This window comes from Salmo salar, chromosome ssa18 (genome assembly GCF_905237065.1).
Source record: "Salmo salar chromosome ssa18, Ssal_v3.1, whole genome shotgun sequence".
Classification (NCBI taxonomy): Eukaryota; Metazoa; Chordata; class Actinopteri; order Salmoniformes; family Salmonidae; genus Salmo; species Salmo salar.
In genome coordinates this window covers 31,452,876-31,524,964 of record NC_059459.1, presented here as the reverse complement: position 1 = coordinate 31,524,964, position 72,089 = coordinate 31,452,876, and the positions used below count along the sequence as shown (strand labels likewise).

The following is a 72,089-nucleotide window of genomic DNA, read 5'->3' as shown; positions in this document are numbered from 1 at the left end:
GCATTATATGGACTAGTTTAACCTAAAACTCATAGTCACTACAATGTACATGTATTTCAGCTTTCTCTAAGACCTTTTTGGGACCAAGATTCACTACTATCCTGTTGCCCTCTGATGGAAAACAGGCCATTAATGAAACAAATATTGGATGGAGGGACAAGATGCACCACATTTTCAGTGGCCAAATTCAGTATTTCTGAAGGCCAATAAAGGCTAAAATGTCAGTCTTTTAAAACTAATAATGTTTAATAGTGAGCTAGCATTGCGCCTTTTTGTTTCCAAATTCAGTCATTCAGAATTAATTCTGTATAAAAAAAACGATCATACATTTGTATCAAAGAAATTGATAGAATTGAGATGTGCTACAGAGATGTAGTGATGGGTACTAGACCAAGACCACAGACTCTCACATTAAACCAGGTTCATAGTTCCGGGTCCTCCAGACCACAACCCAGTCTGATGTGGTTTTACGTTCAACAAGAACGCTCTCTGTCTCTCTCCCTCTTCTATACAGGAAATAAGGCCTGGTCATACAGTAGGCGCAGCTCATAGCCGCAGATAATGTATTCATAGCCAAAGTGTCAAAGTTAGCTCAGGAAGTTGCAGTACCACAAGGCTGCAAATCTTGGGTAAACTCATTCCATGACGTCATGTTAAATACTGAGCTATACCTTCTATCTTTGGCTCCATCTCAGTTATCTACTTCTGATACATCAGAATTTAACACTCAAACTCACAAAGCACAGAACTCACATTTTTTGATAGCCCACAGGCACTTCTGCAGTATGACATTTTCTTTAGAATTCCCTTCATTGTATTTTTTTTTCTTCAGTCCTACTACCGTTGTTACTGCCTGTAGGGTTGGCCCAGGGGTTGCAGACTTAAAAGTATTAAAGTGGAGGCAGCAATATAGTCACAATTGGGTTATTTTACAAAAAGGTTGTGGATTTCCAGAATCCGGTGAAGAAAATGTAAGTTGGGCCCTAAAAGCTAAATACCTTGTGTCAAATGTTCAGCATGGTCTACCCGGGATGAGTTCTAACCCAGCCATTAGTCGTGTTCCTCTGCTCAGACGTTGCTGATTCATTCCAGATCTTACAATGCCTGGATAGGTATTTTACATATCAGCAAACCACATCAAGGTTGTGTTCCCCTGCTCAGATGTTGCATGCATCAACCAATGGTTGTGTGCCACGTCATCATCAATTGTGCTGTTGGGCACTAGATTGCTATAATGCGACCATGACTAAATACATGTTGTCACGCTCGTCGTATGAAATGGACCAAAACGCAGCGGGAATGTGAGTGCTCATCTTCTTCTTTATTTAAAGAAACGAAACAAAACACTAGACCAAAACAACGACGAAAACAGTCCCGTAAGGTACAAATGACTATACGGAGAAACAACTACCCACAAATCCCATGGAAAAAAACACTCCTATTAAATAGGACATTCAATTAGAGGCAACGAGGAACAGCTGTCTCCAATTGAAAGTCAACCCATTAAACTAAACATAGAAATAGAAAAACTAGAACGAACATAGAACATTAACAAACAAAAAAACGAAACACACTAAACAAACACCCCCTGCCACGCCCTGACCAAACTACAATAACAAACAACCCCTTTTACTGGTCAGGACGTGACAGTTGTTCTCTAGTTCTCGCAAGAATATTCCAGATGGACTACATATTTATTCATTGGATGGTTCTCCCATTGATCGGCTTCCCGCCTACAAATATCTGGGCATCTGGATTGACAAAGACTTAATGTTTTAAAAAAACATATGGATGAGCTAGTTAATTAAAAAGCTAAGATTTAAAGTGGGCTTTTTAGAAATAGATATGGCCTCTCCCTAAATAGCAGGAAGCAGATTGTACAGTTGACTTTCCTGCCAGTTTTTGATTATGATGACACCCTTTACCAGATTGCAGCAGTCACTACTCTTAAACCTTTCGATGGCGTCTACCATAGTGTTACGCCCCTGAAAAAGGGGGAGAAATATTCACGAGAGTGATACGGTATTGTTTCCTCACTGAGAACTTTTACTGCAATAAGGAAAAGACCGTAATTTCCCCGCGAACTTGGGTGGAGACCAGAGCAATCGATCTCAGGCTCATAGATTAAAGAGCATTTAGTAGATCACAGATTAACACTTTTCCCCTTCAATTAGGCACCACAAAATAATCAATATAACGTTTACACATTCCTTTTACAATTCTTACCTTTTGTACACTTGATGGATTTTAACTTAACACAATTATATGAATGTTATCCATCTCTATCAACTAATACAGAATGCATGATCTTTTTAAACTTAGATGTTTTAAGATCCTCACATACTATGAACTTACTAATACTTTTTAATGTATAACAGGCTATGAGTATTTCCTTTAACCTGTCACACTCTCCCCGACAAAATAAATGTTGTCCCAACATTACCAACATTGTCTTCTTCAACAGTCCGTATGCACTGGACCTAGGAAATCCTCTTCTGTAAGGTAGTACTTGGGCAGAGGTCAAGGGTCACAGTTCAAATATAACTAACAAGTTATTTTCACAGTCCATATCTGTTGACCAGCTGTATAAACAGTCCATAAGCAGTCTTTTCTCATACTATTGATCAACAGTCCATCAATTTTAATGATCTATATGCATAGTCTGCAAATTGTCTCTTGTGACAGTCTGTGAAATCAGTCAGTAGTCCATGGTCAAACATGTCAACTCTGTAGCCTCATGTTTGCTGAAGCCCATAAATGTAAGGTGGCTGAAAGTAACATTGCTGTAGTGATGGCAGCCATGGAACCATTCCTGGTGCAGAGTAGACAGGGAACAACTGTGGCTGTGGCTGGATACTGTAGCAGGAAGGGATACCAAGCTGATCATAGGTGATACGTCTTGGAGGGTGTCTCTCTCTTTGGGGCAGCTGGTAGGCTGATTCCTCAGGTTCAGCAGCAGCAGTTAACCTCTCTAGGGTAGGTGGCACCAAATCGTCCCACCTACGTAACAGCCAGTGTAATCCCATGGCGCGTTATTCAAAAACCTCAAAAATGCAAAAACTTCCATTTTTCAAACATATGACTATTTTACACCATTTTAAAGACAAGACTCTCGTTAATCTAACCACACTGTCCGATTTCAAAAAGGCTTTACAACGAAAGCAAAACATTAGATTATGTCAGCAGAGTACCCAGCCAGAAATAATCAGACACCCATTTTTCAAGCTAGCATATAATGTCACATAAACCCAAACCACAGCTAAATGCAGCACTAACCTTTGATGATCTTCATCAGATGACAACCCTAGGACATTATGTTATACAATACATGCATGTTTTGTTCAATCAAGTTCATATTTATATCAAAAACCAGCTTTTTACATTAGCATGTGACTAGCATGTGACTAGCATTCCCACCGAACACCGCCGGGGAATTTACTAAATTACTCACGATAAACGTTCACAAAAAGCATAACAATTATTTTAAGAATTATAGATACAGAACTCCTCTATGCACTCGATATGTCCGATTTTAAAATAGCTTTTCGGTGAAAGCACATTTTGCAATATTCTCAGTAGATAGCCCGGCATCACAGGGCTAGCTATTTAGACACCCAGCAAGTTTAGCACTCACCAAAGTCAGATTTACTATAAGAAAAATGTTATTACCTTTGCTGTCTTCGTCAGAATGCACTCCCAGGACTTCTACTTCAATAACAAATGTTGGTTTGGTTCAAAATAATCCATAGTTATATCCAAACAGCGGCGTTTTGTTTGTGCGTTCAAGACACTATCCGAAAGGGTAAATAAGGGTGACGAGCATGGCGCAATTCGTGACAAAGAATTTCTAAATATTCCATTACCGTACTTCGAAGCATGTCAACCGCTGTTTAAAATCAATTTTTATGCCATTTTTCTCATAAAAAAGCGATAATATTCCGACTGGGAATCTGCGTTTAGGTAAACAGACGAAAGAAAATAAAGCATTCGGTCGACTCGGGCACGCGCCTAAGCCCATAGTACTCTGATCGGCCACTTGCCAAAAGCGATAATGTGTTTCAGCCAGAGACTGCCTCGATATCGTTCAGCTTTTTCCAGGGCTCTGAGAGCCTTTGGGAGCCGTAGGAAGTGTCCCGTTAGAGCAAAGATCCTCAGTCTTCAATAAAAAGAGCCAAGATGAAACACAACTTGTCAGACAGGCCACTTCCTGCATGGAATCTTCTCAGGTTTTGGCCTGCCATTTGAGTTCTGTTATACTCACAGACACCATTCAAACAGTTTTAGAAACTTTAGGGTGTTTTCTATCCAAAGCCAATAATTATATGCATATTCTAGTTACTGGGCAGGAGTAGTAACCAGATTAAATCGGGTACGTTTTTTATCCGGCCGTGTCAATACTGCCCCCTAGCCCTAACAGGTTAATGAAGGAAAGGCACTTGGTGGACGATCAGCAGGCAAATGTTCAGCAGGCATGTTCAGCTCCTCAGCAGGCAGGTCTTTAAGTGTTGTTGTCTCCTCCAGCCGCTTTTCAACCAGAGGCTGTGCTGGTTGCGTATCAGGGACTGGCACTGCAACTGTCTGTTTCACTGATGGGGGCCTGTGTTCCCACTCTCTCGCTGGTTCAGCCTTCCTCTCCTCAGGTACTGTAGGAGATGTGGGAACCTGTAGCGGCTCATGATGAAGGTCATATTCATCACCGCTGTCTTCATCAGAATCTAGAGGCTCTGATTCAGGCTGATGTCTCCTTTATTTCTGACTTTTGTCATTTTTGGTCATTTCTGGTTGTGTCTCAAAAGGTAAGTGGTCACAGGACATGAGCAGGTTTCTGTGCAGGACCCTGGAGCGTCCCCTACCCTTTTCCGGTCTCAATTCGTAAATCGGCAGGTCTGAACCCATTTGTCTCACTACTGTGTGAATTGTATCTTCCCAATAGTTACGGAGTTTTCCTGGTCCTCCTCTTGGTGTCAGGTTTTTAATCAGAACTCGCTCGCCAGGCTGTAGCACTGAACTCCTAACTTTAGTGTCATAGTACTTCTTACTTCTTTCAGCGGCTTTCTGAGCATTTTCATTTGCAATGGCGTATGCTTCCTCCATCCCACGTTTCCAGTTCTCCACGTAGTCTCGCTGGTTACTGGAACCTGCCTCTGTGCACAATCCAAAGAGCATATCAACTGGAAGCCTGGGTGATCTCCCAAACAGAAGATAAAATGGTGAATAGCCAGTCACTTCGCAACGGGTGCAGTTATAGGCATAAACCAGTTTGTTCAGAGACTCCTTACAATTTGACTTTTGTGTCTCAGTTAGTGTCTTTAACATTTGCAACACTGTTCTGTTCATGCGTTCCACTTGACCGTTCCCAATCGGGTGGTAGGGTGTTGTTCTGGACCCCACCATGCCACTGAGTTTCTTTAACTGATGGAACAACTGATTTTCAAATTCTCCCCTTTGGTCATGGTGGATGCGGGACGGGAACCCGAACTTCAGGGCAAAGTCATTGAAGATGAGATTTGCAGCAGTTTTACCTGACTATGATGTGGTGGCGTAGGCTTGAGTGAAACGTGTAAAATGATCAACAATCACGAGGATGTACTCATATCCCCCTTTGCATCTGTCGAGATGAAGGAAGTCTATACATACCAGTTCAAATGGCTGTGTTGTCACAATGTTTGTCAGAGGAGCTCTTGTTTCATGGGCTGGCTTTTTCTGCTTGACACAGCTACAAGTTTTAGTCACATAGTGCTCAATGTCAGATTGCATATATGGCCAGAAGAAGCGGTCACGTACTAGTGATACAGTGCGGTCAGTACCTTGGTGTCCCATGTTATTGTGCAACTCTTCCATCACTTTACCTTTGTACTGCTCTGGTAGAACTAACTGCTTGCGGGCTGTAGTGATTCTGTACAGAATGCCATCACTGTCTATTGTCAATTTGTCCCATTCCCTGAATAGGCATTTTGTCTTTGGACTGGATTCCTTTTGCTCTTTAACTGGCGGTTTGGAACCAGACAATTTGAAATTGAGCACAGGACGGATGACCGGATCAGATTCTTGTGCTTCTCTTATCCCATCTTTTGGGATCGAGCTGATTGTTGCAGTGGTTGTCTCACCTTCAGCTGATACTGACATAGATGCAGCTGAAAGTAACCAAGGTACAACAGCCTCTTTCTGTACCTCAACTGCTTGTATCGTGGCGGCAATGGTGTCTGGTGGAAGCTCCTCAGAACATTCTTCCATCAGTGACTCTACATCCAGTGGCATCCTTGACAAAGCATCTGCATCACCGTTCTCTCTGCCTAGCCTGTACTTTATTGTAAAGTGGAAATCAGCCAATTCTGCAACCCACCTGGAAGTGGTTGCGTTCAGTTTTGCAGTAGCTGAGCGGGTTGTTATCGCTGTATACAGTGAAGGTCGGAGCATAGTACAAATAATCACGGAACTTATCAGTGATTGCCCATTTTAGAGCTAGAAATTCTAGCTTGCCCGAGTGGTAGTGATAGTTCTTCTCAGCTGCTGTTAAGGTTCGAGAGCCATAAGCAATGACCCTAAGCTTCCCATCTTGCTTTTGATACAGAACTGCTCCCAAGCCTTGGTGTGACGCATCAGTGTGTACAACAAATGGCTGAGTGAAATCAGGGAAACCTAAGACTGGTGGGTGAAGCAAACACTCAATCAGCTGTTCAAGTGCCTGTTGATGCTGGTCAGTCCACAAGATTGGCTTGTTTGAGGGCACCACATTACTTACTTTCTTTGTTTTTGTTTTCCGTGGGTGGTGAGGTAATTTCTCTGAATCTGCTTTCAGGAGGTCATACAGGCAGCTGGCCCTCCTAGAAAAGTATTTGATGTACTGTCTGTAGTAAGTGAGTAAACCAAGCATTTTTCTGAGCAGGCCCACAGTCTCTGGTCTGATTTCTTTCAATGCTCTTACTGCTTCAAAATCGGCTGGGTCAACTCGGCTGCCCTCTGCAGACACTATTCTTCCCAAATAACGGACCTGGGGTTTAAAGAGATCACACTTACTTGGTTTGAGTTTAATGCCATACTCTCTGAGACGCTGCAAAACTTTTCGCACATCATTCACATGGCTGTCGAAAGTTTTACTGAAAACTAGCGTGTCGTCCAGATAAGGAATGCAGATGTTATCCCGGAGCCCTTCCAAACACTCCTCCATACACCGCTGAAAAGCTGCAGGAGCGTTCATGAGGCCGAATGGCATACGTATCCACTCATAGAGTCCCCATGGGGTCCAAATGCTGTCAGTGGTCTGCTTTCTTCAGAGATGAACCCCTGGTGATACGCTTTTCCCTGGTCTAAGAGGGAGAACCAGGAATTACCACCTAAACTGTCCATGATGTCTTGGACCCGAGGGATAGGCTGGCGGTCGGGATGTGTCTTTCTGTTCAGGTCTCTGTAATCTATACACAACCGGAGGGTCCCGTCCTTCTTCCGAACGCACACGACAGGTGAAGAATATGAAGAGTTTGACTTCCTAACCCAGCCCTGGGCTATGAGGTCATAAAGGTAACCCTTCATCTCCTGATACAGTGGCCTGGGCACTGACATGTATGTGCGCTTGACTGGTTCAGAGTCCTTTAGAGAAATAGTCATTTTCAATCGTTCAATACAGCCAATGTCATTGTCTGATCTGGAGAAGGAGTGGCACTCTTCTCTAAGCATTTGCCTAACAACTTCTCTCTGCTCTTCGGTGAGGTGATTTAAACCTACTGGTGGATCCCACTGTTCAGTAGCAGTACATGGGGTTCGAACGCTTGTGTGATTCACTGTGGCTGGGGTGACAGTTTTTTCAAAGACCTGGGCAGGTAACACAGTCATAATGGTTTGTACTGTACCAATTATTGTGCGTCCTAGCAGGGCAATGTCGTGGTCAGTAGGGTTAGAGACATCAAGCATGATAACTGGAAAAACACCTTTCCTGACTCTGACTAGTGTGTCAAAAAACTCAAGGTCGTCTGGCCACTGCGGGTTCAGGTCTGGCTGGAAAAGCATTGTCATGTCCTCTTTGAAAGGCTGGGAAGCTACACGGCACTCAATCTGAATGCTACTGTGTTTTGGTACAGCAACCTTCTCTTTCTTGGTTTTCACTGCATATTCATCTGTCTGTTCTGCGCTAACAGCCTGTATAAAAGCTCTCACCTTGTTTCTTTTGAGGCTTGGGAAAGCTGTTTTTACTGTACTGTATTGTTTAGTCTTGTCGGTCATTGTCAAGATGTGCTCGATAACATTGAAACCTATGATGGGATGAGATAGGTGACAGCCTTTCATTACCAGCACTGGGATGATCAGTTCCTTTGTTTGGTCAGTTTCAGAGGCTAGCCGAAAAGTTGTTTCAATCCATCCCAGGTACGGCATTTCAGTCCCGTTTGCTGCAGTCAACCTTAGACCATCAGGTGAGTCCAGGATTTCTGAAACATCTCTCAGCCTTGCGTTTGGGAGAGATTTCTCTTTCCATCGTTCATCAATGACCGATACCTGAGAGCCTGTGTCCCATAGAGCCTGGAGGCGATTCAGGTGACACTCAATAAGGCACTGTCTGCCGACTAGCGAGGTGACCTTACGGGGGTGGCAACCTTGAGCTAGGGATGGTAAAGAGTGGGCATTTTCCTCTGTGCAGGAAAACCTTTCCCTGGTAGAATCAATTTTCAGGTGAGTGCATTTTTCCTTATCCTCTTCAGCGTCTCGTCCCGTCAGCGGGATCAAAATCCAGGGAAAACTCCTAGCGACATTAGCATAACGAAATTTAATATATATATATTTTTTTTTCAAATATAGGACTGTCTCATATCGTTTTATAGATACACCTCTCCTGAATCGACCCACGTCGTCCGATTTCAAAAAGGTTTTACAGGAAAAGCAAATCATTAGATTATGTTAGAGGAGTCCATCGTAAAAGCAGCAAAATGGCCATTTTCCGACCAACCACATGCATCACAAATAACCAAAAAACAGCTAAATGCAGCACTAACCTTTTACAAACTTCATCAGATGACACACCTAGGACATCATGTTACACAATGCATGCATTCTTTTGTTCAATAAAGTTCATATTTATATATGAAAACAGCATTTTACATCGGCGTCTGACGTTGACTAACTATTTTCCCGTCAAATGCAATCCGGGGAAACAGAGCTACAATTTACTGAATTACTATTCGAAAACATGTTTAAAATGTAATATTGTCATTCTAAGATATATAGATGAATATCTCTTGAAAGCACCTGTCATACCAGATTTAAAAATAACTTTACTGGGTAATCACACTTAGCGATAAAAGGGGATGCGATACTCAGAAAATGAGCTAGTAAATACAGCTCGGCGCCATCTTGGAACAATCGCATATCACATCTAATGTTGTATAATATTGTCAATAATCCCTTACCTTTAGTTGTCTTCATCAGAAAGCACTTCCAGGAATCCCAGGTCCACAACAGATGTATTTTCGGTCGAAAAAGTCCATCCTTTATGTTCCATTAGCTTGCTGTTGTTAGCGCGTCCGAACGGTGTATCCAACTACTCTGCCGTGCGCGCCACAGCCGTTTCGAAATATTTTTTTTTTTTCCCATTTAGGTTCGTTCAAACATGTCAAACGTTGTATAACATAAATCTTCAGGGCCTGTTTCAACAAGAGAGCCAATAAGATTCGAGGGGGATGATTTCATTGTGTTTCAAAACGTTTCCAAAGGTGGGGGTAGACAGGGCCGCCGGCGTCATAATGGTGATGGCCCTCCCCCTGTGACCAATTTCCAATGCGTCTCATTCACTGAGTTTCGACAGTAGAAGGCTCAAAACACTTTGTAAAGACTGGCGACATCTTGTGGAAGCAATAGGAAGTGCTCAATGAACGATATCTCACGGTGTGAATAATAGGCAACGACGTGAAGTTGAGTCCACAATTCAGAATTCCACTTCCTGGTTCAATCGGTCTCGGGGTTTTGACTGCCATATGAGTTCTGTTATACTCACAGACACCATTCAAACAGTTTTAGAAACTTTAGGGTGTTTTCTATCCACAGGTATTAATTATATGCATATCCTAGCTTCTGAGTCTGATTAGTAGGCCGTTGAAATGGGCAAGAATTTTTTCCAAAATGCGCTGTGGCGCCCCCTATCGTAGGGTAACGTCAAGAGGTTAAGTTCAGTCCGATGTTGGTTTTGACATACTTTGGAACAGTACAGTGTCTCTTTACATGATGAACATTGTTTCAGGTTCTCAAATGAATCTTCGCTGGCACAATTTGCACATTTCTGGGACTTTTTGGTAGCTACGGTTAACACTCGTCCCTCAGCGGTAACCGTTCCCCGTTTAAAGGGGCCTCTCTTGATGGTCTGACTCCCCGGATTTTACATCCAGCTTGAAAATGTTCTCCACTCTCACATTGGAAGCAGTGTGTGCAGCGTGCATCTGTTCTGGCCTGCTGGCAGACAAAACACCTCCTTGGAGCTTGAGCAGAGCGGTTGGTATACAGGTTAGGTGCATATTGATGCTGCGCAGGGTCAGGTGCTTGGGGCTGACTGTAGTTGCTGTAATACTGCTGCTGGGAAACAGGCGGCTGGGGGTCCCTATCTGGCCTCCTAACTGGAGGTGGGGCATAGACACATGGCCGTGACTGAAACATAGGCTGCTGTAATGTCTCCTTAATCTGAGCAATCTCTGCACTGAGACCTTTTAGAGAAGCTACACCTGTCTTAAATTCAGCTAACTCTGTTAACAGTTCTGCGGGTATCTTAGCTTTGGCTTCCTTCACAGGACACTTTGCAGATAGCGTATTTTCTAACTGGACTACACTTACAGTTGTAGCAGGCTGTGGGGCATTAAACCGCTTTTTGTTTCGTCTTTCTATCTCATTAGCACAAGCAATGTTAAGCTTCTCTAGCAAACCTCATCTGCTGTTTCGCTATCTAGCAGGAGAGGCTGCATGTCTATCCTGATACTGTCACTCTGGAGACCTGTAAGGACTGTGTGTAAACACATGCTCTGGACTAGAGCAGGGTCATACTTAAGCCCTGATTCTGACTCCTGGGATGCAAACAGTACTTTCTGCCTCAAATCTAAGATGCGCATCAGGAAGCTTTGAGGGGTCTCCTTGCTATGCTGTGCTTCTGAAGCTAGCTGTTTGTAAAGCTCTGTTGCACTCTTCTCTTGGAAGTGGGAACGCAGGATACATCTAAGTGTGGGAAGAGTTAGCTGGGGTTTACCTTCCAAGTAGCTGTGTAGCTGTGAGCCTGGAGAAATAGCCCTGACTACTGCGTCTACTATTTCTACCTCAGGATAGCCTCTGTTAAGTCCATTCTCGATCTGATGGACAAGGCTGGAAAAAAATCAGTTTATCTTTCTGGCCCGGTTCACCTGTCTGACCAGAAATTTTTAACTCTTTGCGCCAGTATGAGCTGGGCTGTGCACTGGGTGAGAGCGGCACGCTCACCTGAAGATTAGCATGGGGTTGGGGCTGACGCAGAGAATCACTGGCTTTGGCTGCAGTAATCTGCTCAGTTCCCACCCCTTGTTGTGGGGTTGCAGTTCTCAGTTCCTCTATTCTGTGATGTGTTCCGGCTGTTTCAATATCATGGTCAGTTTGCCCTGTTTTGTTATCTATGCCACTGATCATATCTGTCATTTTGTCTTTAAGTAGCAACAATTCCGACATGCCGCCATCTTTTAACTCTGCAGCTTCCTCTCTCTCAAGGAACCTCATAATGTGAGTCATCAATGATATGCGGGATTTGTCTTGAACATCTCTTCTCTGTTCGCCTGAGATGTCAAGGAAATCACATCTCTCTTGTAACTTGTCTTTAGTCAGGGTGTGCAATTCTCCTACTACCTCTTCCTGTAGTTCTTCCAAGGCGGTCGTCATGATGACAGAACAGGAGGAACTTTTACTGTGCAGGAGTTGACTCTGAATTAGATGGTCCTTACTGTCTCTGATGGTCGATCAATGGCCTCAGCTGACACGTACTTAACCACCAACTTCCAGTTCTCCTCGAACAGCAACACTTTCCTCACTGCAGCCTGCCTGAGTTATGTGAGGATTTAGCTGGCTCGGAATTCAGCGACCATGATGTGGAAACTGGACATCTGAGCAGCAATCTCAGCGGAGCCTCCAAAAATGTTACGCCCCTGAAAAAGGGGAGAAATATTCAGGAGAGTGATATGGTATTGTTTCCTCACTGAGAACTTTTACTGCAATATTTACCAAAGTAACACATTTTACAAAACAACAGATCTACAGGAAAGAGCTAGTGTTGTAGGGTACAAGGCTTATTCAAGTCACAACAGTATACACTGTAATTCACTGAAACATATACTCATTTCAATATAACTGTCAAGCCCAAAGCTTTAACTCAGTAAACCATAACTCAATTCATCAACAGTCAATAAAGTGTTTGAAAAACCATTATACAAATAACACCGCAAAATATCTTATTAGCAACGCACATGTTCATTCACGATCGACATAAAATGGCAGCTACTCTCAGTACGAAGCTAGCCTTAGCTGCAACCGAGCAGGGCTCATATTACTCTCTGCAAACTTAACTCCAACTTCCTCAAGATGTTACTAAGACACACCTTAAACACTCTTGACATGTTAGCGAGTTATTACATTTAAATGACTGTTTTATCATCAATAACATAACTGAAAAAGGGGAGAAAAAATCAAGAGAGTGATACGGCATTGTTTCCTCACTGAGAACTTTTACTGCAATAAGGAAAAGACCGCGTTTCCCCGCGAACTTGGGTGGAGACCAGAGCAATCGATCTCAGGCTCATAGATTAAAGAGCATTTAGTAGATCACAGATGAACACTTTTCCCCTTCAATTAGGCACCACAAAATAAAGTAATCAATATAACGTTTACACATTCCTTTTACAATTCTTACCTTTTGTACACTTGATGGATTTTAACTTAACACAATTATATGAATGTTATCCATCTCTATCAACTAATACAGAATGCATGATCTTTTTAACCTTAGATGTTTTAAGATCCTCACATACTATGAACTTACTAATACTTTTTAATGTATAACAGGCTATGAGTATTTCCTTTAACCTGTCACAGTAGCGCCATTCGTTTTATCACTGGTGACAGTTTTAATACTCACCACTGCATCCTGTATCAAAAGGTTGGCTGGTTCTCAAGTAGATCAGTTAATGACTTCCTTTTTGTTTACAAAGCCCTACTGCACAAGCTTCCAACCCACCTAACTTCGTTGCTAATGTATACAAGAATGAGATACCAAACCTGTTCACAGAGTTGGTTAACTCTTCAGATTCCTCAGGTCTCCACGAAATTAGGTAAATCTGCTTTTAGTTTCCAAGCTCCACATTTTTTTTTATCACTTACAAAATCCATTACATTTGGATATCCTGGTGCCACTGGAGCATTTTCAAACCCTGGTAAAAATTGAATTCACTGAGGTATACAATTGATTTAATAATTTTTTTATGGTGCCTGTGATGTTCTAATGTAATGTACTTGTTATTCTATCTTTTATTTTATGTCCTCAGGGCACCATTGAAAATCAGACCCTGGTCTTAATTGGGCTCCCCTGATTAAATAAAAGTGAATAAATTATAATAACATATGATGTCGTTAGCTGATACATAAAATACCTATCCAGGAGATATAAGATCTAGCCTGCATCAGCAACATCTGAGCAGAGGATATGTTATAGAAATCAACGGACAGTCGATGACGTGGAAGACAACCATTGATGCATGCAACCTCTGAGCAGGGGAAAACAACTTTTATGTTGCCTTAGCCCCTCCTACAGAGACAAACCAAAAAGGTTAATCAATCAAAAAACAACACATTCAAAATGACAAATAATATTGTCTGTAACATAAAGTAAACTACCATAAATGAATCAAAGTAAATGTTGACTGCGAACAACAGTTACAAAATGACCATGTAATAAAGTGCATGGATGAATGGATTATGTGAACAGCACTAGATCACACGGTCAAGAAAAAATGGCGGCAGAGAAGAAGGCTGACGATTTACGTGTCCCCAACCGATTGTGTTTTTTAGTTTGTTTATTTTTTTAGAATTTGTTTTAACATATTTTGGACATAATGTTGCCGCTAAAGTCTCTTGTGACCGAAAAAAACTTCTGGACATCAGGACTGTGATTACTCACCACAGACCGGCAGAATCTTTTTTTCCCTTTAACGAGTCTGACGAGCCCGACGCAAATTACATACTGCTTTCTCGGGAACAGGCCCAGATCCCCGTGATTTGCATGAAGAGGAGGCAGAGAAAAAGGGGCTAAAGGGCGGGCTGCTTTCTGAGAATTCATAGGCGATCGAAGAAAAAAAAACACTTCCTTCCATTCTGATAGCAAACGTGCAATCTTTGGAGAATAAAATAGATGATCTACGCGGGAGATTAAACTACCAACGGGACATTCAAAACTGTAATATCTAATGCTTCACGGAGTCGTGGCTAAACGACGACACTATCAACATACAGCTGGCTGGTTATATGCTGTACCGGCAGGATAGAACAGCGGCGTCTGGTAAGACAAGAGGCAGCGGACTATGTATTTTTGTAAATAACAGCTGGTGCACGATATCTAAGTCTTGAGTTATTGTTCACCCGAGGTAGAGTATCTCATGATAAGCTGCAGACCACACTACCTACCTAGAGAGTTTTCATCTTTATTTTTCGTAGCTGTTTACATACCACCACAGTCAGAGGCTGGCACTAAGACAGCGTTGAATGAGCTGTTTTCCACCATAAGCAAAGAAGAAAATGCTCACCCAGAGGCGGCACTCCTAGTAGCTGGGGACTTTAATGCAGGGAAACTTATATCCATTTTACCAAATTTCTATCAGCATGTTAAAATATTGCAACCAGAGGAAAACAAACTCTGGACCTTCTTTACTTCAAACACAGAGACGCATACAAAGCTCTCCCTCGCCCTCCATTTGGAAAATCTGACTATAATTCTATCCTCCTGATTCCTGCTTACAAGCAAATATTTAAGCAGGAAGCACCAGTGACAAGATCAATAAAAAGTGGTCAGATGAAGCAGATGCTAAGCTACAGGACTGTTTTGCTAGCACAGACCAGAATATGTTCCAGGTTTCCTCCGATGGCATTGAGGAGTACACCACATCAGTCATTGGCTTCATCAATATGTACGTACATACATACCCCAACCAGAAGCCATGGATTACAGGCAACAGCCGCACTGAGCTAAAGGCTAGAGCTGCCGCTTTCAAGGAGCGGGACTCTAACCCTGAAGCTTATACGAAATCCCGCCATGTCCTCCGACGAACCATCAAACAGGCAAAGCGTCAATACAGGACTAAGATCGAATCGTCCTACACCGGCTCTGATGCTTGCCGGATGTGTCAGGGCTTGCAAACCATTACAGACTACAAAGGGAAGCACAGCCGAAAGCTTCCCAGTGACATGAGCCTACCAGATGAGCTAAACTACTTCTATGCTCGCTTCGAGTTAAATGGCACTGAAACATGCATGAGAGCACCAGCTGTTCTGGAAGACTGTGTGATCACGCTCTCCACAGCCGATGTGAGTAAGACCTTTAAACAGGTCGACATTCACAAGGCCGCAGGGCCAGACGGATTACCAGCATGTGTACTGCGAGCATATGCTAACCAACTGGCAAGTGTCTTCACTAACATTTTCAACCTCTCCCTGTCCGAGTCTGTAATACCAACAAGTTTTAGGCAGACCACCATAGTGCCTGTGCCCAAGAACACTAAGGTAACCTGCCCAAATAACTACCGACCCATAGCACTCACGTCTGTAGCCATGAAGTGCTTTGAAAGGCTGGTCATACCTCATATCAACACCATCATCCCAGAAACCCTAGACCCACTCCAATTTGCATACCGCCCCAACAGATCCACAGATGATGCAATCTCTATTGCACTCCACACTGCCCTTTCCCACCCGGACAAGAGGAACACCTATGCGAGAATGCAATTCATTGACTACAGCTCAGCATTCAACAACATAGTGCCCTCAAAGCTCATCAATAAGCTAAGGACCCTGGGACTAAACACCTCCCTCTGCAACTGGATGCTGGACTTCCTGACGAGCCACCCCCAGGGGGTAAGGGTAGGTAACAACACATCCGCCACGCTGATCCTCAACACAGGGGCCCTTCAGGGCTGCGTGCTCAGTCCCCTCCTGTACTCCCTGTTCACTCATGACTGCATGGCCAGGCACGACTCCAACACCATCATTACATTTGCAGATGACAGATCAGTGGTAGGCCTGATTACCGACAATGACGAGACAGCCTATAGGGAGGAGGTCAGAGTCCTGGCCATGTGGTGCCAGGACAACAACCTCTCCCTCAACGTGATAAAGACAAAGGAGATGATTGTGGACTACAGGAAAAAGAGGCCCGAGCACGCCCCCATTCTCATCGACGGGGATGCAGTGGAGCAGGTTGAGAGCTTCAAGTTCCTTGGTGTCCACATAACCAACAAACTAACATGGTCCAAGCATACCAAGACAGTTGTGAAGAGGGCACGACAAAACCTATTCCCCCTCAGGAGACTGAAAAGATTTAGCATGGGTCCTCAGATCCTCAAAAGGTTCTACAGCTACACCATCGAGAGCATCCTGACTGGTTGCATCACTGCCTGGTATGGCAACTGCTCGGCCTCCGACCGCAAGGCACTACAGAGGGTAGTACGAACAGCCCAGTACATCACTGGGGCCAAGCTCCCTGCCATCCAGGACCTCCGTACCAGGCGGTGTCAGAGGAAGGCCCTAAAAATTGTCAAAGACTCCAGCCACCCTAGTCGTAAACTGTTCTCTCTGCTACCTTACGGGAAGCTGTACCGGAGCGCCAAGTCTAGGTCCAAGAGTCTTCTAAACAGCTTCAACTCCCAAGCCATAAGACTCCTGAACACCTAATCAAACGGCTACCTAGACTATTTGCATTGCCCCCCCTTTTTACACCGCTGCTACTCTCTGTTGTTATCATCTATGCATAGTCACTTTAATAACTCTACCCACATGTACATATTACCTCAACTAACCGGTGCACCCGCACATTGGCTCTGTTTCCGGTACCCCCTGTATAGTCTCGCTATTGTTATTTTACTGCTGCTCTTTAAATACTTGTTACTTTTATTTCTTATTCTTATCCATATTTTTTTGTTAACTGCATTGTTGGTTAGGGGCTCGTAAGTAAGCATTTCCCTGTAAGGTCTACACCTGTTGTATTTGGCACATGTGACTAATACAGTTTGATTTGATTTGATTTAAGTATAACAAACATGTAATCTGATGTGTCCCGGTGTCCCATGATATTACTGAGATATACAGTACATGAATGAAATGACTCTGGTGTGTGTAGGTGCTTCGGTAGCCTACACTATCGAGCCCTGCTTAACCCCTTGACACAGCCTTCAGGCTTTGGCTAACGAAGCATCCAATTTTGAATTCTTCCCGCCCAGATCAGAAGGCTGAAACAACACTGGGAAAAAATATTTTGAGTCTTTGTCTGTGCAACTGTTTAATGTCAGAAAAAGTCAATGTTTGTACGAGGCCACACAACTCTGATCTCTCTCTTAGTACCAGCCATAGTATTACATATAGAACTATTTAGGCTAATAGGATCTCTGTGGTGCCAGCAAACTCATTAATGTGTTCTGACTGCCATCTTATTCAGATTATGCCTATCTTCATTGAAGCTTTATACAGAAGACCATTTTTCTAATTTAAAGTTAGGCTTTCATAGAGAGGACATCCATTGAACTCCTATACATACTCTTTAAGCTCTGGACCTCTTTCTGTTTCTGTAGTGAACTCTAGTCCCTGTATAACTGTCCCAATAGGGGTCAGTTATACTGTCTTCATCCAACAGGGGTCAGTAAAGTTCCACCTGGGATGTAGTGATGAACATACAGTAAGAGCAATGTACAGCTAAGATAAGGAAGGAGTAAAGGACACACTGCTAGTTTAAAAAAATTAATTTGCACAAACACTTTTCAGAATGATTATTGATACAATTTACCCATTGATCTCATAATGCCGTTGTCAACTTCCATGAAACTGTAATAGACTAATGAAAAAAGCCAGAAAACATTCAACTACTACATGTTCACATTTAGGGAACCTTGTAGAATTAATCTGCATATTTATGATTCTATACATCTAAAGTTTTGGCATATTGATAGTTTATTTCCTAACTTGGCATAAGCTACAGTATTCATGAATATTATTCATGAATATTCACGAAGAGTCATGGTCACTTGTGACAGAGTCTACGCACCTCTTGACAGTCAGGTTATCACAGTTTTCTGCAATAAGATACATCAAAAGGAAGTTTGTTTTGAAGTGTCTGTCCTCTATATCGTAGATCTATAATATATCTCTCACATTTGTGAGAGTCTCATCTTTCCATAGAGGGGTCATGGGTCATACTAGTTTGTAGCCCAAATCGTTTGGATGCTACAGACGTTTTCTTGAGAAGACCAAATTTCGTAATGTCTCCTGGTCTGACAAACACCGCAGATGTGGAAAGCCGCCATATGCAGAAGCGGTGGACTAAGACGCAGCTCATGCAAAAAAGCATCTAGTTTAAACAGACATATTTTAATGGGTATTTTATTATTAGATTGCTGCACAGGCATCGACTATCTTTTTAAATGCAAGGGTCATATTCTAGACCGTATTCCAGCCCTTTGTTAGTGCATGGTAACACTGCAACTGCTAACTCCTATGTTTGCCTTGAGTCTAATATCTATGATCTTGTTATTCTCCATGATGTATTTTGTGGTAATTGTCAACTGCTGTACCTTTGTAACCCCTACCAACTGACGTAACGTGTGACTGATAAACACTATTCAACTGGAAATCTGTCTCATGGTCCTCTCAGTCTATAGTTCAAGTCAGTGTTTAACCATCGCAAGCATCTAGATTCACCAATATCTAGTCTAGACTTCTTTCACTAAATGTTATGTTGCATATGGATAGGCACAAAATACTACTTGGTAGGTGTGAAATACAATTTCATATGATCAAATCAAAATCTAATTTTATTTGTCACATGCTTCATAAAACAACAGGTGTAGACTAACAGTGAAATGCTTCCTTACAGGTCCTTCACAGCAATGCAGAATACAATGAAACAAATCTAATAACAATAATAGGAAACACAAGGAATAAATCCACAATGAGCAATGATAGCTTGGCTATATACATGGGGAACCAGTACTGAGTCAATGATAGCTTGGCTATATACATGGGGCACTAGTACAGAAAGTATTTAGACCCCTTGACTTTCTCCACATTTTGTTACGTTACAGCCTTATTCTAAAATTGATTAAATTGTTTTTTCCCCCTACACACAAATACCCCACGATGACAAATCAAAAATCAGGTTTAGAATTTTTGGGAAATGTATAAAACGTAAGAATATCACATTCACATAAATATTCAGACCTTTTACTCAGTACTTTGTTGAAGCACCTTTGGCAGTGATTACAGCCTTGAGTCTTCTTGGGTATGGTGCTACAAGGTTATTACACCTGTATTTGGAGAGTTTGTCCCCTTCTTCTCTGCAGATCCTCTCAAGCTCTGTCAGGTTGGATGGGGAGCGACGCTGCACAACTATTTTTCAGGTCTCTACAGAGATGGTTGAGCAGGTTTAAGTCCGGGCTCTGGCTGGGCCACTCAAGAACATTCAGTCTTGTTCTGAAGTCACTCCTGTGTTGTCTTGGCTGTGTGCTTAGGGTCGTTGTCCTGTTGGAAGATGAACCGTCGCCCAAGTCTGAGGTCATGAGCTTTCTGGAGCAGGTTTACGTCAAGGATCTCTGTACTTTGCTCTGTTCATCTTTTCCCTCGATCCTGAATAAGCTCCCAGTCCCTGCCGCCGAAAATCATCCCCACAGCATGATGCTGACATCACCATGCTTCACCGTAGGGATGGTGCAAGTTTAATCTTGGTTTCATCAGACAAGAGATTCTTGTTTCTCATGGTCTGAGAGTCCTTTCGGTGCCTTTTGGCAAACTCTAAGTGGGTTGTCGTGCCTTTTACTGAGCAGTGGCTTCCATCTGGCCACTCTACCATAAAGGCCTGATTGGTGGAGTGCTGCAGAGATGAGAGAACCTTCCAGAAGTACAACCATCTCCACATAGGAACTCTAGAGCTCTGTCAGAGTGACCATCGGGTTCTTGGTCACCTCCCCCGATTGCTCAGTTTGGCCGGGTGGATAGCTCTAGGAAGAGTCTTGGTGGTTCCAAACTTCTTCCATTTAAGAATGATGGAGGCCACTGTGTTGTTGGGGACCTTCAATGCTGCATATATGTTTTGGAACCTTTCCTCAGATCTGTACCTCGATACAATCCTGTCTCGGAGTTCTACGGCCGATTCGTTTGACCTCATGGCTTGGTTTCTGCTCTGACATGCACTGTCAACTGTGGGTCCTTATATAGACAGGTGTGTGCCTTTCCAAATCATGTCCAATCAATTTAATTTACTACAGATGCACTCCAATCAAGTTGTAGAAACATCTCAAGGATGATCAATGGAAACAGGATGCACCTGAGCTCAATTTCGAGTCTCATAGCAAAGGGTCTAAATACTTACAGTACCAGTCAAAAGTTTGGACACATCTACTCATTCAAGGGTTTTTCTTTATTTTTACTATTTTCTACATTGTAGAATAATAGTGAAGACATCAAAACTATGAAATAACACATATGGAATCATGTAACCAAAAAAACTGTTAATACAATCAAAATATATTTTAGATTCTTCAAAGTAGCTATCCTTTAACTTGATGATAGCTTTGCACACACTTGGCATTCTCCCAACCAGCTTCATGAAGAATGTTTTTCCAACAGTCTTGAAGGAGTTCCCACATACGCTGAGCACTTGTTGGCTGCTTTTCCTTCACTCTGCGGTCTAACTCATCCAAAACCATCTCATTTGGGTTGAGGTCGGGTGATTGTGGAGGCCAAGTCATCTGATGCAGCACTCCATCACTCTCCTTCTTGGTCAAATAGCCCTACAACAGCCTGGAGGTGTGTTGGGTCATTGTCCTGTTGAAAAATAAATGATTATCCCACTAAGCGCAAACCAGATGGGATGGCGTATCGCTGCAGAATGCTGTGGTATCCATGCTGGTTAAGTGTGCCTTGAATTCTAAATATTAACACCTTGAAGGCCTGATTCACACAGTTTCTTCTGAACAGTTGATGTTGAGATGTGTCTGTTACTTGAACTCTGTGAAGCATTTATTTGGGCTGCAATCTGAGGTGCAGTTAATTCAAAGGAACTTATCCTCTGCAGCAGAGGTAACTCTGGGTCTTCCTCTCCTGTGGTCCTCATGAGAGCGAGTTTCATCATGATGTGTTTTGCGACTGCACTTGAAGAAACTTTCAAAGTTCTTTACATTTTCTGTATTGACTGACCTTTATGTCTTAAAGTAATGATGGACTGTCATTTCTCTTTGTTTATTTGAGCTGTTCTTGCCATAATATGGACTTGGTCTTTTACCAAATAGGGCTATCTTCTGTATACCACCCCTACCTTGTCACAACACACCTGATTGGCTCAAACACATTAAGAATTAAAGAAATTCCTCTAACTTTTAACAAGGCACACCTGTTAATTTGACTACCTCGTGAAACTGGTTGAGAGAATACCAAGAGTGTGCAAAGCTGTCATCAAGGCAAAGGGTGGCTACTTTGAAGAATCTGAAATATATTTTGATTTGTTTGACACTTTTTTGGTTACTGCATGATTCCATAAGTGTTGTTTCATACGTTTGATGTCTTCACTATTATTATACAATGTAGACAATAGTAAAAATAAAGAAAAACCCTGGAATGAGTCGGTGTGTCGAAACTTTTGACTGGTCTGCATGTAAATAAGTGTCACGCTCTGACCTAAGAGAGCTGTTTTTTCTCTGTTTAGTTAGGTCAGGGTGTGATAGGGGGTGGGCATTCTATGTGTTTTGGTTCTATGTTTTGGCCGGGTATGGTTTCCAATCAGAGGCAGCTGTCTATCGTTGTCTCTGATTGGAAGCCATACTTAGGCAGCCTTTTCCCACTTGGTTTTCGTGGGTAGTTGTTTTCTGTTTCGTTAAATGTAACCTGACAGAACTGTTGGCTGTCGTTTTGTTCCTTTTGTCAAAGTGTTCGTTTTCATTAAAATACAATTATGAGCACTGAACACGCTGCCCTTGGTCCCCTCTATATGACGCCCGTTACAATAAAGCATTTCTGTTTGACATTTTTTTTATGCATTTGCAAACATTTCTAAAAGCCTTTTTTCGCGTTCTCATTATGGGGTATTGTCTGTAGATTGATGAGATTTTTTTTTTAAATACATTTTCGAACAAGGCTGTAACGTAACAAAGTATGGAAAGAGTCAAGGGATCTGAATACTTTTCAAATGCACTGTATGTGTCTGTAGATGTACTGAGCTTAATGAACCTACAGCAGCCAAGGTGATAATGGCTGGGCTCATTTTTACTTATTTTTGCTGTTCTCCAAATAGCATTTTAAAGTTTAATTGTATAGAAAAGCAGCAAATGAGCTTAAAAAAAAATATATATATATATATACTGCTCAAAAAAATAAAGGGAACACTTAAACAACACATCCTAGATCTGAATGAAAGAAATAATCTTATTAAATACTTTTTTCTTTACATAGTTGAATGTACTGACAAAATCACACAAAAATAATCAATGGAAATCCAATTTATCAACCCATGGAGGTCTGGATTTGGAGTCACACTCAAAATTAAAGTGGAAAACCACACTACAGGCTGATCCAACTTTGATGTAATGTTCTTAAAACAAGTCAAAATGAGGCTCAGTAGTGTGTGTGGCCTCCACGTGCCTGTATGACCTCCCTACAACGCCTGGGCATGCTCCTGATGAGGTGGCGGATGGTCTCCTGAGGGATCTCCTCCCAGACCTGGACTAAAGCATCCGCCAACTCCTGGACAGTCTGTGGTGCAACGTGGCGTTGGTGGATGGAGCGAGACATGATGTCCCAGATGTGCTCAATTGGATTCAGGTCTGGGGAACGGGCGGGCCAGTCCATAGCATCACTGCCTTCCTCTTGCAGGAACTGCTGACACACTCCAGCCACATGAGGTCTAGCATTGTCTTGCATTAGAAGGAACCCAGGGCCAACCGCACCAGCATATGGTCTCACAAGGGGTCTGAGGATCTCATCTTGGTACCTAATGGCAGTCAGGCTACCTCTGGCGAGCACATGGAGGGCTGTGCGGCCCCCCAAAGAAATGCCACCCCACACCATGACTGACCCACCGCCAAACCGGTCATGCTGGCGGATGTTGCAGGCAGCAGAACGTTCTCCACGGCGTCTCCAGACTCTGTCACGTCTGTCACGTGCTCAGTGTGAACCTGCTTTCATCTGTGAAGAGCACAGGGCGCCAGTGGCGAATTTGCCAATCTTGGTGTTCTCTGGCAAATGCCAAACGTCCTGCACGGTGTTGGGCTGTAAGCACAACCCCCACCTGTGGACGTCGGGCCCTCATACCACCCCCATGGAGACTATTTCTGACCTTTTGAGCAGACACATGCACATTTGTGGCCTGCTGGAGGTCATTTTGCAGGGCTCTGGCAGTGCTTCTCCTGCTCCTCCTTGCACAAAGGCGGAGGTAGCGGTCCTGCTGCTGGGTTGTTGCCCTCCTACGGCCTCCTCCACGTCTCCTGATGTACTGGCCTGTCTCCTGGTAGCGCCTCCATGCTCTGGACACTACGTTGACAGACACAGCAAACATTCTTGCCACAGCTCGCATTGATGTGCCATCCTGGATGAGCTGCACTACCTGAGCCACTTGTGTGGGTTGTAGACTCCGTCTCATGCTACCACTAGAGTGAAATACCGCCAGCATTCAAAAGTGACCAAAACATCAGCCAGGAAGCATAGGAACTGAGAAGTAGTCTGTGGTCACCACTGAAGAACCACTCCTTTATTGGGGGTGTCTTGCTAATTGCCTATAATTTCCACCTGTTGTCTATTCCATTTGCACAACAGCATGTGAAATGTATTGTCAATCAGTGTTGCTTCCTAAGTGGACAGTTTGATTTCACAGAACTGTGATTGACTTGGAGTTACATTGTGTTGTTTAAGTGTTCCCTTTACCCCTTTCAGTACCTGTCTGAAACTCCCTGGTTATGGCCCTGCTTGTGAGTCATCACCAGCACAATCGGTTTGGCTGTATTATAGGTAGCATGGCAGTCACATCAGAGCACCTGGGGCTGTAAGTACGTATCGGTTAAGAGTGCTGATTTAGGATACATTTTGCCTATTTAGATCACATTGAATCAGATTAAGTGGACAGATCAGCACTGCTAGATCAGCACGGCTATTCTGAGACGCTTGATACATAGGGCCACATATGGCCATCTAACACTACTGGATAGGCCCCAGATCTAACATTACTGAATAGGCCCCTGATCTAACACTACTGGATAGGCCTCAGATCTAACATTATGGGATAGACCCCAGCTCTAACATTACTGGATAGGCACCAGACCTAACATTACTGGATAGGCCCCAGATCTAACATTACGGGATAGGCCCCAGATCTAACATTACTGGGACCACTTCAAATAACATCAATGGACCACTTCAAATACTTTCCCACCATCACAGTCACAGCAGATCAATGATTACCTCAAGGAAGGGAGGAAGAAAAGGGTTCATGTTATTATTGGAACATTGGCCACCATATCATCGCTTTAGATTTAGATCAGTGATGAGATTGGTAATGATCAGGGATTACTAGCCTATTCTATACTGAAGAGAGGATCACTACCCTATTCTATACTGAAGAGAGGATTACTACCCTATTCTATACTGGAGAGGATCACTACCCTATTCTATACTGAAGAGAGGATCACTACCCTATTCTATACTGAAGAGAGGATTACTACCCTCTTCTATACTGAAGTGATCAATGTCATCAAGAGGAAATAATGCTACAATTTCCAACTTGATTGGAGAATGTGAAGATAATGATGTTGTCTCCTGACTCAATGAACGGTTAACTAATCATTTATTCATTATAACCAGTTCATATGTGGCCTTAAAGTGATTATTGATCTATTCTAATACAAGACATGTCTTCTTTATTTCTCATTCTCACTCTCTGCTGCATTCCAACCACTTCCATTGATCATTCATCCTTCCCATCACTTCCATTGATCATTCATCCTTCCCATCACTTCCACTGATCATTCATCCTTCCAATGACTTTCATTGATCATTCATCCTTCCCATCACTTCCATTGATAATTCATCCTTCCCATCACTTCCATTGATAATTCATCCTTCCAAGCACTTTCATTGATAATTTGTCCATTCAATCACTTCCATTGATCATGTATCCTTCCAATCACTTCCATTGATCATGTATCCTTCCGATCACTTCCATTGATCATTCGTCCTTCCAATCACTTCCATTGATCATTCGTCCTTCCAATCACTTCCATTGATCATTTGTCCTTCCAATAACTTCCATTGATCATTCGTCCTTCCAATCACTTCCATTGATCATTCATCCTTCCAATCACTTCCATTGATCATTGATCATTCCAATCACTTCCATTGATCATTCATCATTCCAATCACTTCCATTGATCATTCATCCTTCCCATCACTTCCATTGATCATTCATCCTTTTAATCACTTCCACTGATCATTCATCCTTCCAATCACTTCCATTGATCATTCATCCTTCCCATCACTTTCATTGATCATTCATCATTCCAATCACTTCCATTGATCATTCATACTTTTAATCACTTCCATTGATCATTCATCCTTTCAATCTCTTCCATTGATCATTCATCCTTCCTCTGTTGTGTTATATCTTCTTTATGTTGTCCTGTAGAGGCCAGAGTCACACACATTTGTTCCTACTCTGTTCCATTTAATAAAGGGAAAGTATTATTAGTCAATGATGTTAGAGATTTGCATATTCCAGCTGGGGATTGTATTGTGTGAGAAAGAACAGTTTACATTCATAAAATTGTTACCCTTTGTTTTCCTTTTACCAAAAACACAAAAACACTGTCTCTCTCTCTCTATGTATGTTCAATGGCATCAACTGTCATCTTTTTCACTGAGTGTCTCTACACGTGCACATGCAAACACGTGCTTGCACACACACACACACACACACACACACACACACACACACACACACACACACACACACACACACACACACACACACACACACACACACACACACACACACACACACACACACACACACACGCACACACACAAAGACTGATGATTGATGCCAAGCTGTGACAGGGCTCTGGAGATATCTGTCATTATGAGTTATCTTTACATCGTTAGTCTCTATAAAGAGTTCATACATTTGTAGAAAGAAAGGCTTTATATTGAGATGTGAATGGAGGAATCTTGACTGTCTACCATTTCCTTATTAGACAGAGCTCATTGACACACAGTAATTGCCTAATACTGTATATCATTTTTAGTAGATGTCTTCTAAGGAACTCACAGTGGTCGGAGTCGGGACCTAGATGATGTGTCCCGGAAACTTGGATTAGGACTGAGTGCGAGTAGCTAATACCCTCTGGATTAGGACTGGGTGCTAGTATCTAATACCCTCTGGATTAGGACTGAGTGCGAGTAGCTAATACCCTCTGGATTAGGACTGGGTGCTAGTATCTAATACCCTCTGGATTAGGACTGAGTGCGTGTAGCTAATACCCTCTGGATTAGGACTGGGTGCTAGTATCTAATACCCTCTGGATTAGGACTGAGTGCTAGTATCTAATACCCTCTGGATTAGGACTGAGTGCGAGTAGCTAACGCCCTCTGGATTAGGACTGGGTGCTAGTATCTAATACCCTCTGGATTAGGACTGAGTGCTAGTATCAAATCAAATCAATTGTATTTATATAGCCCTTCTTACATCAGCTGATATCTCAAAGTGCTGTACAGAAACCCAGCCTAAAACCCCAAACAGCAAGCAATGCAGGTGTAGAAGCACGGTGGCTAGGAAAAACTCCCTAGAAAGGCCAAAACCTAGGAAGAAACCTAGAGAGGAACCAGGCTATGAGGGGTGGCCAGTCCTCTTCTGGCTGTGCCGGGTGGAGATTATAACAGCACATGGCCAAGATGTTCAAATGTTCATAAATGACCAGCATGGTCAAATAATAATAATCATAATAGTTGTCGAGGGTGCAACAAGTCAGTAACACAAGAGTAAGTGTCAGTTGGCTTTTTCATAGCCGATCTTTGAGAGTATCTCTACCGCTCCTGCTGTCTCTAGAGAGTTGAAAACAGCAGGTCTGGGACAGGTAGCACGTCCGGTGAACAGGTCAGGGTTCCAGCAGGTCTGGGACAGCAGGTCTGGGACAGGTAGCACGTCTGGTGAACAGGTCAGGGTTCCATAGCTGCAGGCAGAACAGTTGGAACTGGAGCAGCAGCACGGCCAGGTGAACTGGGGACAGCAAGGAGTCATCAAGCCAGGTAGTCCTGAGGCATGGTCCTAGGGCTCAGGTCCTCCGAGAGAGAGAAAGAAAGAGAGAAAGAGAGAATTAGAGAGAGCATATTTAAATTCACACAGGACACCGGAAAAGACAAGAGAAATACTCCAGATGTGACAGACTGACCCTAGCCCCCCGACACATAAACTACTGCAGCATAAATACTGGAGGCTGAGACAGGAGGGGTCAGGAGACACTGCGGCCCCATCCGATGAAACCCCCGGACAGGGCCAAACAGGTAGGATATAACCCCACCCACTTTGCCAAAGCACAGCCCCCACACCACTAGTATCTAATACCCTCTGGATTAGGACTGAGTGCTAGTATCTAATACCCTCTGCATTAGGACTGGGTGCTAGTATCTAATACCCTCTGGATTAGGACTGGGTGCTAGTATCTAATACCCTCTGGATTAGGACTGGGTGCTAGTATCTAATACCCTCTGGATTAGGACTGGGTGCTAGTATCTAATACCCTTTGGATTAGGACTGGGTGCTAGTAGCTAATACCCTCTGGATTAGGACTGGGTGCGAGTAGCTAACGCCCTCTGGATTAGGACTGAGTGCTAGTATCTAATACCCTCTGGATTAGGACTGAGTGAGGACATAGGATCCACTCTGACAACCACTGGATTAGAGAGAGGGCAAGAGGCAGCAGGGGGTATGTTTTGGATTGGCAGGTTGGCACAGGGCAAAAGGGATGGTGGCATTATCTTCTATAGAAAAGTGTGGATTTCTCTCTCTCTCCCTCACCACCCTTAAGGTTGAGTACTGGAGTGATTTTGTCTGAGGTTGCGAGTGATTTATCACCTTCTAATGTATTTGAAGCAGTTTACAGGTAGCTTAACATTATCATCCTGCTGTGTGCGCGTGCAAGGCAAGTGTGTGTGTGTGGGTACTCTATAAAGCTTTTTCATAAACTGGACTTTCAGTAGTCCATGAGTTGTCAAAACTAAGACAGTGTGTGTTGTGTGGACACTTGTTTACACTACTCTGTCTGTCCGTCTGATGATCCTGGCACTGACAGCTGCCTCTACAGTGAGAAACTGATAAAGAGCTTTTCTCCTCCTCTGTCACGTCTTTAAGAGGGTTTGGGCAGGACGTCTGAATGCAGCAGCACTTTGTGATTGACTCAGACCTCACACTCTTAGGATGAGAGCTCCTCATCTCTGACAAGCTCTGTTAGGATGAGAGCTCATCTCTGACAAGCTCTGTTAGGATGAGAGCTCATCTCTGACAAGCTCTGTTAGGATGAGAGCTCATCTCTGACAAGCTCTGTTAGGATGAGAGCTCATCTCTGACAAGCTCTGTTAGGATGAGAGCTCATCTCTGATAAGCTCTGTTAGGATGAGAGCTCATCTCTGATAAGCTCTGTTAGGATGAGAGCTCATCTCTGATAAGCTCTGTTAGGATGAGAGCTCCTCATCTCTGACAAGCTCTGTTAGGATGAGAGCTCGTCTCTGACAAGCTCTGTTAGGATGAGAGCTCGTCTCTGACAAGCTCTGTTAGGATGAGAGCTCGTCTCTGACAAGCTCTGTTAGGATGAGAGCTCATCTCTGATAAGCTCTGTTAGGATGAGAGCTCCTCATCTCTGACAAGCTCTGTTAGGATGAGAGCTCGTCTCTGACAAGCTCTGTTAGGATGAGAGCTCATCTCTGATAAGCTCTGTTAGGATGAGAGCTCCTCATCTCTGACAAGCTCTGTTAGGATGAGAGCTCATCTCTGATAAGCTCTGTTAGGATGAGAGCTCATCTCTGATAAGCTCTGTTAGGATGAGAGCTCCTCATCTCTGACAAGCTCTGTTAGGATGAGAGCTCATCTCTGATAAGCTCTGTTAGGATGAGAGCTCCTCATCTCTGACAAGCTCTGTTAGGATGAGAGCTCATCTCTGATAAGCTCTGTTAGGATGAGAGCTCATCTCTGATAAGCTCTGTTAGGATGAGAGCTCATCTCTGATAAGCTCTGTTAGGATGAGAGCTCATCTCTGATAAGCTCTGTTAGGATGAGAGCTCATCTCTGATAAGCTCTGTTACGATGAGAGCTCATCTCTGACAAGCTCTGTTAGGATGAGAGCTCATCTCTGATAAGCTCTGTTAGGATGAGAGCTCATCTCTGATAAGCTCTGTTAGGATGAGAGCTCGTCTCTGATAAGCTCTGTTAGGATGAGAGCTCATCTCTGATAAGCTCTGTTAGGATGAGAGCTCATCTCTGATAAGCTCTGTTAGGATGAGAGCTCATCTCTGATAAGCTCTGTTAGGATGAGAGCTCGTCTCTGATAAGCTCTGTTAGGATGAGAGCTCATCTCTGATAAGCTCTGTTAGGATGAGAGCTCGTCTCTGACAAGCTGACGGACGGGAAACTTTTGAGAAATGATCATAATCAGACGCTCCCTGTGGCGTTTAATTATAATCGTTGAGCACTATTTAAGAACTATAGCATATAGCTTTCTCTCTATGGAACTACAATTTGTATTCCGTGTGCTCCTGCCTACCTGATCTATATTGTCCCACTTCTACATTCTGCACCTGTGTGATCCTGCTCATTTGATCTGTGTTATTCTATTTGTATGTTCTGCACCTGTGTGCTGCCGCTGCGTTCCAGAGGTACAGAGGTAGCTAGCTATGGCAACGCAACATGTTGTCATGGCAACATTGGGGAGCATTGCGATGTTTTCGGAGACACTACAGGTGTCTACAGTGAGATTCTGCAGGCCCCTCTCAGACGTGTGTGTGTGTGTGTGTGTGTGTGTGTGTGTGTGTGTGTGTGTGTGTGTGTGTGTGTGTGTGTGTGTGTGTGTGTGTGTGTGTGTGTGTGTGTGTGTGTGTTTAATGGAATGACAGTGTGAATGTTTCCACCAAAAAGATAGAGAGAACATTAAGAAGGCAGAGACTGAGGGTATTTATAACAGTGTGTGTGCATGTGTGTGTTTTCATGCACCTGTTTGTGAAATAGTTTAAAGTAGTGTGTGTGATGGTAAGAGAGACAGATTTAGGGAACTGAGGGGAAGCTGGAGACACCATGTGATGCTACAACAGAGAGGGAACTAGAGATACTATGTCATGCTACACCAGAGAGGGAACTGAAGTGAGGCTAGATACACTATGTCATGCTACAACAGAGAGGGAACTGAGGGGAAGCTAGATACACTATGTCATGCTACAACAGAGAGGGAACTGAAGTGAGGCTAGAGATACTATGTCATGCTACAACAGAGAGGGAACTGAGGTGAGGCTAGAGATACTATGTCATGCTACACCAGAGAGGGAACTGAAGTGAGGCTAGAGATACTATGTCATGCTACAACAGAGAGGGAACTGAAGTGAGGCTAGAGACATAGTGCACTATGTCCCTCAACTCTGGACCAGTTCCACTGCATATATTCATTGCTGCCCTCTATTTAGGAAACGATTTAGATCTGAGACACCAGGTGCAATTAATTATCAGGTAGAACAGAAAACCAGCAGGCTTCAGACCTCGTAGGGTAAGAGTTGAATACCCCTGCACTATGTCATGCTGCAACAAAGAGGTAACTGAAGGGAAGCTAGAGACATGCACTATGTCATGCTGCAACAAAGAGGTAACTGAAGGGAAGCTAGAGACATGCACTATGTCATGCTGCAACAAAGGGGAAACTGAAGGGAAGCTAGAGACATGCACTATGTCATGCAGCAACAGAGAGAGAACTGAAGGGAAGCTAGAGACACTGTCATGCTGCAACAGAGGGGAAACTGAACGGAAGCTAGAGACATGCACTGTGCAGTGCTGCAACAGAGGGGAAACTGAAGGGAAGCTAGAGATATGCACTATGTCATGCTGCAACAGAGGGGAAACTGAAGGGAAGCTAGAGACATGCACTGTGTCATGCTGCAACAGAGAGGGAACTGAAGGGAAGCTAGAGACACTGTCATGCTGCAACAGAGGGGAAACTGAACGGAAGCTAGAGACATGCACTGTGCAGTGCTGCAACAGAGGGGAAACTGAAGGGAAGCTAGAGATATGCACTATGTCATGCTGCAACAGAGGGGAAACTGAAGGGAAGCTAGAGACATGCAATGTGTCATGCTGCAACAGAGGGGAAACTGAAGGGAAGCTACAGATATGCACTATGTCATGCAGCAACAGAGAGGGAACTGAAGGGAAGCTAGAGACACTGTCATGCTGCAACAGAGGGGGAACAAAAGGGAAGCTAGAGACACCATGTCATGCTACAACAGAGGGGGAACGGAAGGGAAGCTAGAGACACTATATCATGCTGCAACAGAGAGGGAACTGAGGGGAAGCTAGATACACTATGTCATGCTGCAACAGAGAGGGAACTGAATGGAAGCTAGAGACACTATGTCATGTTGCAACAGAGATGGAACGGAAGGGAAGCTAGAGACACTATGTCATGCTGCAATCATCAAACTCCTTTTCTATCTTTCCTCTCTTCTCTCATTATATTGATCAGTTACCTAGCTCCCCTTCTACTAAAGTGGGCAGCAGGATAATTCTATTACTCTCACTCTATATATCTCTCTCCCTCTCTCTATCTATCTCTCTCTCCCTCTCTCTATCTCTCTCTCTCTCTCTCTCTCTCTCTCTCTCTCGCTCTCTCAGCGACATGTTTCTTACCCTTCTCTCTAAGTTCTTTCTCTCCACACAACAGACAACAGTCTCTCTCTCATTCCTCTGCAGCCTGTAGTAACCCTCCAAGCTAGCTGTCGTTCCTCCATCTCTTCAACCGAAAGGTAATGTTATTCTCTCCTTTTCTCTGGGGATTTATCTTCCCTTAGTGCTTTAACTCTCACACTATTTTCATGCTTTTGGATTTCCATTACATTCCATCACTATCTTATCTCAAAGTCTTTACTTGGTTTATTATACATATTACACAATGGTTTATTATACATATTACACAATGGTTGGTTGATTAATACACATGCTATTTGTGCAGTTAGGATGTTACAGTAATGATTCATTTGGTTGTGATAATGATTGCTGTGGTTGTGATGTCACAGTAGTGATTAATGTGGTTGTGATGTTACAGTAGTGATTAATGTGGTTGTGATGTTACAGTAGTGAATGATGTGGTTGTGACGTTACAGTAGTGATTAATGTGGTTGTGATGTTACAGTAGTGATTAATGTGGTTGTGATGTTACAGTAGTGAATGATGTGGTTGTGACGTTACAGTAGTGATTAATGTGGTTGTGATGTTACAGTAGTGATTAATGTGGTTGTGATGTTACAGTAGTGATTAATGTGGTTGTGATGTTACAGTAGTGATTGATGTGGTTGTGATGTTACAGTAGTGATTGATGTGGTTGTGATGTTACAGTAGTGATTAATGTGGTTGTGATGTTACAGTAGTGATTAATGTGGTTGTGATGTTACAGTAGTGATTAATGTGGTTGTGACGTTACAGTAATGATTAATGTGGTTGTGATGTTACAGTAGTGATTAATGTGGTTGTGATGTTACAGTAGTGATTAATGTGGTTGTGATGTTACAGTAGTGATTAATGTGGTTGTGACGTTACAGTAATGATTAATGTGGTTGTGATGTTACAGTAGTGATTGATGTGGTTGTGATGTTACAGTAATGATTGATGTGGTTGTGATGTTACAGTAGTGATTGATGTGGTTGTGATGTTACAGTAATGATTAATGTGGTTGTGATGTTACAGTAGTGATTGATGTGGTTGTGATGTTACAGTAATGATTAATGTGGTTGTGATGTTACAGTAGTGATTAATGTGGTTGTGTTGTTACAGTAGTGATTAATGTGGTTGTGATGTTACAGTAATGATTGATGTGGTTGTGATGTTACAGTAATGATTAATGTGGTTGTGATGTTACAGTAGTGATTGATGTGGTTGTGATGTTACAGTAATGATTAATGTGGTTGTGATGTTACAGTAGTGATTGATGTGGTTGTGATGTTACAGTTGTGATTGATGTGGTTGTGATGTTACAGTAATGATTAATGTGGTTGTGATGTTACAGTAATGATTAATGTGGTTGTGACGTTACAGTAATGATTAATGTGGTTGTGATGTTACAGTAGTGATTAATGTGGTTGTGATGTTACAGTAGTGATTAATGTGGTTGTGATGTTACAGTAGTGATTAATGTGATTGTGATGTTACAGTAATGATTAATGTGGTTGTGATGTTACAGTAGTGATTAATGTGGTTGTGATGTTACAGTAGTGATTAATGTGGTTGTGATGTTACAGTAGTGATTAATGTGGTTGTGATGTTACAGTAGTGATTAATGTGGTTGTGATGTTACAGTAATGATTAATGTGGTTGTGACGTTACAGTAGTGATTAATGTGGTTGTGATGTTACAGTAATGATTAATGTGGTTGTGATGTTACAGTAGTGATTAATGTGGTTGTGATGTTACAGTCATGATTAATATGGTTGTGATGTTACAGTAGTGATTAATGTGGTTGTGATGTTACAGTAATGATTGCTGAATGTATAAATGTACGCTACTGAAGGGTTTGGAGTTTGACAACAGTTCCTGGCAGCAATACGTAGATTAGACATGTGTAGATGACATTGGATAAAGTCTGACATGTTTTCTCTCTAGATGGAACCTGCAGCAAGTAGATGAGCCAGCAAGGTTCAGCCTTCAGCCCAGAGGGAGAGAGATTCCAGTGTTTGTTGGCGTTGGTGTGCTATATGTGTGTATATGTGTGTGTGTCTGCCGAGAGAAGAGAGGACTGCCTTCCAGTGTGTGTGTGTGTGTGTCGGAGTGACAGTGTTTCCTTGCTTGAGCGGGTGAGTGAGTGTGCGAGTTTCTTGCTCTGAATAGAAGGAGAACAGCAGCTCACTAGTGTGTTCATATGAATGGATGCATGAGCAGTGTGAATGAGAGTGTTTTTTCACAGTGTGTGTGTGTGTCCTCCTCTCTGAGGAGTAGTCAGAGGGCAGCTCTCTCCCCCTGGCGGGTGTGTGTGTAGATGGCAGTGTGTGTGTGTGCTGCCCTGTCCCCCCTCCTCCTACTCCTGAGCTGTGGTGTAGCGGGAGGATACCCCTTCAGAGCCCCCATGGTCCTGGATGTCACCCCCAGGATCACTGTGACTACCAGCGGTAAGCACACACACACACACACACACACACACACCGCGATAGAAATGTAGAGGGTCAGGAGAAAACTATTGTTTTGGAAACCCTCTCCTCCCCATCCCTCTCCCTAGTTCTCTCTCTCTCTCTCTCTCTCTCTCTCTCTCTCTCTCTCTCTCTCTCTCTCTCTCTCCTTTCTGTCTCTCTGACTTGATAATCTGCTGTGTAAAGCCTCACTAACGCTGGGAGGCCATAATGTCACAGGGCCTGAGGCCTGTGTTTGAGCTTAGACAGAGAAAGGAGAGCTGTACTCTCACACCTGTGTGTGTGTGTGTGTGTGTGTGTGCGTGCGTGCGTGTGCGTGCGTGCGTGCGTGCGTGCGTGCGTGTGTGTGTGTGTGTATACAAATCTGCCTGTGGTTTTATGCAATCACATCTGAGTCTATTTGGTCAATGGTCCTCCTCCTCTCCTTCCTTCTCTCCTCCCCTCCTCCTCTTCTCCTCCCCTCCTGCTCCCTTCTCCCTTCTCTCCTCTTCTCTTATCTCACTCCTTCTAAATCAACAATTTATCTCTCCTCAATCTTTCTTGTCCACCTACATCTCCTTTCCCATGCCCTTTCTCAACTCCTTACTCAACTCCTTTCTCATGTCCTTCTTCATCTCCTTCTTCATCTCCTTTCTCATCTCCTTTCTCATCTCCCTTCTCATTCCTCTCCTTTTTCCTCCATTACTTGCTTGCCGCACCAATCCCTCCTCCCTCTTACACTTGGCTCCCTCTCTCTTTCTACCTTCAAGTCTTTATTCTCTCCTCCTTCTCTTTCTTAAGTCTGTATTTTATCCTGCCATCACTGTGGCTTTTATGTGCACACTTTGAACAGACCCCTTTCATCTAAATGTGACCATGGCAACACTCCAAGCCCACCAAAAAATACACACCTAACCTGAAAGGTAGACTCAGCAAAATGGCATTGCCACGAGCAGCACCGCAGATATTGAGATGAGCGAGATGCAACTTCGCTCTCACACAGTCACATACCATATCTGCGCATGTGCACGGGTTCACTTCACTTTGTTCACAGCGTGGAAGCCAGGGCACCAAAAGATTGGAGAAGTTGAGCCTCGCGCTTCAACCCTCTTAATTGTTGAGGAAATTGACCCACTATGCTGTTTACTTTCTGAATCTACATTATAGCCTATCGCTGAGTCTGATTGATGCTTTGGGAGGTGGTGACTTTCACTGTAAACATTACCTAGTGTGAAAGATCCCGTGTGGCTCAGTTGGTAGAACATGGTGCTTGCAATGCCAGGGTTGTGGGTTCAATCCCCACAGGGTGCCAATAATGAAATACATGGACTCACTACTGCTAAATGAGTAAAATTTGGTGTAATAAGGTGTGTGAAGTTTAAGTTTCATTCCTGGATCTCTAATATTAAGATGTTGTACTGTGACAGAGACGGTATGGGAAAGAACCCATGTGTGTTGACCTTGTACACAGCTGGTAAAGAGACTAGTGGTGAGAAGATTGGCTGATGCACACAATTCTATGCTTAATGTGTATAAACATACAACACGTGTGAGTGCATATACGGTTGAAGTCAGAAGTTTACATACACCTAGGTTGGAGTCATTAAAACATGTTTTTCAACCACTCCACAAATTTTTGTTAACAAACTATAGTTTTGGCAAGTCGGTTAGGACATCTACTTTGTGCATGATGCAAGTAATTTTTCCAACAATTGTTTACAGACAGATTATTTCTCTTATAATTCACCGTATCACAATTCCAGTGGGTCAGAAGTTTGCATACACTAAGTTCACTGTGCCTTTAAACAGCTTGGAAAATTCAAGAAAATTATGTCATGCCTTTAGAAGCTTCTGATAGGCTAATTGACATCATTTGAGTCAATAGGAGGTGTACCTATGGATGTATTTCAAGGCCTACCTCAAACGCAGTGGCTCTTTGCTTGACATCATGGGAAAATCAAAAGAAAACAGCCAAGACCTCATAAAAAAAATTGTAGACCTCCACAGGTGTGATTCCCCCTTGGGAGCAATTTCTGAAGGTACCACGTTCATGTGTCCGAACAATAGTAGGTAAGTATAAACACCATGGGACCACACAGCCATCATACCGCTCAGGAAGGAGATGCATTCTGTCTCCTAGAGATTAACGTACTTTGGTGCGAAAGGTGCAAATCAATCCCAGAACAAACGGCAAAGGACCTTGTGAAGATGCTGGAGGAAACAGATACAAAAGCATCTATATCCACAGTAAAACGAGTCCTATATCGACATTACCTGAAAGGCCGCTCAGCAAGGAAGAAGCCACTGCTCCAAAACCGCCATAAAAAAAAAGCCAGACTACGGTTTGCAATTGCAAATTGCACATGGGGACAAAGATTGTACTTTTTGGAGAAATGTCCTCTGGTCTGATGAAACAAAAATAGAATTGTTTGGCCATATTGACCATTGTTATGTTTGGAGGAAAAAGGGGGAGGCTTGCAAGCCGAAGAACACCATCCCAAACGTGAAGCATGGGGGTGGCAGCATCATGTTGTGGGGGTGCTTTGCTGCAGGAGGGACTGGTGCACTTCAAAAAATAGATGGCATCATGAGGGAGAAAATTAGGTGGATATATTGAAGCAACATTTCAAGACATCAGTCAGGAAGTTAAAGCTTGGTCGCAAATGGGTCTTCCAAATTGACAATGACCCCAAGCATACTTCCAAAGTTATGGCAAAATGGCTTAAGGACAACAAAGTCAAGGTAATGGAGTGGCCATCACAAAGCCCTGACCTCAATCCCATAGAAAATTTGTGGGCATAACTGAAAAAGCGTGTGCAAGCAAGGAAGCCTACAAACCTGATTCTGTTACACCAGCTCTGTCAGGAGGAATGGGCCAAAATTCACGCAACTTACTGTGGGAAGCTTGTGGAAGGCTACCCGAAACATTTGACCCAAATTAAACAATTTGAAGGCAATGCTACAAAATACTAATTGAGTGTATGTAAACTTCTGACCAACTGGGAATGTGATGAAAGAAATAAAAGCTGAAATAAATAATTCTCTCTACTATTATTCTGACATTTCACATTCTTAAAATAAAGTACTGATCCTAACTGACTGAAGATAGGGACTTTTTACTAGGATTAAATGTCAGGAATTGTGGAAAACTGAGTTTAAATGTATTTGGCTAAGGTGCATGTAAACTTCTGACTTCAACTTTTTCTGAAAACTGTGTTCTGAACTTCTGACTTGATCAGATGAGGCCCCTTCAAAATATTTACTCAGTAAATAAAGTCCTCAGGATCTCTCCCTGTCTCTCATATACACAAACACACTGTAATTAAAGGTGACAAACAGAATCGCTCATTAATGAGTTGAATAGCAGAGACGGTATGTGAGAATCCAGTATGTGTATTCCCAGTCAAGTTTAGCTGTAGCTGGTCACACTAAGGCCCATGAATAAATCTCACCATGTACAGTCAGACTTTCAGGTCAATCCTGATGGGATTAAACCCCAGCCTGAGGCGGAGTTGAACTCTGACCTTTAGTAACCCCTGACCTCCCAGTGACCTCTGGATCCTCTCTTTCCATAAACCAAGCTTGGATTGTGTGTGTGGGGGAGGAAGGGTGATGTTGGCGTTCCTCTTAGGTGTGTGTGTGTGTGTGTGTGTGTGTGTGTGTGTGTGTGTGTGTGTGTGTGTGTGTGTGTGTGTGCGTTCATGTGTTCGCCTATTTGTGTGTTGGGTGTGTGTATCCTGTCCTCTCACCTGTCGTAGTGAGACACAACGCTGGGATTACAGGCATTGTCTCTGCAACACACTCATTGTCTCTGCAACACACTCATTGTCTCTGCAACACACTCATTGTCTCTGCTCCCAATGACAGGCACATGTTGTATACTGTGTGTGGGTGTGTGAGTGTGGTGTGTGCGTGGATGCACATGCATCAGTGTGTGTGTGAATGGCCTTGTCTTTCACACTTGTGCTTGCAGAGGACATCTCACATTCCAGGGGAGAAAATAGAGTAGGCTGGTTATACAATCACCCAGAAGGAATGTAATATGGCCGCTGTCCTTTGTGTCTGATTAATCCCAATGCTATTCACTGGGAAGTCAAAAACATGAAGAAAGATGGGATTTCAAACCTAGTATAAGAAATGAAACAAAAAGAAAGGACATTCACATGAGCAACACATGGCCGAACTTCACCCATTCTTTACCAAGTTATCCAGCAACCTAGATTAATGCATATAAAACATGTAATGGTGGTTTCCCAGACAGAATTATTCTATTTCTAAACTAACACACAGTAGACGTTGTCCTTTGGAGGTGCTTCTTAGTCCAGGGAGATCGGCCCATAGAGAACCACCTGTTTTCCAGGGAAATCAGCCCATAGAGAAGCAATTGTTAGTCCAGGGAAATAGTCCCATAGAGAAGGACTTGTTAGTCCAGGGAAATCCTCCCATAGAGAAGCACTTGTCAGTCCAGGGAAATCCTCCCATAGAGAAGCACTTGTCAGTCCAGGGAAATCCTCCCATAGAGAAGCACTTGTCAGTCCAGGGAAATCCTCCCATAGAGAAGCACTTGTCAGTCCAGGGAAATCCTCCCATAGAGAAGCACTTGTCAGTCCAGGGAAATCCTCCCATAGAGAAGCACTTGTCAGTCCAGGGAAATCCTCCCATAGAGAAGTACTTGTCAGTCCAGGGAAATCCTCCCATAGAGAAGCACTTGTCAGTCCAGGGAAATCCTCCCATAGAGAAGCACTTGTCAGTCCAGGGAAATCCTCCCATAGAGAAGCACTTGTCAGTCCAGGGAAATAAGCCCATAAAGAAAGGAGCTACACAGTACACTCGTTGTAAAATAGTTTTTATAAAAAAGGTGCTATCTAGAACCTAAAAGGGTTCTTTGGTTGTCCTCATAGGAGAACCCTTTGAAGAGCCCTTTTTCGTTCCAGGTAGAACCCTTTCCACAGAGGGTCCTACATGGAACCAAAAAGGGTTCTCCTACGGGAACAACCAAAGAACCCTTTGGAACTCTTTTTAAATATTTGTGAAATGTGTGACCACTCAGCCATGGCCTCAAATAAGTGTCTTCTTAATAACAACTAAGAAGCTACTAGCTACTAGTACCTTCACAGAGCTCAGATAAGTATCTTCTTAATTAAGGATCAGGCCCTTCTTTTCAATTTCCACCTAAAATGACATACCCAAATCTAACTGCCTGTAGCTCGGAAGCAAGGATTTGCATATTCTTGATATCATTTGAAAGGGAACAATTTAAAGTTTGTGGAAATGTGAAATGAATGTAGGAGAATATAACACAATAGATCTGGTAAAAGATAATACAAAGAAAAAAACAAACGTTTTCAATTTTTATTTTTGTTGCATCTTCTTTGACATGAAAAAGGAAAGCCACACATTCAGCTAGGAAGCTGGAGGTAATTTAGATGTTGTCCACAAGAGGGCAAAGTTTCAGACTGATAACTTCAAGAATGAGCAAGCTACATGACAATTTAGTATAAGTCACCCAGGTGTCCCGATTTGCCCAAATCGTAAATTGATACATTTACTATAGAAAACATACAAAAATGCTATGCTAATACCAAATACAAGTTTAGACACTCCCAGGAATGTCATACATGATGGATCATTAGGTTCCCTACATAAAATGTACTAACAGGAGACGCAAGAAGAATGCTGATCCAATGTCTCCAAACACAGAAGTGAAATATTTAAGATAAGGGCCAAGTTAGCAGCCAACAGTGATCTAAAGTCATAAGTGAACACACCATAAACTACACACAAAGTAAACAAATAATAATCTAATTTACACACTATTTACAATGACCAAGTCCCAAGTCTCTTTCTGCTGTAAAGCACTTCCCATCCTCTACTTGTAGGCTGCCTGGGTATTCACACCTCTAGATGGCAGGGCGGGGGTTTGTTGTGGAGCCAGAGAGAGCAGCAGTCAGACTAAGTGGGGGATGGAGGACTTGAATGTGATCTCTCTAAAGTCAGTCTTTACCACTATTGAAGATTTTTTTAAATCAGTAAGAACTCAAGTTTATTACTTATTTTATTGAACCTTTATTTTAGCAATATATCAAATAAACAACACAGCTATAAACATATATTATATAGAGTAGGAGGAACACTCTGGTGAAGTGTGTGTGTATCAATTAATTGTTTATTTTTATGAATTAACCTTTATTTAACTTGGCAAGTCAGTACAAATTCTTATTTTTAATGACGCCTACCCCGGCCAAACCTGGACGACGCTGGGCAAATTGTGCGCCGCCCTGTGGGACTCCCAATCACGGCCAGATGTAATGCAGCCTGGATTCGAACCAGGTACTGCAGTGTGTTAGACCACTTTGCCAGTCGGGAGCCCAATGTGTATTGTATGTTGACTTTGACATGTTGTGGCTTTCGAATGCCTTGTTTGCTGTTCATACACATATTTAATTAGTGGTTATATTGCATAAATGTCCAAATGCCACTCGACTCATCGGGAGCTAGCTGGTTAGCTGAAAGATTTGTCTTCACACAAAGGGTTTCCACCTACTCACGTAAAGCACGGTTTCAAAACGATAGGTGGTCATTGGACAAAGATACAGTCAATCAAGTGAACACCGCCCGTGTCATCCGCGCACAATGATGTCGTGCCTTCCTGGCTAAAATTGGCTTTCCAGTGGATATACTGAATGCAGAACGATATAGCAAAGGCTGGTTACTTTTTAGAGTGGCTGAGGAATACATACAAACGTAATTTCACTGGTTGAAACAACGTTTAGCGTTAGATTTCCACAGATTTCTTTCTTTGAGTGGAAATACAAAATCGATCGTGCATACTATATGGACATTTTTAGGATATGAAAAGGATTTTATCAAACAAAACTACACTACATTTTATCTCTGGGACCCTTAGGATGGCAAATCAGAGCAAGATTTCAGAATGTAAATAAATGATTTACCTTCAGATGTGAATGTATCAAACCTGTCTCTGTGATAAAAGTGTTTTGTGGTTGTGCACTCTCCTCAAACAATAGCATGGTATTTTTTTGCTGTAATAGCTACTGTAAATTGGACAATGCAGTTAGATGAACAAGAATTTAAGCTTTCTGCCCATATAAGACACTTATATGTACCACATTTTTTGTTGTTGTTGTTTAAAACAACGTTTTAGTCACATTATGCATATCGAGCAACAACTGTCCCGTGGACGGGACACCGATCCATAAGAAGTTTTAACAGGAGCTAATAGTACCTTCACAGAGGTGGAGAAATCAGACATTTCTTGTCCACAATTCTTCTCTCCAGGAATCAAGACTCGTATTTGTAAAGCGTCTCGGAGTAGGAATATTGATCTTGGATCAGATCCTCCTGTCCATGATCTAAAAGGCAAAACTAATCCTAGATCAAATCAAATCCAAATTGTAAACAACAGGTGTAGACAATCAGTGAAATGCTTACTTACGGGCTCTTACCAACAATGCAGAGAGAAAGAAATTGAAAGAATAGAAAAATAATATCATGAGGAATAAATACACAATGAGTAACGATAACTTGGCTATATACACAGAGTACCAATACTGAGTCGATGAGCAGGGGTACGAGGTAATTGAGGTAGATATCTACATATAGGTAGGGATAAAGTGACTAGACAACAAGGATAGATAATAAACAGTAGCTGCAGCGAATGTGAAGAGTCAAAAGAGTTAGTGCAAAAATGTTCAATCCAGATCGTCCGGGTAGCTATTGGTTAACTATTTAACTAACTATTTATCAGTATTATGGCTTGGGGGTAGAAGCTGTTCAGGGTCCTGTTGGTTCCAGACTTGGTGCATCGGTACCGCTTGCTGTGCCGTAGCAGAGAACAGTCTATGTCTTGGGTGGCTGGAGTCTTTTACATTTTTTAACGGCCTTTGTCCGACACAGCCTGGTATCAGCACTACTCTGAGACACTTGATACATACGGCCCCAGATCTTGTTGCGTTTCAATGTGACTTTGTTTTATGGGAGTGGGGGGCCGGGGCAGGCTGTGTGTAGTCCCTTCAGACAGACGGGTTGACTCCCACAATGTACCAATGTTCTAACATACACGTCTGTACTTAGACATCAGTTTGGCATAAAGGAGAGGGCACTGCCTTATCCGCTGGCTGCCCTAGCGTAAACATCCCCCGGACACAAAATAGTAGCTAGCTAGATGGAGATCACTGAGGTTATTTTTAATGAGTGCATTTCACAAGTGACTAGTTTGCTTCAACTGCCTTCACTAAAACTACTTGAAAGGTTTTGCCTGCAAACTTTGGTTTAGAATCATGACCTTCTGGCATGTCTGCCTACAGGCTATGGTAAGAGTTTTTCATGAGCACAATTCCTGCCTGCATTTTCATCTCCGGCTAGCCAGTACTCGTGATTTGTTGGGAGAGTTGTCTGTCTGAAGAGGACCCTCACACATTTTTTTCTCTCCCCTTTTCGAAGTTACCAAGACAGTCCATCATGATTCCCAGACCCTAGTCACAGCTGTTGCCTACACTCTTAGAAAAAAAGGTGCTATCTAGAACCAAAAGGGTTCTTTGGTTGTCCCTATAGGAGAACCCTTCGAATAGCCCCTATTAGTTCCAGGTAGAACCGTTTGGGTTTCATGTAGAACCCTTTCCACATAGGATTCTACCTGGAACTCAAAAGAGTTCTACCTGGAACCAAAAAGTTTTCTACTGAGGAACCAAAAAGGGTTCCCTAATACAACGATAAGGACTTTGATTACTGTTACGGCACTAAACATTGTATCAATACAGTAATGTAAATACTCTAGAGATGGTCACAGTGATTGACAGAGAATGTTGACTCCTGTATTAGAGACAGAGATGGACTGACATGAGAATGTATTGTAGTATACACTGTTCACATCCAGATGAATGTCTGAGGCACCCACATAGTCTTCAGTGGAGTTAACTGAATATTGAGGTTGAATTTTAAGTATAACAGGAAGGATTTTCATCTCATTGTATAATACATAGCCTTGGTGCCAATCTGGCTGCCACACTGGCCAGCTTGAATGTAAATGATTTCTGGCATCCTGTCCTTTGTGCAATGGGTATTTATCCTCCTACAAATGTCAAAATATTTTTTTCATCTTTCTATCTCTAAAATACTAAAAACGTGTACGTAAAATGAATTATGGGCACATTTCTCAAAGGAAAATGTTATTTAGAATAAAAAATGTACAACATATCAACAATTCCCTCTGGGCAAGTTTGGAGAATCTAAGGATCACAAGCTGAAGAAAATTAGTTGGCAAAAGTCTAAGTTTGGGCAAATGGCATTTGAAGACAAGTACACTGAATTTAGACTACCAAACACCAAACCCTATTTAGACCTGATCACCATCTCTTCAAAGTAAGTTACTACATACAGTACAGCTCTGGAAAACACTGAGACCACTGCAAATGTATCAGTTTCTCTGGTTATACTATTTATAGCTATGTGTTTGGATAAAATTACAATTTTGGTTTTATTCTATAAACTCCTGACAACATTTCTCCCAAATTCCAAATAAAAATATTGTCATTTAGAGCATTTATTTGCAGAAAATGACAACTGGTCAAAATAACTAAAAAAAAGTGCTGTGCGAGACACTGTGGCTTGTAGGCCCCTCCAGGTCTCACACCCACTGGGAAATTTGGTGGAGGATCGGTGATGATCTGGGGGTGCTTCAGCAAGGCTGGAATCGGGCAGATATGTCTTTGTGAAGGACACATGAATCAAGCCACATGCAAGGTTGTCCTGGAAGAGAATGTTCCCCAACTCTGAAGATTGGTTTTTCCAGCAGGACAATGCTCCATGCCACACAGCCATGTCAATCAAGGTGTGGATGGAGGACCTAGAGGCGAAAGAAACGCACACCTATTTAGGCGAGATGCTGGCTAGCGGAGTAGAACACGTAAAAAATAAAGGAGAGCCTCACACTCTAGGAGCTCAGATGCAATAATATTTTTTGTCCAACGTTTCGACAGACAAGCTGTCTTCATCAGGGTATAATGACAAACACTGCGAGATGACTCATCTCACCAGATCAAGACCCTGTCATGGCTAGCCCAATCTCCAGACCTGAACTCCATTGAAAACCTCTGGAATGTGATCAAGAGGAAGATGGATGGTCACAAGCCATCAAACACAGACGAGCTGCTTGAATATTTGTGCCAGGAGTGGCATAAAATCACCCGACATCAATGGTGGATCAACGTGGAGAGCATGCCAAGATGCATGAAAGTTGTGATTGAAAATCAGGGTTATTCCACCAAATATTCATTTCTGAACTCTTCCTAAGTTAAAACATGAGTATTGTGTTGTTTAAAAATGAATATGAACTTATTTTCTTTGCATTATTCGAGGTCTGACTATGCATTTTTTTTGTTATTTTGACCAGTTGCATTTTCTGCAAATAAATGCTCTAAATTACAATATTTTTATTTGGAATTTGGGAGAAACGTTGTCAGTAGTTTATAGAATAAAACAAAATTTGTAATTTTACCCAAACACATACCTATAAATAGTCAAACCAGAGAAACTGATCATTTTGCAGTGGTCTCTTAATTTTTTCCAGAGCTGTATAGTCCAGATTGTTACATTCTCTATGAAACAGGCTTTGAAATTATGGATGTACTCTACCAGTCAAAGGTATTAGAACACCTACTCATTCAAGGGTTTTTCTTTATTTTGACAATTTTCTACATTGTAGAATAATAGCAAAGACATCAAAACTAGGAAATAACACGTATGGAATTATGTAGCAACCGAAAAAGTGTTAAACAAATCAAAAAGGCTAATTACATTGCTGTTGCCCTAGGACACTCCTGTATGTGGGTGTGTCTGTTGTACTGTACCTGTAATGGTTGAGTCATTGTTACACTCGTCTTGTACAGCTGGCTTTCTGCAGTTTAGCTGTACACTAGGTTAGCAATAGAGGCCAGTACTAGGGTAGGCCGTAGGTACGTGTAGTGTGAAGTTCACACACACACACACTAGTACCCCCTCTGTGTCTGGTCATTACTATCTCACAGCCTCTCAACTGGAGAACTAATTAGAGCAGATACTAGGCTGATGAGTCAGGTTCACACACACACAGAGAGAGAGAGAGAGAGAGAGAGAGAGGCAGTGTCAATGGGGTCAGGGTGTACATGTTAGAGGTCACTTTAATAAATGATTATTTTCTCTCTCTCTCCTCTCATCTCCTCTCCCCTTCTCTCTCTCTCTCTATCTCCTCTCCCCTTCTATCTCTGTCTCTCCCTGTCTCTCTCTCACACCTTCACACACACTCTCTCCCTTTCCTCTCCTCTCCCCTTCTCTCTCCCTTTCTCTCTCCCTCTCCTCTCCCCTTCTCTCTCCCTCTCTCTCTCTCCCTCTCCTCTCCCCTTCTCTCTCACCCTCTCTCCCTCTCCTCTCCTATCCCCTTCTCACTCTCACACACTCTCTCCCTCTCCACTTCTTTCTCTCTCTCTCTCTCTCTCTCTCTCTCTCTCTCTCTCTCTCTCTCTCTCTCTCTCTCTCTCTCTCTCTCTCTCTCATCCTCTCTCCCTCTCCTCTCCCATTCTGTCTGTCTCCTTCTCTCTCCCTCTCCTCTCCCCTTCTCTCTCTCTCACCCTTTCTCCCTCTCCTCTCCCCTTCTCTCTCTCTCACCCTCTCTCACCCTCCCACTCTTCTCCTCTCCTCTCCCCTTCTCTCTCTCTCATCCCTCCTCTATCTCCCCCCAGGTCTGTTGGGCTGTAGGTGTTTCCAGTCCTCAGTAGTGAACTACAGTACTCTGCTACTAGAGGAGGACAGGGGTCTTCTCTACGTGGGGGCCCGAGGGGCCGTGTTCGCTCTCAACGCCACAGACATCTCAGACAGCACAGCTCGCACTGTAAGAGAGAGTGTGCGTGTGTGATTTCAGGGAACTTACAGTAGATGATTTAGGATCCTACCACTCCCAATACACTGAACACCTCTATTTCTAGGTTTACAAACCCACCTTGTACCATCTAGGGCTGGCACGATTACCGGATCATCGTTTAACCTACCAGTATGGATGAAGACCGTCATGAAAATGAAATAACCGTCATGACCTTTACATTTTTTTGGTGGAACTTACAGCTGACTGAAGACGGGACAGCCAAGCATTCGTGCTGTCGAGCTCATTTCCGCGGTGACATGGACTCTTTATGTAACGTGCGTCATATAGAGGAGACCAAGGCGCAGCATGTTGAGTGCTCATCATTATATTTGAATGAAAACGAACACTAGACAAAATAAACAAAATGACAGCCAACAGTTCCGTCAGGTTATACAAACTAAACAACTACCCACGAAAACAAAGGAAAAACAGGCTGCCTAAGTATGGCTTCCAATCAGAGACAACGATAGACAGCTGCCTCTGATTGGAAACCATACCCGGCCAAAACACAGAAAACAAAACATAGAATGCCCACCCCCATCACACCCTGACCTGACTAAACAGAGAAAAACCAGCTCTCTTAGGTCAGAGCATGACAGTACCCCCCCCCCCAAAGGTGCGGACTCCCGGCCGCAAACCTGAACCTATAGGGGAGGGTCGGGTGGGCATCTGTACTTGGCGGCGGCTCTGGTTCAGGGCGTAGCACCCCCACCACCTGCTGATCCCCCCGCTTCTGTGTGTCCGGAGGAACCAGACCGTGGATCATCGCCGGAGGCTTTGGAACGCCAACCGCCGCTGAAGACTCTGGGCTGCGGACCGTCGCTGAAGACTCTGGGCTGCGGACCGTCGCTGAAGACTCTGGGCTGCGGACCGCCGTTGAAGATTCTGGGCTGCGGATCGCCGCAGGAGGCTCCGGACTGGGGAGCGTCGCCGGAGGCTCCGGACTGGGGAGCGTCGCCGGAGGCTCCGGACTGAGGAGCAGGCATACTCCTTGCAAGCTAAGTGCCAACCTTAGCACGACAACGGTGAGGAGCTTGCACCGAGCGCACCGGGCTGTGAGTGCGCATGGGCGACACAGTGCGCATGACCACATAACACGGTGCTTGTTAACATGGTGCTTGTTCAGTCACTCGCTCCCCACGGTAAGCACGGGGAGTTGGCTCAGGTCTTAAACCCGCCTTAGCCAATCTACCCGTGTGCCCCCCCCCCCCCCCAAAACAGTTTTGGGGCGCTGCCTCTCGGGCTCCTGTTGCTTTCTTGCCCGTTCCTCCCAGTATCGCCGTTCCGCCCTCACTGCCTCTATGTCCTCCTGCGGGCGGCGATACTCCCCCGGCCTAGTCCAAGGTCCTGCCCCATCCAGGATCTTTTCCCAGGTCCAGTCCTCTGATCCACACTGCTTGGTCCAATCTTGGTGCGTAGTTCTGTCAGGTTATACTAACAAAACAGAAAGCAACTACCCACGAAAACAAAGGGAAAAACAGGCTGCCTAAGTATGGCTTCCAATCAGAGACAACGATAGACAGCTGCATCTGATTGGAAACCATACCCGGCCAAAACATAGCAAACAAAACATAGAATGCCCACCCCCTATCACACCCTGACCTAACTAAACAGAGAAAAACCAACTCTCTTAGGTCAGAGCGTGACACTTTACAACATGATGAAACTATGTTGCTCCTTGCTGAAACAAGCAAGGTGTTGTAGCAAACGAGTCAAATGTTTGCCTAGGCTCCTTCACTGGAGCAGCAGCACATGCAGTCAGCAGCGGAGGAGAATTTATTTTATTGTTTTGATATTGAAATTATTATAACCGTACCAGTACTGAGTAATGATAACTTGGCTATATACAAGGGGTACCAGTACTGAGTAATGATCACTTGGCTATATACAAGGGGTACCAGTACTGAGTAATGATCACTTGGCTATATACAAGGAGTACCAGTACTGAGTGGATGATAACTTGGCTATATACAAGGGGTACCAGTACTGAGTAATGATAACTTGGCTCACTTCTCTTCAATGATTTGAAAGATATGACTGATATGAAAAATGTGGTCGAACTCCTTCTAGGCAGATTTGTGGGAAGTAGTGAACGAGTGTACACTTCAAGAGAAAGGAGATATTATTGGGACTCAGTGACTGTTTCTCCAGGAGCATTAGCCTACCGTCTAGTTGTACTTTATATAACATAATAATGAAGATCTGTCACTGTATCTATCCACACTAGGACAGAAACTCAACACCCTGTTTCACCTGACACCCTGCGATAAAACTGTTGGAAACCTAGTTAGCCAAGAACCCTTGCTAATGTTCTGGTCTCTCTCTCTTTCTCTCTTTGTCTCTCCCTCTATCTCTCTCTATCTCTCTCTGTCGCTCTCTATCTCTCTCTGTCGCTCTCTGTCGCTCTCTGTCGCTCTCTGTCGCTCTCTCTCTCTCTCTCTCTCTCTCTCTCTCTCTCTCTCTCTCTCTCTCTCTCTCTCTCTCTCTCTCTCTCTCTATCTCTCTCTATCTCTCTCTCTCTATCTCTCTCTATCTCTCTCTATCTCTCTCTATCTATCTCTCTCTATCTATATATATATATATATATATATATATATATATATATATATATATATATATATATATATATATATCAGATTGAATGGGAAGCCTCGAAGGAGCAGAAGCAGCAGTGTCTGAGCAAAGGGAAAGACGATAAGGTATGTCTTTCTCTCTTTTCTCTCATCCATCTTCTCCACTGCATCTTTCTCTCTCTTTCTTTTTCTCTGTAATATCACCTCCAGAGGTTTCCTCTCTCTTTCTGTCTCCCTCCCTCTCTCCCTCCCTCTTTCTCTCATCCTCTCTCCTAGGGAGGTTTAAATCTACTCATCTCAATATGTGTGGGATTTCTATCTCATGTATCATCCATCATAAACAGTTTAACTCTCTATCTCTCCCTTATTCTCTCTCTCTTTCTCTCTCCCTCCCTCTCTCTCTCCCTCTCTATTTATCTCTCCCTCTCTCCCTCTCTCCCTCGGTCTCTACCTCTCCCTCTCTATCTCTCCCTCTGTCTCTCTCTATCCATCTCTCTCTCCCTCTCTATCTCTCCCTCTATCTTCCCCCTCTCTCTCCATCTCTCTTTCTCTCTCTCCCTCTCTCTCTCCCTCTCTCTATCTCTCTCCCCTCTCTCTCTCTATCTCTCTCGCTTTCTCTCTCGCTCGCTCTCTCTAGCTCTCCCTCTCTCTCACTCTCACTCTCTCTCTCTGCCTCTCTCTCCCTCAATCTCTCTCTCCCTCACTTTTTATCTCTCTCTCTCCCTCGCGCTCTCTCTCTCTCTCTCTCTCCCTCCCTCTTGTTGATATATTATCTCTCTCTCAACAGACAGAGTGTTATAACCACATCAGGTTTCTCCAGAGATTTAATTCCACTCATCTCTACATGTGTGGGACTCACGCCTTCAGACCTCTTTGTGCGTACATAGTAAGTAACCTGCAGTACAGTACACAACCTACACACACTCATAGAATGAACATGCATAAAATATATATATATTTTTTAAATGTAATTTCATGTTCTAGCTAACTAACTCTTTCAAGGTATTGTGTGGGTCGACTGTCTCCCTCTTTCCACAGTAATTGACACAATATGAACCATATTATGCTCTACCACTGTGTTACTAGCCTCCGTGACCTCCTGTTCTCCTGTGTAGGATGAGGAGCGGTTTAAAGTGTCGTCTGAGTTTGAGGAGGGTAGAGATAAGTGTCCGTATGGACCTGCAACAGGCTACACTGGCTTCATCGTGGGTAAAACAACCATCCTTAGACCCTATATATATGACTAGTGTATATCCTTTATTGAGATGTGTTCTGTCACCAAACATGGGACCAATGTTTCTGGCCAGGTGTAGATGCACATAAGTACAACAAAAAAGAACACACATTTTAACACACATTTTTGGGGGGCATATTATTCACAATTTAAGTTTATGCTCAATGCTAATGTGTCATACTTATTCTGCAATGCAAACTTATCAATAACCATTGCTGTTCCTGTATTGGTCCAGACCAGCAGATGTACACAGCGTCTCAGTATGAGTTCCGGTGCTCTCCGGACATCCGGCGTAACGACCCCTATCCCATGGTGAGGACAGAGGAGGCACCCACACGCTGGTTTCATGGTGAGTTCCCTGGGGCTAGAACGGCTCCTCTCAAAGAACCTATACCCATACCCTCTTCCCTCTGATTGTTTTTTTGGCCAGTATGTTCCTTCCAATGTTTATTTTCATGCTCAGGTCACCTGGTCTTCAAAGAACCCTGCCTTGACTATAGCAGCGCCTTCTGTTCTGCCTCGTATTAAAGGGATATGTTTTATTTCCGTGAAAAGTCATGTTTTAGAGTGGATAATTCCCGACTCTCAGTGTGATTCTGTGTTCCCCAGAGGCTGACTTTGTGGGCAGTGCCCTGGTGAGGGAGAGTGAGGGCAGTACTACCAGAGATGACGATAAAATCTACTACTTCTTTACCGAGAAGAGCCAGGAGCAGACACCATACTACAGCCACATTAGAGTGCCACGGGTTGGACGAGTCTGTAAGGTGAGGAGAGGGTGAGGAGGGTGTGGGTTGGGAGGGAGGGTGAGAAGAGCCAGGACCAGACACCATACTACAGCCACATTAGAGTGCCACGGGTTGGACGAGTCTGTAAGGTGAGGAGAGGGTGAAGGTGAGAAGGGAGAGAGATGTGAAGGAGAAAGGGGTGAGGGTGAGAGGGGTGAGGGAGAGAGGGGTGAGGGAGAGAGAGAAAGGGGTGAGGAGAGCGAGAGAGAGGTGAGGAGGGAGAGGGAGGTGAAAAGGGAAAGGGGGGTGAGGAGGGAGAGAGGGGTGAGGAGGGAGAGAGAGGTGAGGAGGGAGAGAGGGTTGAGGGAGATAGAGCTGAAGGGAGAGAGAGCTGAAGGGAGAGAGAGCTGAAGGGAGAGAGAGAGGGTTGAGGAGGGAGAGAGGGGTGAGGGAGAGAGAGAGACTGATGAGGAGGGAGAGAGAGGTGAAGGAAGAGAGGGGTGAGGAGGGAGAGAGAGGTGAAGGAAGAGAGGGTGAGGAGGGAGAGAGAGGTGAAGGAAGAGAGGGGTGAGGCTGGATGGGGTGAGAGGCTGTGGGCAGTGGGAACTGACTTACTGTAGCAGGGAAAACTTTTAGGACAAGTATCAAAGGATCAGTATCAAAGGATCTGACAGCACCCGGTCACCATATCTGATTCTATTGAGCTGTGTGTGTGTGTGTGTGTGTGTGTGTGTGTGTGTGTGTGTGTGTGTGTGTGTGTGTGTGTGTGTGTGTGTGTGTGTGTGTGTGTGTGTGTGTGTGTGTGTGTGTGTGTGTGTGTGTGTGTGTGTGTGTGTGTGTGTGCGCTTCTCAGCAGCAGATAATGCTCTCAACCACAGAGGGATGACTAGTGTCTATCACCACTCTCAACAGGGTTGCTAATGAGCTGTCACAGAGCAATGGTGTTTCTAGGCACACTCCCATGGCTATGCTCTCGTCTCACGTCTTCACAGAGCTGCAGATTAAGAAATTAAACAACCTTGGAGACATGATAATCTCCCTTGACCTCCTTTAAACTGTGCCCAAGAAAGGCATGTTTTCCAGACTCAGTTTGTTGTCCATGTCGGAGCGCTAACTTTAGTTCTCCTCCTCTTTGTCCATTCTCTTCATCCTCATCTTCTCCCCTGTTCTATCATCCTCCTCTTCATAACCTACTCTCCCTCCTCTTACTCCCCTCCCATCATCCTCCCCTCTTCTCCCTCTCCTCTCCTTTCTCCCCTTTTTTCATATCGTTCTCCTCTCCTCCTTTCTCTTCTCTACCCTCCCTCCCTCCCTCTTCTCTTCTCTACCCTCCTTCACCCTCCTCCCCCCTCCATCCTCCTCCTCCCTCTCTCATAGGGAGATAGAGGAGGTCTGTTGACCCTCCAGAAGAGGTGGACATCATTCCTAAAGGCCACACTGGTGTGTTCGCTGCCAGAATACAACTTACACTTCAACGTGTTGAGGAGTATTTACACGCTGCCGGGACACACACCTCACGACACACTCTTCTACGGCATCTTCGGTCCCGATTGGTGAGTAGTAGTAGTGATAGTAGTACTATAACTTTATATTGAGAGGAGAGGAGAGGGGTATTTTTAATTAATCTAGTGTTTGTGTGTGTGGCGCATGGCGCTTGCAACACCAAGTATTGTGAGATTGATTCCTGCTGGGGCCACCCATACGAAAAGTGTATGCACGCATGACTGTAAGATGCTTTGGAAAAACGTGTCTGCTCAATAAAATATTTGAAGGGAAAAATGGTGGTAGAAACAGACAGGCAAGGAGAGAGAGAAGCGAGAGAGAAGAGACAGGATGTTAGCTGGGTCCAAGGGAAAGGTGTGACAAATGCAGAGATTGATGGAAAGAGATAGAAAGAGAAACAATTTGCAAGGGAAGAGGGGTATCAGGAAAAAGGAGGAAGTGGGGGCAGGAGAGTGATCAAGACAGAGAGGAAGGGAGAATCTGCCCAGATCTGTAGTGACAGTGCAAAGTATTCAGATCCCTTGACTTTTTCCATTTTTTTTTACATTACAACCTTATTCTAAAATGGATTAAAAAAATGTTTTTAAAATCTATTACTTGACAGATCATACACGTAATGTTAGCTAGCAAACCAGCCAGCCTACGTAAGCTAACTAACAGTACGCTTTAACCTGTTGAGGTGTAGGGGGCAGTATTTTCACGGCCGGATGAAAAACGTACCCAAATTAAACTGGTTACTACTCTGGCCCAGAATCTAGAATATGCTTATTATTAGTAGATTTGGATAGAAAACACTCTGAAGTCTCTAAAACTGTTTGAATGGTGTCTGTGAGTATAACAGAACTCATATGGCAGGCAAAAACCTGAGAAAAATCCAACCAGGAAGTGGAAAGTCTGAGAATTGTAGTTCTTCTTTTGAATCTCTATCGAAACTACAGTGTCTGTGGGGTCACGTTGCACTTCCTGAGGCTTCCATTGGCTGTCAACAGCCTTCAGAAAGTTCTTTCAGCATTCTCCTGTCACTGGGCAGAGTATAGGAGCTCAGTCAATCAGTGGACTGCCTGGGGACAAAGGGACTGGATATGCGCGATCCCGTGAGCACGCCGTTCCTTCTTTTTCTTCTTGAATGAATATGCTATTGTCCGGTTGGAATATTATCGCAATTTTACGTAAAAAATACCATAAAGATTGATTTTAAACAGCGTTTGACATGCTTCTAAGTACGGTAATGGAACATTTTGACTTTTCGTCTCTGGTACCGCACTTGCGCGTCATTGGATAGTGCTCTGTACACACGAACAAAACGGAGGTATTTGGACATAAATATGGATTATTTGGAACAAAAACAACATTTGTTGTGGAAGTAGCAGTCCTGGGAGTGCATTCTGACGAAGATCAGCAAAGGTAAGAGCATATTTCTAATACTAATTCTGAGTTTAGGTTGCCCCGAACTTGGCGGGTGTCTGAATAGCTCACCGTGATGGCTGAGCTATGTACTCAGAATATTGAAAAATGTGCTTTCTCCGTAAAGCTATTTTAAAATCTGACACAGCGGTTGCATCCAGGAATAGTCTATCTATAATTCTTTAAATAATTGTTATATATTTTGTCAACGTTTATGATGAGTATTTTTGTAAATTGATGTGCACATTCACTGGAAGTTTTGGTGGGAATACATATTCTAAACATCACGCGCCAATGTAAAATGCTGTTTTTGGATATAAATATGAACTTTATCGAACAAAACATACATGTATTGTGTAACATAATGTCCTAGGAGTGTCATCTGATGAAGATCGTCAAAGGTTAGTGCTTCATTTAGCTGTGTTTTGGGTTTTTGTGACACATGTCCTTGCTTGGAAAATGGCTGTGTGGTTATTTTTGTCTATGTACTCTCCTACCATAATCTAATGTTTTGCTTTCGCTGTAAAGCCTTTTTGAAATCGGACAATGTGGTTACATTAAGGAGAAGTGTATCTTTAAAATGGTGTAAAATAGTTGTATGTTTGAGAAATTTGAATTATGACATTTTGTTGTTTTGAATTTGCCGCCCTGATATTTCACTGGCTGTGTCCCGTAGGTGGGACGCTAGCGTCCCACATAGCCCATAGAAGTTAACGTGCATTGCAATGAAAATGACTTTCTGACAAAATTAGAAACGTTTAATATCTTGCGAGACTCTCTTACCCATATACATGGATAAACGCTTCTCCCTCTCTGTCACGGATGCCATGGTTGCCCTTAGTTTGAAGATATAATCTGGAGACAGGTGTTTTTGCAGTTCTTCGTGATATCGTTCAAAAAGCAACGTTAGAAAGGATTACCTACACATACTGAGCAGCTCATGTTATAGACAGAAGCGGGCTAAATGGCAGACCAATCCAAAGTCATCTCTCGGCATGTCCCTCCCACTCATTATCTCAGCCAATCATTTCTAGCGGGAAGGTTTCTGTCTTTTTTAATTCATATTTACAGATGGTTTGTTATTAAGGCACATGAAAGTTCACACATTCCAGAAGGCATTTCTGCCCAAAAACGCATTTTGATATAAAAATATATAAACAATAAACGTTCAAATGACTCTCCTGTGTAACAGTTCCGTGCGACATATGCATAGTTTCCTGAGTCACATTTGGTGTTTTGTTGATGGTGGTGGAAAACGCTGTGTCAGGCGCCGCTCCTGAATCTTCCATAAATGTTTAGTTGGGTTGAGACTCTTTCAAAGTCACTGAGATCTCTTCTAGCCATGGTAGACAAAATAATGGGCAACTGGGCATTTTTATACATGACCCTAAGCATTATGGGATTTGAATTGCTTAATTAACTCAGGAACCACACCTGTATGGAAGCACCTGCTTTCAATATACTTTGTATCCCCCATTTACTCAAGTGTTTCCATTATTTTGGTAGTTAACTTTAGTAGCACAGCTCTGGTCACCAACTCTCCCTCCCCCCTCTCTATTTTTTCCATTCCTTCTTTTGTTTACCTCTCCTGCTCTTCTCTCCCACTCATACCTTCTCTTGTCCTTCACGCCTACACTTTTCTCATTTTCCCTCCCTCTCTCCACCTCTCTCTCACTCTCCTTTCTCTCGTTCTCCCTCCCTCTCTCTACACCTCTCTCTCCACCTCTCTCTCTCACTCTCCTGTCTCTCCTTCCTCCTCTCTCTCTCTCTTGCTCCCTCCCTTTTTACTTGTCAGACGATACGTACAACTTTTCTTAATTAGCTTTTCTTGATTAACATTTCTCTTTGTCACCCACACCCCCTGCTCTCTCTCTCCTCTCACCTGCCTCTCTCTCACACTCTCCTGTCTCGCTCCCTCTCTCTTTCTCTTCTCTCTCTTCACTCGCTCCTTCTCTCTCCTCTCTCCTCCTCTCTCTGTCCTTCTCTCTCTCTATCATTCCTTTCAACTCTGCTACATGAGTCTCTGATCTATTTTAGCTGTCACTATGGTAACATTTAAGGTTTACTGCTGTGTGTGTGTGTGTGTGCGTGCGTGCGTGCGTGCGTGCGTGCGTGCGTGCGTGCGACCGACCGACCGACCGACCGAGGTCAACGAATAAATCCAGATGGACAGAGAGGTGTTTAATATTGTATCAGTGTGACGTGTTGTTCTGTAGTGTTTACAGACCATGTCCCTGGAGAAACCAAGCTAGGAACTCTCCTGGATGGGAACAGTCACTGTTACCTCTTCACCAGACCTGGGTTCAAATAGCATTAGTTTTCTCTCCAATATTTTAGTTATTCTTGATTTAGTGACTTAGACCAACAAGTGAAAACCCATTGTTTTTATGTGGGGTATTCTAAACCGTTTAACTTCTATGGGCTACTGCGGGACACAGCCAGTGAAATATCAGGGCGGCAAATTCAAAAACAACAAAATATCATAATGAAACTTTCTCAAACATACAACTATTTTACACCATTTTAAAAATAGACTTCTCCTTGATGTAACCACATTGTCCGATTTCAAAAAGGCTTTACAGCGAAAGCAAAACATTAGATTATGTTAGGAGAGTATATAGACAAAAAATAATCACACAGCCATTTTCCAAGCAAGGTAATGTGTCAATAAAACCCAAAACACAGCTAAATGAAGCACTAACCTTTGATGATCTTCATCAGATGACACTCCTAGGACATTATGTTACACAATACATGTATGTTTTGTTTGATAAAGTTCATATTTATATCCAAAAACAGCATTTTACATTGGCGCGTGATGTTCAGAAAATGTATTCACACCAAAACGTCCGGTGAATGTGCACATCAATTTACAAAAATACTCATCATAAACGTTGACAAAATATATAACACTTATTTAAAGAATTATAAATGGACTACCCCTGGATGCAACCACTGTGTCAGATTTTAAAATAGCTTTACGGAGAAAGCACATTTTTCAATATTCTGAGTACATACCATCACGGTGAGCTATTCAGACACCCGCCAAGTTCGGGGCAACCTAAACTCAGAATTAGTATTAGAAATATGCTCTTACCTTTGCTGATCTTCGTCAGAATGCACTCCCAGGACTGCTACTTCCACAAGAAATGTTCTTTTTGTTCCAAATAATCCATATTAATGTACAAATACCTCAGTTTTGTTTGTGCGTACTGATCACTTATCCAAAGGCATAACGCGCGAGTGTGGAACGAGAGACGAAAAGTCAAAATGTTCCATTACCGTACTTAGAAGCATGTCAAACGCTGTTTAAAATCCATTTTTATGGTATTTTTAACGTAGAATTGCGATAATATTCCAACCGGACAATAGCATATTCATTCAAGAAGAAAAAGAAGGAACGCGTGCTCGTGTGACTGTGCATATCCAATCCCTTTGTTGCCAGGCAGACCACTCAGTGAATGAGCTCCTATACTCTGCCCAGTGACAGGAGAAGGCTCAAACCACTTTCTGAAGGCTTTAGACAGCCAATGGAAGCCTTAGGAAGTGCAACGTCACCCCACAGACACTGTAGTTTCGATAGAGAATCAAAAGAAGAACTATAATTCTCAGACTTTCCACTTTCTGCTTGAATATTTATCAGGTTTTTGCCTGCCATATGAGTTCTGTTATACTCACAGACACCATTCAAACAGTTTTAGAGACTTCAGAGTGTTTTCTATCCAAATCTACTAATAATATGCATATTCTAGATTCTGGGCCAGATTAGTAACCTGTTTAATTTGGGTAGGTTTTTCATCCGGCTGTCACGTCCTGACCAGTAAAACAGGTTGTTTGTTATTGTAGTTTGGTCAGGGCGTGGCAGGGTTTTGGGAACGACCTCCAATTAGAAGCAGCTGGTTGTCGTTGCTTCTAATTGGAGGCCATATTTATATGGGTTTATTTTCTCTTGTGTTTGTGGGTGATTGTTCCATGTATAGGCAAGGTTACCTTACTGGACTGTCATGCGTTTTCTTGGTTTGTTTCAGTGTTCACGTATGAATAAAAAATATAACTATGGACACTTACCATGCTGCGTGTTGGTCTGATATTTCTTACTCTTCATCAGAAGATGAAACGTATGACACAGGCCGTGAAAATACTGCCCCCTAGCCCAGACAGGTTAAGGCAGTGTAACTGTTAATCATATAAACATCTTCGTGTGTGTGTGTACTATAGGAAGAACGTGAAGATATCAGCAGTGTGCCGGTTCTCTCTGTCTGAGGTCCAACGGGTCTTTGACGGACCCTACATGGAGAATCAGGACTATGGAGCCAAGTGGAGCGAGTACACTGGAAAGGTCCCTGACCCACGACCTGGATCAGTGAGTATCACACACACAAACACACACACACTTGGTATTTTGCTGTCCGAGCGGACTCCTGTATAACAGGCCCAGTCAGTTTAATTGATTTAAAGTTTCCCCTAATCTCTCTATCCCCTTTATCCTCAGCATCCCAACATCCAATATATTGAGTCTGAGAGAGGGAGAGAGGAAGAGAGAGGGAGAGAGAGAGAGAGATTTATAAAAGCAGAGTGAAAAACAGAGGTAAACTGGGAAGGAGAGATGGAAAAAAGATTATAGAACTGCGTGGCAGCTTCTTGGATGAGGATCAAACGGAACGAGCTTATGTCATTGAAAGCCATTTCCATGGCGATTATCGCCGGGCCAAGACTTGGCAACGGTTATAATGACTTATTATGGGCTACAAAGCTGTGACTTCATTAAGGAGAGGAGTCGTGATCTACAGTAGTGTCATTTCAACATTGAAAAGCTTTATTCCCACTCTCCGGGTCGAGCTGTAAAATGAGGCAGAGAGGACGGTTCCGGTTCTTAACTGTAGAGACAGTGTCAACGCCTCTTATCAAAGTTGGGGTAGTAATCTCACAGAGGACAAAGTTAGAGAAGTTGTAGCCTTAGTCAGGTGGAGAGGGATAAGCAGCCTACACAGATACACACACACACACATACTGACTTCAACTCATAGTGACCTACTATAAACTATGAACTATAAACTCAATGAGGGTTTGCCTTGTATACTGTAAACTCTGAACTCACCTGCTATACTGTAAGGGAGGGCTATATCGCCCACTCATCTCTCTCCATCCATCTATCCGTCCACCCACCCATAATATATAATGATAAAATATATACTGAGCCTTCAGAAAGTATTCACCCCCTTTACTTGTTCTTTACCATTCGGCCATCAGATTTGCCACCAATGCTCGTTCTAGGACACATCACTGCACTCTATACTCCTCTGTGAACTGGTCATCTCTGTATACCCGTTGCAAGACCCACTGGTTGATGCTTATTTATAAAACCTTCTTAGGCCTCACTCCCCCCTATCTGAGATATCTACTGCAGCCCTCATCCTCCACATACAACACCCGTTCAGCCAGTCACATTCTGCTAAAGGTCCCCAAAGCACACACATCCCTTTTCAGTTCGCTGCAGCTAGCGACTGGAACGAGCTGCAACAAACACTCAAACTGGACAGTGTTATTTCAGTCTCTTCATTCAAAGACTCAAACATGGACACTCTTACTGACAGTTGTGGCTGCTTTCCATGATGTATTGTTGTTTCTACCTTCTTGCCCTTTGTGCTGTTGTCTGTGCCCAATAATGTTTGTACCCTGTTTTGTGCTCCTACCATGTTCTGCTGCTGCCATGTTGTGTTGCTACCATGTTGTTGTCATGTTGTGTTGCTACCATGCTGTGTTGTCAAGTGTTGCTGCCTTGCTATGTTGTTGTCTTAGGTCTCTATGTAGTGTTGTTTCTCTTGTCGTGATGTGTGTTTTGTTCTATATTTATATTTTATTTATTTTGAATCCCAGCCCCTGTCCCCGCAGGAAGCCTTTTGCCTTTTGGTAGGTCGACATTGTAAATAAGAATTTGTTCATAACTGACTTCCCTAGTTAAATAAAATAAATAAAAAAATAAAAAATAAAAATAAAAAAAATAATATATATATATATATATATATATATATATATATATATGTTGTTTTACAGCCTGAATTCAACATGGATTAAATGTATGTTTTTGTCACCCATCTACACACAATATCCCATAATTACAAAGTGAATGCATGTTTTTGAAATTTTTGCAGATTCTTTTGAAAAGGAAACAAATAAATATCTAATTTACATAAGTATTCACACCCCTGAGTCAATACATGTTAGAATCACCTTCGGCAGTGGTTACAGTGGTTACAGCAGAGTCTTTCTAGGTAAGTCTCTAGGAGCATTGCTCACCTGGATTGTACAATATTTGCCCTGTAAACTTGGTTGTTGATCATTGCTACGCAGACATTTCCAAGTCTTGCCATAGATTTTCACGCCGATTTAAGTCAAAACTGTAACTAAGCCACTCAGGAACATTCAATGTTGTCTTGGTAAGCATTCCAGTGTAGATTTGACTTGTGTTTTAGGCTATTGTCCTGCTGAAAGTTAAATTTGTCTCCCAGTGTCTGTTGGAAAGCAGACTGAACCATGTTTTCCTCTAGGATTTGCCTGTGCTTAGCTCTATTCTGTTTTCTTTTATCCTAAAAATCTCCCTAGTCTTTGCCAATGATAAGCATACCCAGAACATGATGCAGCCACCACCATGCTTGAAAATATGAAGAGTGGCACTCAGTGATGTGTTGTGTTGGATTTGCACCAAACATAACTCGTTGTATTCAGGACATGAAGTTAATTTCTTTGCCACATTTTTTGCAGTTTTACTTTTGTGCCTTATTTCAAACAGGATGCATCCTTCTCACCCCCTCTTCCCACATGTTTCCAGTGTATTACAGACCAGTTGAGATCCAGAGGTATAAACTCCTCCACCTCCCTGCCAGACGACGTGTTGAACTTTGTGAGGAGACACCCTCTGATGTCCCAGCAGGTCATGTCTACAGAGCAGCGCCCCCTGTTGTTCAGGAGGACCACAGACTACACCCAGCTGGTGGCTCACAGGGTGGAGGGGCTGGACGGGCAGAACTACCATTTACTGTTCATGGGCACAGGTTGGTGTGGGGGGGTATGAGGGAGTGTCTCGGGGGTGGCTGTACATGCGTTATGCTGTGTTTACATGCATGGGATTTGTTTTTGTCATCCCAGTAAAGTAATGGAACAGACTTCAAACCACATGTACAGTACATCCCATTGTATGTGTGTGTGTGTTGTGACCCTGTATCTGTCTCCTGGTCCAGACGATGGCTGGCTGCACAGAGCTGTAGAGGTCAAGGGTCATCTACACATCATAGAGGAGCTACAGCTGTTTGACCAACCACAGCGTGTGGATAGCCTGGTTATTTCACATACACAGGTACACACTCACAAACGGACATGCAGGCACATGCACGGAGGGACTCTCTCTCTCTCTCTCTCTCTCTCTCTCTCTCTCTCTCTCTCTCTCTCTCTCTCTCTCTCTCTCTCTCTCTCTCTCTCTGTCTCTGTCTCTGTCTCTGTCTCTCACAAACAATAATATCAAGGTTTGTTTTGTTTAGTGATCTTCTAATTCAAGGATATTTTCAATAACACAGGCCTCAACATACCCTCCCTCCCTCCATCCTCTAGATGAGTGTGTATGTAGGTTCTCCCTCTGGTGTGGTCCAGCTACCTCTCTCCACCTGCAATAGGTACAATTCCTGTTACGACTGTATCTTCTCCCGGGACCCATACTGTGGCTGGGATGGACAGGACTGTTTGGATATCACAGCACAGACTGACAGGTGAGAGTGTGGGTGGGTGGGGGGGTTTAATGCACTGTGTGTGGTGGGGGGAAGGGGTAATGCAGTATGTGTGTGGGGGGCAATGCAGTGTGGGGGGATAATGCAGTGTGTGGGGGAAGGGGTAATGCCATGTGGGGGAGGTAATGCGGTGTGGTTGTGTGCAGGGGCAATGCAGCATGTGTGGGGGTAATGCAGGGTGTGGGGGAGGGGTAATGCAGTGTGCGAGTGTGGTGGGTAATGCAGTGTGGGGGATAATGCAGCAGGGGGTAATGCAGTGAGGGGTAATGCAGTGTGTGCGGGTTAATGCAGTGTGGGGGGTAATTAAGTATGCGTGGGGGGTAATCCAGTGTGGGGGGGTAATGCAGTGTGGGGGGGTAATGCAGTGTGGGGGGTGATGCAGTGTGTGTTGGGGGTAATGCAGTGGGGGGGTAATGCAGTGTGTGTGTGTGTGTGTGTGTGTGTGTGTGTGTGTGTGTGTGTGTGTGTGTGTGTGTGTGTGTGTGTGTGTGTGTGTGTGTGTGTGTGTGTGTGTGTGTGTGTGTGTGTGTGTGCAATTGATGACAGGCTAACAGTGTCTCCTCTCCTCAGGTCTAACCTGACCCAGGACGTCCTGTATGGGAACAGAGGATGTGACAATGGTACACAGACAGACAGACACACACAGACAGACAGCAATGATAGGAGTTGCGTTAGGACTAGACACTGGTCTCACTATAGTAGTAATAACACATGGATTTCATATGGCTAGCAAAGGTTTACATTGTTTATAGTTTAGTCCAGTCCTTCCCACCTTGAAGATAAAGTAGGATGGTTTCAAGGTGATTCTGCACACTGAATGATGAAAGGAAATCTGAAGTTAGAATATGCAGAAATACCATCAAATTGTTAGAATAAATATTTATTTATATTTATGCAGCATCCTCATTTCCATAGCATCTATAATCAAATTTACTTTACATTATACTTCACATACTAAGAAGTTAGAAAATACTTTTTAGCATTTATTTTCATATGGGAGAATGTAACATATTGGGTTTTTCATGCACCAATGATTTTAGAGTCATATATGCAGTTTGGGACCCAATATTTGCATCGCGAAAAATATCACCAAAATACAATCAGGAAAAATGTTTTATGCTATATTCATAATAAATGTAGCAATTACAGTATATGACAAGGTATCAACATTTCCACCTCTTTCATTGTCAATAATTACATTTTGCCCATATTCTTGATTAAGAATGTTAATAAACTCACTTGTTTGAGACCACAAAATAACCCAACATAGTGCTGCTAATAGCTTTATACTGAAGATACTGTGACTGGAGAAAAACCTTTCAGAGTTGAAATTATATGAAAAAATCAACTTTCATTATCATCATAGGGCAGCACACAATTGGCCCAGCGTCGTCCGGGTTTGGCCTGGGTAGGTTGTCATTGTAAATAAGATTTTCTTCTTAACTGACTTGCCTAATTAAATAAAGATTAAATAAAAATAAATAAATACAAATCATTTCTACACACTGTCTACCTGGTTTAAGTCGTTGAAGTTCAGTGTCTGTTCTGAGGTCTATAACAGTTAATCAGACTTATTAACTGTTCTGAGGTCTATAACAGTATATCACAGTGTTATTAACTGTTCTGAGGTCTATAACAGTATGTCACAGTCTTATTAACTGTTCTGAGGTCTATAACAGTATGTCACAGTCTAATTAACTGTTCTGGGGTCCATTACAGTATATCACAGTCTTATTGTGCTAAGATATTTATTTTGTATGTGGGTTGCCATTCTTTCAGAGCCGATCCAGCACCGGAGCCGGTCTGTAATGGTGGGAGATGACGTGCTGCTCCAGTGTGAAATTAGCTCCAATCTGGCAACCCCAGTGTGGACTCTGGACGGGTCAGAGTTGCAGGGCTATGGCCTGGACTCTGGCTTCAGGGTGGGCACCGATGGCCTCCTGGTCATCGAGTCCCAACCGGAGCAGAGCGGCGAGTACACCTGCCACGCCCTTGAGAACGGCGTCCGGGTTGCTGTGGTTAAGTACTCTGTGACGGTACGTCTAGACATGCCACACCCCCCTCCCCCACCCATCGACCCATCCCAAGACCATCCCTTCTACCCTCCTCCTCCACCCCTCACCCCGCTCTTCCACCCCTCACCCCCTTCCTCTGAGAGGCCCCTGCCACCCCTCTCCCCAGCCCCTCCCCCCCTACCTCAGAACTGCCAGCCCCTCCCCCGGCCCCTCTCCCCCCCACCTCGGAGCTGCTCTCCCCCAGGAGCATGGAGGCTATGTACCTGTCCCTGATCACCATCCTAGGAGGTGTGTGTCTGGTTCTCACCGTGGTCCTCCTCTACCTGGGCTTCTGTCTGCGGGGCAGCCACAGGGGGAAGTACTCTCTCCGCGCTGCCGCCGCTGCAGCCGCAGCCGCCTCTGCCAATCACACAGACAGGAAGAGGAAACATAGGAAGCAGCAGCAGAAACGCCGCAGTAGCTCCGCCCACCTGGATCTCAAGACCATCTCCAGCCACTGTAATGGGAACGGGATCTGTAATGGGAACGGGATCTTTAATGGGAACGGGATCTGTAATGGGAACGGGATCTGTAATGGGAACGGGATCTGTAATGGGAACGGGATCTGTAATGGGAACGGGATCTGTAATGGGAACGGCGTCTCCAAACAACCGGGGAACGGTGACACGCACAAAGGGGGCTTCTTCCAGATCGTCCCGAGAAAGAGCCAGTCGTCCCCCAACAAGGACCCCCCTCCCCCTGCCCCTCCTCTCCCCCCACCCCCTCAGACCCCCCACACCCCCCTCAACCAATCAGAGTGTGACTTGCAAGACTTCCCCAGCCCCAACGGCCTATCGGCGACATTACCCAGCGTCTTGCGGAGGATGCACGGTAACAACTACATGTTGTTAAGACAGAGTGAGGCGGAAAGCAGCTCCCCTCTCTGCCGCTCCTTCACTGAGGAACTCAACACGATCCTGGAGAAGAGGAAGCACACACAGCTGCTACCAAAACCGGACGAGAGCTCTCTGTAGTAGAGGGAACACCTCTCTATGTCAGGGAGGTAGCTCCCCCTGTGGTGGGAGAACTGAACTGGGCCCATTAATATTGTCCATTTAGCAGACGCTTTTATCCAAGGCGACGTACATCAGTGAGTGGCCATTGGTGGTGCAGAAGAGATCCTTTGTGGATGACCCATGCTGCTCACAGAGTAAAATGTTTTTAAACTAGCCTGGACTGAATTATGAGAGAAGGAGATGTCCTGCTTACATTTTTTTGGACCACTGAAAAGGGACACACATCTGGTTGGAGTATCAACTGTGTTTCAAAATAAACTATTTCTGCACACTATTCGGCCCTCCTATCGCTATCCCCTGTTTGACACCCGAAGCCATGGGTTACAGTGAGTACACACATAAGAGAGACAGAGAGAACCTACCCCAGCTCAGCAGAGCTCAGCAAGCTAGACCTAACCCAGCTCCAGTCAATACACCTCAGTCTGGATCAATAAAAGATGAGCCCTGGAGGGGGTGATTCAAGGGGCAGGCCTCAAATCTCAGCCCCAGATTAAGGCTCCTCGCTGGGCAGGACACGAGGGGCGGGGACCCTGGAAGTCTCAACACAGCCCATGATAACAAGGAAGAAGAGGAGGAAGAAGAAGACGCTCATGGGAATATGAGTTCTTGTGAAGTGTGCCAATGACTTGACTTGATTTCATATTGGACATTGAGGGCAAAATGTGTTTTTATTCTTAGAAGTTTGTAAATTATGTGAATATTGATTACAATGGTAACACAAAATGTAATAACCAAATTTGAGTAATATTATTAACACATATCAACTCTTAACCCTAGACAGAGAGAGTAATCCAATGAAAATACCCTCTATACATTATTTTTGTGTAATAGGAAATTGGACAGTATTAACCGTTTTGATGAAATGTAAATGCCGTTTCCTTCAGACATTCCCTGGTTATTATGTACTCAACTCAATGGACACTACAAACACATCAGGACTATGAGAGATTCAACCCCATCTGAGTAGGAGCCAATGGATTACCAGAATCCATACACTGCTGTCTCTCTCTCTCTCTCCTATCCAACCACAACTTAATGGGTCTGAACTATGGTTGGAAAATAGGTCTGAACTCTATCACGACATCACAGCTCGGCCACAGAGGACCAGACATCATGTACACCTGAGGTAACCAGGCTAAGTTTTGTTTTCTGGCAGTTGGTTGGTTTTACAGATAGGCAGACAGACAGGCAGACAGACAGATATCGTGGCCAGATAGTGACATCCAGGGGAACTCTGTCCAGTATGTTTTCCTCTTTTCTTTGAGTGTTGGTTGTGAGGAGTAGAGAGGGTAGAGTAGAGTAGAGAGGGTAGAGTAGAGAGGGTAGAGTAGAGAGGGTAGAGTAGAGGGGGTAGAGTAGAGTAGAGGGTAGAGTAGAGTAGAGAGGGTAGAGTAGAGTAGAGAGGGTAGAGTAGAGTAGAGAGGGTAGAGTAGAGAGGGTAGAGTAGAGAGGGTAGAGTAGAGGGGGTAGAGTAGAGTAGAGGGTAGAGTAGAGTAGAGAGGGTAGAGTAGAGAGGGTAGAGTAGAGTAGAGAGGGTAGAGTAGAGTAGAGTAGAGTAGAGTAGAGGGTAGAGTAGAGTAGAGTAGTGTAGAGTAGAGTAGAGAGGGTAGAGTAGAGTAGAGAGGGTAGAGTAGAGTAGAGTAGAGAGGGTAGAGTAGAGTAGAGAGGGTAGGGTAGAGAGGGTAGAGTAGAGGGGGTAGATTTCAGTGAAGCAGAATAAAAACATCAAAAGGCTGCAGGTACAGGGAACGGAGAGGAGATGAAACTAATGTACACCATTCTCTGAATCTGATGCTCTTTCTCCATTTCTCTCTCTTTCTCACTCTCTTTCTCCACTCATGCCTTCTTTTCTCATAATTACACATTTTATTTTTCTGCATCTTTTCTTCCTCCTCCCTCTCCCTCATTTCCTGCCTCCCACATCTCGTGTCCTGCCTTCCTGCTCTCTCCTTCCTGATCTCGTGTCCTGCCTCCTTCCTCCCTCTCCCTCATCTCGTGTCCTTCCTCCCTCATCTCGTGTCCTTCCTCCCTCATCTCGCGTCCTGCCTCCTTCCTCCCTCTCCCTCATCTCTTGTCTTTCCTCCCCTTGCGTTCACTAGCTATGTTTCCATTAACTTGTCCAGTGATTTTTTGTTGTTGTTGTCGACATTTAGAAAGTTGGCATAGAAAATAGATGTGATAATTGCCTGCTAGGGTGAATTTCCATTGATCTATTTTGTGTGGATAAAAACAGCTAGACGTAATGACGTCACACCTAAAAAATCTAGTGTTGAATAAAAATGCAGTGGTTGAGGTGTTTCCATTACCCATTTAGGCAAATTGTGCATTAATAAATTGGCCACAGCCTGTATGCCCTCCACCTACACTATATATACAAAAGTATGTGGACACCCCTTCAAAATAGTGGATTCAGCTATGTCAGCCACACCTGTTGCTGACAGGTGTATAAAATCGAGTACACAGCCATGCAATCTCCATAGACAAACAGTGGCAGTAGAATTGCCTTACTGAAGAGCTCAGTGACTCCCAACGTGGCACCGTCATAGGATGCCACCTTTCCAACAAGTCAGTTCGTCAAATTTCTACCCTGCTAAAGCTGCTGCGGTCAAGTAAGTGCTGTTATTGTGAAGTGGAAAAGTCTAGGAGCAATAACGGCTCAGCCGCAAAATGGTAGGCCACGCAAGCTCCCAAAATGACTAAACTGATTGCAGTAACCCTAGATTGTAGCTAGGATGGGGAGAAGTCTGTCCATAATAAAGCGCTGCTCTACCTTTTTAACAACACTATCAACAAGGCAGGTCCTACAGGCCCTAATTTTGTCGAACCTGGTCAGGTGCCACAAAGAGGGACTTAGGAAAATTACAATTGGCTCAGAACAGGGCAGTACGGCTGGCCCTTAAAAGTACACGGAGAGCTAACATTAATGACATTCATGTCAATCTGTCATGGCTCAAAGTGGAAGAGAGATTGACTTCCTCACTACTTGTTTTTGTAAGAAGTGTTGGCATTGACTGTTTAAACTACTAGTACACAGCTCGGACACCCATGCATACCCCACAAGACATGCCAACAGAGGTCTCTTCACAATCCCAAGTCCAGAACAGACTATGGGAGGCACACAAAACTACATAGAGCCATTACTACATGGAACTCTATTCCACATCAGGTAACTGATGCAAGCAGTAAAATCAGATTTAAAAAACAGGTAAAAATACACCTTATGGAACAGCGGGGACTTTGAAGAGACACACACAAAGGTACAGACACACGCATACGCACACAAGCGCTAGCACACGCACTCTACACACACGTACTGTACATTGTAATATTGTTGTATGGGGGTATTATACATTTTGTATAATACCACCAGGAAGATTTTGGATCCTCGGTTGCAACACTCCCAACAGAATTCCGAACTTTCTCTGGAAGCAATGTCAGCACAAGAACTCTTCATCGGCAAAGGGTTGCTACTTTGAAGAATCTCAAATATAAAATATCATTAGATTTGTTTTAACACTTTTTTGGTTACTACATGATTTCATATGTGTTATTTCATAGTTTTGACGTATTCACTATTATTCTACAACATAGAAAATAGTAAAAAATTAAGAAAAACCCTTGAATGAGTAGGTGTGTCCAAACTTTTGACTTGTACTGTACATACAGTCACAGTGTGGACGACGTCGTTGATGCGCTCATTGATGAAGCCAGTGACTGAGGTGTTATACTCCTCAATGCCGTTGGATGAATCTTACCTCGTCTTACCAGACGTAGCTTCTCTGTCCTGCCTATGCACGGAAAACCCAGCCAGCTCTATATTGTCGGTGTCTTCGTTCAGCCACGACTCAGTGAAACATAAGATATTACAGTTTTTAATGTCCCGTTGGCAGGATAGTCTTAATCGTAGATCATCCAGTTTATTTTCCAATGATTGGCCAATAGTACTGATGATAGTGGTGGTTTACCCACTCGCCTCCGAATTCTCACAAGGCACCCCAACCTAATTTTCTCCGTCTTTTCTTCACGAGAATGACAGGGATCAGCTCTGGAGAGATATTACCACCTACGGCTGCAAATATCGAGGCGGCTTATTCTAATGCTTACCCAATAAAAATGCACAAAATCATCAATTTGGCACATTATTGCACACATGTAAGGCTACACATCATGGCATACATGGAGACAAATCTTAGACAGTCGCCTACAAGCAGCAAAATATGGTTGAAAACACCTGTAGCCTTTGTTTTATGCATTCATCTCAGTTTTCATTTGAAGCATATTTTTATACGTCGCTTGTTTGTATCAATTGCAAAGACATTGGCAAATTCATATTTGTAGTCAACTTTTGTTCTGAAGTTATCAGCCTCACAGAAAACCGCTCGACTATTTAATGATGCTCCGACAAACGTTCTAACGATGAACTTAGCCTTAAGATGCTTTTGGTAAACCAGGCCCTGGACAGGTCTGTGATTTAGGTCTGTGATTTAGGTCTGTGATTTAGGTATGTGATTTAGGTCTGTGATGTGGGCTGGGGAAGCAGTGAATTGAATGTGTGCAGTAAATTCTAAAAGGCTATAGATGGTTGGAGACCAAACCTCACCAAACTGGGCAAAAACTGGTTGAATCAATGTTGTTTCCACGTCATTTCATGTGATGACGTTGAATCAACATGGAAAACAGTTTGGATTTGCAAAAATGGAATTTCGTCTTTTTTCTTTAACCAACTTTTAACCTACGTTCAATCACATGTTCAGTTTTTTGTTGATTTCACATTAAATTCACATTAATTGACAACTCAACCAAATGTAAATCAAAAGTAGACGTTGGACTGATGTCTGTGGGACCATGGCATTACTAGAGGAGATGAAGGAGAGACAAACCAACACAAGCCATTAGAGAAGCCTTCGTTAAGCCCTATCCAGCTAGTCTCTAAATGTAGTGAGTGATGAGACAAGGTGACAGTTAGTTATTTACTTAGGTAGGTAGGCTATACTCCCAAGGGGAACATGTTAAATGAGGGTTTGGGATCTACAAATGATTGGAGGATATGTTTGAAGAGCTACGGCCAGCTTTACACACACACACACACACACACACACACACACACACACACAGGGACAGCTCTGATGCTATCTATAGCACTGTGCTAGCTTTCAGCTATTTAAAAAAATTTTATCTCTTTAAGCAAGTTATTTCTGTTTCCCATACCTACTGGTGACACATCAAAACAACACCAGGAAGTGAACACAGTGTAGATATCTGTTTCTGACTCACTGATGTCTTGTTCTTCCACAGGCCTGAGAGATGCTGTCTAGTTTGGGGCCTGTCTGTTTGAAACAGATCTTGCTAACTTCAACTCCAGACATTCTCAGATATGGTGTGATGTCTGGTACCGTGACACTAATATCTTGCCCACCGGGAATAGCTTCAAAATGTCTGAATAACTTTGAAGAGTCACTGTTTGGAATCAAACACAGTTCCAGTACCATTGGAAGACCAATTATAATCCAGAGCGACTGAGGAAACAGTCAAATCATCCATTCTACAACAACCAGTATGCTCTATCCCATGTTAACCTGAGAACTGGATACCTCAGTAAGTAATATAGGCCAGAGTACAGTACAGCTACTCTCTGTAACTGGTATACTCCTGTGCAGTTCATCACAAGAGCAAACTGGGGAAAGGGGCATTTAATGGTTCTGGTCTTCACATCAAACAACTCTGCCCTCTCTGTAGTCCTCTCTGTAAGGATGACAAACTATGACAAAATGGATGCTTACTAATCATGATCCCCATCCTAACTGTTGCCAGGTTTTAAAACTATTGGCACTATTAGTGCCACTATGTTCTTTTTAAGTAAAAAAAAATACATGTATTGTAATTTTGTTCTATGTTGCTATTCTATTGCCAGTGTTGTTGTTTTGGTGCCATTTGTAAGAGGCATTGATGTGGGTGTCTAGTCCACTAGTGTTGCACTAGTAATCTAATAACATGGTAGAACAACAGGGGTCTCCAACTCTGGTCCTGGAGACCTACGGGCGGTGCAGAATTTCTTCCAACCCGGCACTACCACAGCTGATCCAACTTATCATGGTCCAGAGTCAGACTGAAGACTGTGATGAATTGAGTGTGTTTAGTAGATATGTTATTGATTGGTTGGAGCAAAACCCTGCACATGCAGTCACTCTCCAGGGCCGGAGTTGGAGAACCTGTTGTTGAAGCATGGTATGTTAGCTAACAGCATGATGAACAGAATACAACATCACAACCATAATGTGACAGATGATAAGACTCTTCAGTCTGGCCCATTCATCTGGGTTTGCTTAGATAAAGTTCCCCACAGCTCGTTAAGCAACTTCCACAGCATTCATCATTCCGTCTTTCGTTCGCGCTCTCTCTATTGCTCGCTGTCTCTATCTCCGTCTCTCTCTCTCTCTCTCTCTCTCTCTGTAATATTATGAGTATTAAGTCCAATTCAGACACAAGATGTCATCCTGCTTTACTAACAGTAAGACATTGAGTAGCAGCTCACCAGTGGAGGCTGCTGAGGGGAGGACAGCTCATAATAATGTCTGGCACAGAGTGAATGGAATGGCATTCCATTCACATGGAAACCATGTGTTTGATGTTGTTGACACCTTTCCACTGATTCCGCTCCAGCCATTACCACAAGCCCGTCCTCTCCAATTAAGGTGCCGGCAATCTCCTGTGCAGCTCACTGACTTCTGGTTCATTTAAATGTAATTTATCTGAGTTGAAATTCTAATAAACAATATGTTTCAAACTCTTCTGTGGTTTATCATTGCTTATAACTACCACTGTGCTCTAGTCAACCCATATCCATCTGTCTTAAGACCTGTATTGCAGTGTATCAGTTAATCAGTGAACCTCCAGGTAGTGAAGCATTAAGGAAGGAAGGAAGGAAGGAAGGAAGGAAGGAAGGAAGGAAGGAAGGAAGGAAGGAAGGAAGGAAGGAAGGAAGGAAGGAAGGAAGGAAGGAAGGAAGGAAGGAAGGAAGGAAGGAAGGAAGGAAGGAAGGAAGGAAGGAAGGAAGGAAGGAAGGAAGGAAGGAAGGAAACACGGCCCTAGGTTTTACATCAGCTAGGCTCAACAACAGCTAGGCTCAACAAGCCAGCCAGTTAACATTGACAAACACTCAGTGTGAGGGAGGATTACATGAGTAAAGTATTGGAGGCCCAGGTCTCTAGAGAGTTGCCTGCCTGGGGTAGACAGACACTGACAGCTGTATAGAGAGTGATACTGAAGAGGCAGTCATCTGG

General features: G+C 43.5%; 2 protein-coding genes across 2 annotated transcripts; both read left to right on the top strand.

Moving 5' to 3' along the window:
* Positions 1-32,045: 32,045 nt before the first annotated feature.
* On the top strand, positions 32,046-63,904 carry LOC106577257 (semaphorin-4G; the record flags this gene model as incomplete). Its single annotated transcript, XM_045701761.1, has 15 exons — positions 32,046-32,259; positions 34,109-34,611; positions 46,344-46,492; positions 49,159-49,221; positions 49,883-49,981; positions 50,211-50,304; positions 50,565-50,678; positions 50,939-51,093; positions 52,432-52,607; positions 58,180-58,324; positions 60,791-61,013; positions 61,200-61,315; positions 61,567-61,721; positions 62,310-62,359; positions 63,519-63,904. Coding segments are annotated over exons 2-15 (2,055 nt in total), but the record flags the coding sequence as incomplete, so codon positions are not given.
* A 62-nt stretch (positions 63,905-63,966) lies between these two features.
* On the top strand, positions 63,967-71,596 carry LOC106577241 (semaphorin-4G). The gene is made up of 2 exons (XM_045701034.1): positions 63,967-65,935; positions 70,105-71,596. The coding sequence occupies exon 1, from the start codon at positions 64,003-64,005 to the stop codon at positions 64,765-64,767; it is 765 nt and encodes a 254-aa protein (XP_045556990.1). The 5' UTR covers positions 63,967-64,002; the 3' UTR covers positions 64,768-65,935; positions 70,105-71,596.
* Positions 71,597-72,089: the final 493 nt, after the last annotated feature.

Excerpts from the sequence above, each read along its gene's own strand:
- LOC106577241 (XM_045701034.1), top strand. The coding sequence starts at position 64,003 with ATGGAGGCTATGTACCTGTCCCTGATCACCATCCTAGGAGGTGTGTGT.